Source organism: Symsagittifera roscoffensis, chromosome 8 (assembly GCF_963678635.1).
Source record: "Symsagittifera roscoffensis chromosome 8, txSymRosc1.1, whole genome shotgun sequence".
Classification (NCBI taxonomy): Eukaryota; Metazoa; Xenacoelomorpha; order Acoela; family Convolutidae; genus Symsagittifera; species Symsagittifera roscoffensis.
The window spans coordinates 49,485,426-49,557,514 of NC_087069.1; the positions used below are offsets into that span (position 1 = coordinate 49,485,426).

A 72,089-nucleotide genomic window follows, 5' to 3' on the forward strand; every position below is an offset into this window, starting at 1 on the left:
TGTAGCTGATGGTGTACAAAACACTATGTAGCTGATGGGGTACATAATACTATAAAACACTATGTAGCTGTTAGGGTAAAAACACTTTGTAGCTCAAACGGCAAGAAAAAACACATTGTAGCTGAGGGATGAAACAAAATCAAACTGGGGGAAAAACACGATAGAGCTGATGGGGCAAAAACACTAAAGAGCTAATGGGCTACAAAACATTATAGAGCTGATTAAGTAAAAACAACTTATAGCATAATGCTTACAAAACACTAATTAGCTGATGGGGTACAAAACACTGATGGGGCAAAAACTCCTTTGTTGCTGAATGGTGAAACAATATAGACCTGTGGGGGGGTTCACTATTGAGCTGATGCGGCAAAAAACACTATGTAGCTGATGGTGTACAAAACACTATGTAGCTGATGGGGTACAGAATACTATAAAGCTGATAGAGTACAAAACACTATGTAGCTGTTAGGGTAAAAACACTTTGTAGCTCAAACGGCAAGAAAAAACACATTGTAGCTGAGGGATGAAACAAAATCAAACTGGGGGAAAAACACGATAGAGCTGATGGGGCAAAAACACTAAAGAGCTAATGGGCTACAAAACATTATAGAGCTGATTAAGTAAAAACAACTTATAGCATAATGCTTACAAAACACTAATTAGCTGATGGGGTACAAAACACTCTGTAGTTGTTGTGTTACGAAGCATTATAGGACATATGAGGAGGAGACACTCTATAGCTGATGGGTTGAAAAACACTATATAACTGGTGTGGTAAAAATACTCTAGATCTGATGGGGTAAACACTATAAAGCTGACGAGGTACAAAACACTATGAAGATGATGAAGTAAGAAAAAACTATGTAGCTATTAGGGTAAAAACACTATGTAGCTGATAGGGTAAAAACACTATGCAGCTGATGGGAGAAACAAAATAGAACTGGGAGGAAAAACACTATGGAGCTGATGGAGTAAAAGTACTGTAGAACTGATGCGGTAGAAACACAAGAAAAAACACTATGTAGCTGATTCGGTAAAAACACCTTGTACCTGATAGGGCGGAAACATTTTGTAGTTGGGGGATGAAACAATATAGAACTGAGGGGAAAAACACAATCGAGCTATTGGGGTGAAAACACTATAGAGCTGATGCGGTAGAAACACTTTTTAGCTGATTAGTTTAAAAAAATTATTTAGCTGATTGGGGGTAAAAACACTATAGAATTGATGAGGTACAAAACACTATGAAGCTGATAGGGTAAAAAAAATTATGCAGCTGATTGGTGAAACAAGATAGAACTGGGAGGAAAAACACTATGGAGCTGATTGAGTAAAAACACTGTAGAACTGGTGCGGTTGAATTACAAGAAAAAACACTATGTAGCTGATTGGGTAAAAACACCTTGTACCTGATAGTGTGAAAACATTTTGTAGTTGAGGGATGAAACAATACAGAACGGAGGGGAAAACACACTGGAGCTATTGGGGTAAAAACACCATGCAGCTGATGGGTGAAACAAAATAGAACTGGGAGGAAAAACACTATGGAGCTGATGGAGTAAAAACACTGTAGAATTGATGCAGTAGAAACACAAGAAAAAACACCTTGTACCTGATAGGGCGAAAACATTTTGTGGTTGAGGGATGAAACAATATAGAAATGAGGGGAAAGACACAATGGAGCTATTGGGGTAAAAATACTGTAGAACTGATGCAGTAGAAACACCTGAAAAATACTATGTAGTTGCCTGGATAAAAACACCTTGTACCTGATAGGTCGAAAACATTTTGTAGTTGAGGGATGAAACAATACTGAATTGAGGGGAAAACACTGTAGAACTGGTGCGGTAGTAACACAAGAAAAAACACTATGTAGCTGATTGGGTAAAAACACCTTGTACCTGATAGTGTGAAAACATTTTGTAGTTGAAGGATGAAATAATATAGAACTGAGTGGGAAAACACAATAGAGCTGTTGGGGTAAAAACATTATAGAGCTGATGCGGTAGAAACACAATAAAGCTGATGGGGTACGAAACACTATGTAGCTGATTGGTTAAAAAAGATTATTTAGCTGATGGGCTACAAAACACTATAGAGCTGATTAAGTAAAAACATTTAATAGCTCACTAACAAAACATTATATAGCTGATGGGGTACAAAACACTATGTAGCTGATTGGGTACAAAACACTCTTTAGTTGTTGGGTCACGAAGCATTATAGGGCATATGGGGTAACGACACTTCACAGCTGATGGGTTAGAAAACACTATGTAACTGATGTGGTAAAAACAGTATAGAGCTGATGAGGTAAAAACAATATGAAGCTGATGAGCTAAGAAAAACACAATTTAGTTTATGGGGTAAAAAGGCTATGTAGCTGATAGCGTAAAAACACTATGTAGCGAAAACTTTTTGTAGATCTGAGGGTTCAAGAACAGTAAAAAGCTGATGGGGTAAAAACACTTTGGAGTTGTGGCGTAAAACACTAGTTAGGCGATGGGGAACAAAACACTATGTAGCTGATAAGGCGAAAACACTTTGTAGCTGAGGGGTGAAACAATATGGAACTGGGGAGAAAACAAGGGAGAAAACATGGGGTAAAAATACTATAGAGCTGATGGGGTAAAAATACTATCGCGCTGATGGGGTACAAAAAGCTATGAAGCTGATGGGGTAAAAAAAACATATGTAGCATATTGGGTAAAAAAACTATGTAGCTGGTAGGGTAAAAACAGTATGTACCTGAGGGGGAAATCATATAGAGCTGATAGGGAAAACAGTATAGAGCTGATGGGGTAAAAACACTATAAAGCGGTGGGGTAAAAATGATTAATTAGCTGATTGGGTACAAACAGTATGTAGCTGATGGTGTAGAAAATCCTATAAAGCTGATAGGGTACAAAACACTATGTAACCTAATAGCATAAAAAAAACAATGTAGCTGATAGGGTAAAAAAAAACCTTTTTAGCAGAGGAGGAAAATGATGAAGAGCTCAGGTGGAAAATATTATAGGTCTGCTGGGTTAAAACTTCTATAGAGTTGATGAGCTAAAAACACTATATACCTGATGGGGTACAAAACGCTATGTAATTGATGGGGTAAAAACACTATGTAGTTGACGGGGTACAAATTACTATAGAGCTGATAATTAAAAAAACTTTAGAGCTGAGTGGGAGCAAAACACGATATAGCTGATTGGGTGAAAACACTATGTAGTTGATGTGGTACAACACCCTAGGTTTTTGATGGGTTACAAAAAAGCATTATAGATCTTTTGGGGTAATTACACTATGTACCTGATGGGGTCGGAAACGCTATGTAGCTGATGGGGTAAAAATACTATAGAGCTGATGGGGTAAAAAACACTATAGAGCTGATGGGGTACAAAACACTATGAAGCTGATGGGGTAAAAAAACATATTGTAGCATCTTGGGTAAAAAAAATGATGTAGCTGATAGGGTAAAATCACTATGTAGCTGAGGGGTGAAATAATATAAAGCTGAGAGTGAAAAACAGTATAGAGCTGATGGGGCAAAAACACTATAGAGCGGAGGGGTAAAAATGACTAATTAGCTGATTGGGTACAAAACAGTATGTAGCTGATGGTGTAGAAAACACTATGTAGCTGCTGGGGCATAAAATACTATAAGGTTGATAGGGTACAAAAAGTACAAAATACTATGTTGCTAATGGATGGGTAAAAAACACATTGCAGCTGTTAGGGTAAAAAACACTATGTAGCTGAGGGGTGAAAGAAAAAAGAACTGTGGGGAAATACACTTTAAAGCAGCTAAAACACTATCGAGCTGATGCGGTAAAGACCCAATGTAGCTGATGGCGAACAAAACACTATGAAGCTGGTGAGGTACATAAAAATATGTAGCTGATGGCGTTAAATTACTATAGATCTGATGGGGTTATAGAATTATGTAGCTGATAGAGTAAAAAAACTATATAGTTGAGGTAGAAAACACTATAGAGCTGATACGGTAAAAACACAATAGAGCTGATGAGGTAAAACACTTTATAGCTGGATGGTTACAAAACACTATTTAGCTGATGGGGTAGAAATCACTATGTAGCTGATGGGGTACAAAACACTATGTAGTTGATGGGGTAAAATTACTATAGAGCTAATGGGGGTAAAAAGAGTATAGAGCTGATGTAGTTTAAAACACTATGTAGCTGATGCGGTAAACTGCAATATGTAGCTGATAGGGTAAAAAAACGATGTAGCTGAGGCGGAAAAAAACTATAGAGCTGATGGGGTAAAAATACTATGGAGCTGATGGGGTAAAAAACCCTATGTAGATGATAAGGTAAACAAAATTGTAGCTGATTGGGTAGAAAGACTATACAGCTGAGGCAGGAAACAATTTACAGCTGGGGGGATACTATAGAGCTTATTGGGGTAAAAACACTTTTTAGCTGATGGGGTAGGAAACACTATGTAGCTGATGGGGTAAAAAACACTATAGAGGTGCTGGGCTAAAAAACACACTGATGAAAGAGAAAATCAGAACGTAGAGTTTCTATTTAGGCAGAGACCGGGGATGGGAGGAATGGCTGCACTTCCCGCTTCAGTTTCACAAGTTCCTTGTAAATACCTGTGCTCTTTGGTGACGAGGGTCAATGAGAGGAACACGATAGACCCCGAGCATGTGATGCTGGCTCTAATGAGGTTGAGGGACTTCTTAGTCGGAAGAGAGATACGGGAGGTCTCAATGCCTGTCTGCGATCCAAACAGGGGCAAGCTGAACCCTAGGGAATTATTCGCTATCCTGCACGTGGTCTTTGCAGAAACGGAGATAATGGTGCACCTACACAAGAAGTACTACTTGAGTATCACCTGAGCTTTGAGTGGACATGGAAGTCTTGAGTTAGTAGGCACAGGGTTCTTGAGCTAAGTAAAATGGCGCATGAGTCAGGTAGATGGGCTTTAATGTAATTGGCATGACAATTAAATCCTAAAGAATTTTTGGTGCTAAAACATGAAATAAGTCTGCATGCTTTCAAATGTCTAATTGAATTATTTTATCGAGAAACTGTAAAGATAATGTTTTAGAGGTAGTAAGGGGGGACGTTTATGCTAGGCATGAGCGAGAAACATCCTGGTCTAAAAATGAATTCTATTTTCAGATTGATTTGCCAATTGATTTGACAATCAAGCTACACTTACTCGAACAGAACAGGAGACATCTTGAACGGTTTTTCACTAGCAGTGCTACAGGAAGATATTTCTTGAGCGGGACAAGGCCAACCTTGACAGGGATGGTGCGATCCTCGAGAGGGAACAAGCGAACCTGGAAAGAGACTAAGCGATTCTTGAGCGGGACCAAGCAAATCTTGATTTGAATCTGATAAAAGCGGAACGGGAGCAAGCTCAGAGGTTGCGCGAGAATACGGCGAATTGCGAGCAGATCAGATCAGAGATCGAGAAGATACAATGGATACAAGAAGAGTTTGCGAAAAAGAAAGAAATAAAGAAGACTACGGCTGAACCAGCTGTCGCAAGATCGAGAACAGAGTCGCGGATGGAGGTACACGAAGCTCCCCGGGCGAGCGGTCGCTTCAACTTGGACCGTGTGTCCCAAGAAAAATATGAAAGAGGGCCTGGAAGCATGGACAATTCAAGAGCCAGTTTCTTCCATGCACAATCTAGAGAAAAACCCAATTAGGCCTTTGATGAAAATCTCGCTGCCGGGATTGACGCCCAGCTCAACCAGTGATGGTCAAACTGGGACGGGCACGTCGCGCTTCAGGGAGTTGCAAGAGAGGTTGCAGTCAAAGGTTCGCGAGAACTCAGCACGAGAGGAGCGACCTCCCACCTGGAGAGATCATCCAGTGAGGAGTGTGATAATCGCAAGCCACAAAAAGAACACGGACGCTGCCTATTACAGACATAACCGGATGGATTGAACGGCGGCACAACGCGCAAGGAGGGATGCCTTCAACGACGCTTCTTGGGCTGAATGTTTCAAGCAGCCCAGGATACCTTAGGGTGCAGTCCACTTGATTATAGGACGCGAATCCAGGCGCATTGGTAAGTGGGAGTCTTGAGTTTTTCTGGTGCTACAACACCCCAGATGTTGGCGTCACTAGAGATGCTGGAGATGGCGAAAATGTATACAGTCACGCTGAGGATCGGAACCGAAGACGTGTCCAGAGGCGAGCCGAGGAAAGTAATGAGGCTGCAGGAGAAGATGAGTTGTATTCTTGAGGAATTGAGGATTTATCTAGATCCAGCGATACTCACTGTTTGAACCGTCCCGTACACCATGATGGCTGACCAGAATGCGAGGGAGATGAACGACAGGGTGCGTAACCTCAACGAAATCATCAGACAAATCCAGCAGAGGAGCGTACTCACCGTGAGACTGCTCGACGTGGCAAGCTTGATGGAGCATTCCCTTCCGGATGATGCGTCTTCGGATGGCATCCACTTCGACAAGCCCAGAGGCAAGGAGTGGCTAAACGGTATCTTGCAAAGGTACATAAACCTTCTGGAGTCAGACATGCTGGAGACGGGCCAGTTCACATTTGATCCACCCCCAATACCTCCCTTCTTCGCTGCTAGGCCCTTGTCCAATCGTTTGGGAGAAAGAACCGACTCGAGAGAGAGCTCAAGGAGCAGCAGGAGTAGACAACTAGGAGCCACACCGATGGAAGGAGACGAGGCGCAATCATCCACACCCCAGAGCTCGGTAGTGTCCTCGGTGGTGGTGGTGGTGGTGGTGGTGGTGGTGGTGGTGGTGTTGGTGGACAACAAGAAAACAGAGAGACCAGGAGAGGCGAGTAAAGCCCGATATCTAGAGAGAATAAAGAATCTAGACCTGGATGATCTGGCATGTAGACAAGAAATGGCGGATATTCTGGGGCTTAAGAAACTGTCGCACGAGGACTTGAGCAGGCATCACTGTGTGGACTGGCTAAGGGCCCACGAGGCGCATTTCTTGAGAGCCAAGACACTAGAGACCGAAGACTTAACGGGAACTCCGCAAAAATCGATAATGGGCCCAGTCAACTACAGGCCCCTCAAGCAGCTGACGAGTCCAGATCCAATCGTGGAACCTCCCAAGCATCGAACGAGCATAGCCAGGGTCAGTGTGGTGATTTTCGCACAGCTGAAAATAGTTGAAAAGCTTCTTGAACCAAAGAGCCTAGAGATTCCGGACACCGGGTTCATGGGTCCGAAACTCGCCGATGACCCAATTTAGGTATTTTCTGTGGGACTCCACAGCTAGCCAAAACCTTGGCCGTGTACAATCGATCAGACCCTGGAGCAGCGAGAGCAATCATCATGACAGGATCGGATTTCGAGGGGACGTCGCCGAAGTCATTTTGGCCGGAAGCCCCCAGTGTATCTGCTGACTGGAGCGGAATTGAACCAAATTTTGACACTGGTGGTGGCTACAAAACCGAAGACGCCGTGTGAGCCGGAGCTCTTCCCATTCGCGGGGATGAATGACCACCTGCATGCGGCAGGACTTCTAGAGCACTTGACAGGCGGGGAACCAACCCCCAAGAAAATCTGGGATGCAATCCACACGCTGTTTGCGATGCAATCTACAAGACGAGAGTGGTGTTTACGTCATCGCCAGGCTACGCGAGCATGCCACCAGCCTTACAATTCGTGCATGCAATTATGATCCTGATAGCAGAGGGCAATCTTAGCGTGGCGGATGCTTATGGCTGCTCCGAATCGCGAATTGGAGCCAGTAATTTTGAGACTTCTTAAGTCGGAAGTGGCAGCGTCATGGGCGGATGTATCTCAAGTCTGAGGGGATTTTATGAGTTGGCAGACATCTTGATTGTGCTGGATGAGGTTCTCTGCCTTGAGGTGTCGAATCGTGCCCGGCAGCTGAAGTTTAATCCGGAGATAGGGGACGATCACCCTGCGATAACCCATCTTACAGCAAGCCTGTGGTTCCGGAGTATGGATCTGACGATAACAAGCTCCACCAGAAGGGCGAGACCACCGAGTAACGAAAGACAGAACAAGGCTCCGGCCGAGAAACAAATAGAGTCGATAGGATATCGCTTGACACAAGGGAGAGCGAGATTGCCGTTTCGGACCCCGAAACTTGAGAATGCGACAAACAAGACGAGGGAGAGTGCTCCACCCCTCATCAAACAAATATCGAACTTTCTTGAGGAGCAGCTAGAAGTAGCAAAAAGTAGGGAGATGACGGTGGAAAGATTTGTCACCACATCGGAGGATTCTGGATGGAGCATGCGAAGGGCGAGCTGAAGACCAGGAAGAACCACAAGATCTTGAGATTCTTGAGCCCATGCTGGGAAAAGAAGTATGTGAACAAGGTGTTTTACGCGGGAGACACCATCTTTGAAGCGTTCGTACAGGAGCTCTCGATTATGCCCATCAACCTCCTGCTAGCCTTGTTTACAACACCTAATGGTAAGGAAAGCTCACCCGAGTGTGGAGACCTATTCGTACAATTGTGCTGCCGAACCAAAGACATTGCTTGTGGAGTATCTGCTGATGCAGAATCGATACTTGACAGGCGAAGAAAGAAACCCCACGACGAGCGAAGAAGTGAGAGAGGCGAATTGGGGCACTCCTGACCTGTGTTTTGCCATGAGATCTGACCCGGTGGAGATGATTAGAGGTTTGGGGGAAGTGGTGACCTGCGTCTATGGGCCAGCAGTGACGTATGCCTTCCCGGATCCACTCGTGGTGACGTATCGTTTCTCGGTGGTGCAAGTGAGCCTGATCAGCATTCTAGATGGGACGGCACTCAACTGGTGCAGACAAGAAGACTTGAGAGCGCGGATGAGTGAGACAGTGCTTTGTGGAAAAGTGAAGGATCCCGAGCTAGTGGTGTGGAACTTCAGGGGACAACTGCAGTGCAGAATGGGAGGAAAACGTGAAGAACTCATCGAGGCCTATCGCAAGTTCTGGCACTTGAATCCGGTGGCGAGGGACAAGAAGGAACTCTTGAGGATCCTGGCGTGGACGAGGAGTTTCGAATTCACGAAAAAGAAATTAGAAACGATACTAGAGCAGGATATCATACCCGCTGCCATCCCCGAGTTCCATACGGTGAGAAGAATGACCCTGGGGATGAGCAGCCCTATGGTAATCCCTTCCCTAAACGCGAGAGCTACGAAGGAGAGACAGCAAAGATAATTCACGGACGGCTGGGAAAACAGGTTCAGGGATGTGCTAGAAAGAGAGCAAACCGAATCAAGACAGATGGAAAGCATGGACGAAACCCTCAGTGAAACAGGAGAAGAGATGGAGGTGGGAAAAATACCTGATCAGGGCGCAGCGGAAAGGGTTTTTACCACGCAGGAGTTACTGCAAGACCTGAGTGGGGACGACTGGGCGAACACGACCACCCCACCCCTGCGATCTCCCCGCAAAAATCTGAAGCTGCCTTTGACGAGTGAAACCTCCAACATGGGAATGCTACTCTTGAGTGCGGAAGAAAGCAAGAAGAACACTTTTCTGGGCACGCTGCTTGAGAAGGACAAACCTGTCCTGATGGGCACTGGACTAGACGAGAAAATGAGAAGATGATTAGTCTGAGGGAACCAAAGCAGAAGACTGAGGCCAACCCATGTAAAGACAGCTCTACTCTGATGAAAAAAACCTGATGATAATGGAATTAAGATTGGAATTTATGATAAAAATAAGACTTGTAATATAGTTTTAAATATTAATGTCCTTAAGGCTCAAAAAGAGGGGCAAGAGTCGGAGAAACAAGATCTGGATTAAAAAGTTGAGTCGGTGATGATAGTGGCGACGCCCTCGAGTAAAGGAATAAGGTCTAGGAAAGGAAACGGGAGACAGAAGAGGCGAGTCCTTCGGCGGATTCAGTTTCAGAGAAGAATCTAAAAGAGACGGCTCCCATGATTCCAGCGCGATGGAAAACAGCGGCCTACAAGAGCAGCTCAGCATCCAGGAAGTTGACCGAGGTCCTCTGGGAAATGGAAGCCTCGACGACTCCAGGAACGGAGGATGACTTCAAACACCAAAAGGCAAACGCTAAAAGGTGTTCGACTAATGGACAAACGTTGGAAGTGGACATCGGCAAGGAATGGCTTTCGACTCAACACCAGGCCATTGGGAAGCAAGTGACGTGCGATCCTCTAGAAAGAAATGCGGCGCGAAACACCGCTCGACCTTGGTGGATAGCTCTGGAGACCACGAAAGAATTGGAGAGTTGCCTGAAGAGGCTTGATCGCGGGGTATCCCGCAAGCGGCGACAATGGGCTACCCAGCAGAAGGCCGAAATTAATAAGCTAGTGTTGGGAAACCAGCTGGGGCGGACTTGGAAGAACTTGCTGCTAGAGTACTTCGAAGATGCGATGAGAGCAACCTCGTCAGCATTGCCATTGATGGCGAATCCTTTTGTCAGAACGGCAGGGCAGTTGATGTTCACATGGAGTTTGCGGGAGTGGAGTTAGAGGCGTTGACCTCGCACGACAAACTTAAGCTGGGCGACAAAGGTCTGAGGTTGTACCAATTGCTGGTGCAGCATATTGCTCGAGACAATTCGTGATTGAACCTAACGAGGAGAAAAGATTTCACGTGTTTCTTGAGGTGGATCATGTCAGTGATAACCGCCACTACTGTTCAAGTATGCCATCAAAAAGCGATGGGAAGTAAAACTAAGGAAAGGAGAGTCTGCACTGTCATCCTGAACCTGTACCAGAGTACTGGAATCGGAAAAGAAGAGAGCTCAAGGCAGTATCTAGAGAATCATGGGAAGCTTGAAGAAACACGAAGGTTCTACAACAAGATATTCGAGGAGGGGCATGACGTGAATCGTAATTTAGCCCGAGCAGAAGACTATTTGAAGCCCACAAAACGGGGTGAGTATCAATAAATGTCTGGAGTGATGGCAATAGCTTATAACACTTTCTTGGATTCGGTGGCCGGAAACGCCTACCTGAACTTTGAGATGGCAGAATTATTAAAGTTCTGGACGGAGAATATCATTGAGATTGAACCAACGGTAAAGGAAAGGCCAAGCCTAGATCTGTTACTTGAGAAGATGCCAGAGGTGATCAGCGTGCCGTGCTCGAACAATAGGGTGGAACTTAAGATGGGAAATGGAAACGACATGTCGATTACGAATTTGGGGACATTACGTGCAGATAGTGGCCGAATGCTATGCGAGCACCACTGTGAACATAGCGACGGCATTGGTATTGTTCTGGAGGATGTTCAGCTTGCAAACAACGGATATGCTGGAGTCCGAGCACCATTTGGTGACGGCGTTGAGCGTGGAGTCATGGCCTGGAGTGTTACAAATGGTCCAGAAACACATCAGAGGATGGAAGATTGGTCTTGAGGCGGAGATGGGATTTCCCGGGAGTGAAGCCTACAGTTTGCCAATGAATGCGAAGTCTCTAGTGGGATTGGTGAGGGCCATTCTGTGTGAAAGCCACGACCCGTTACACATGGTGATGGTGGAGGCATCCAGACAGAGGGTATTAATTGACGGAGCCTTCTCGATACCCAAGTGAGTACGCCTGGCTCGAATGTCGCAGCACTCACATAGGCTGTTAAAGAAGATCCTGGGGATGTGCCGGGGGGCCAAGGAGAGAACTTGAGTGACATCTGGGGTAAGGAACTCTTGAGCATTCAAAGCGAAAACACGAGTGATTTCGAGAGACAGAACACGATCGGGAAAGCGATGAATAGAGCCCCAGCCATGGAAGAAAATGAGGTGACGCATGAGAAATGATGGAGATTGAACCTGTGTTGGAAATTTCGGGAGAACGCAGCCTCCTGAGTATCAACCTGACACATGGGGAATGCCCAGGCCACTGTCTGGCACAGAAAGTGTGGTATCCGGAGCGTTCGAACATCTGCTTGATATTGGACGTGGAAGAAATTCGGTCAATCGGGTTACCCGATCATCAGCAGAAGGTCACGCGTTTCGTGGTGAGCTCCATGCTGGCGTTGCGGTGGATCGAGGAAAACGTGACGAAAAATCGAGAGTCGACGGCACCAACAGCGGAATCAATACATGTCATTGATTACAGCTGGAGGCTTGAACTGTTTGAGACTGCATGCAGAGTGTTCTCTATACTAATGGAGGTGAGGCACGTGTGGAGTCGCATAAGATTCTTCCCATGGTTTCGAGCGACGTTGACGTCTTGGTTGTACACGGTGACGAAGGATCATATGAAGAAGCATCAGAAAGAGTACGACAGTTCCTGGCCGAGACAGCGGAAGCTTTCAAGAGACCCTTGCTAACCCATCGCAATGCAATAATCACGGGTTGGAAAAGAGTTCGCAGAGTGTCTCGAGATAACACCAAAGCGAGGGAATCGATATTGGAGGAGGACTTGGCGAAGAACGTGAGCCTGAGTTTGCACAATTCCTTTTACTTCCAAATGGAATCTAAAGTGAAGGGTCTGCCGCGTCAGGCGAAATGGCTACAAGAGCATTGGTAGTGGATGCGGGCTGACGAACAGCTGAAGGCGTGGGAAGAGGTCGTAATCAGTTCCGATGACGAAGAAGAACTGGGGATGTGCCGGGGGGCCAAGGAGAGAACTTGAGTGACATCTGGGGTAAGGAACTCTTGAGCATTCAAAGCGAAAACACGAGTGATTTCGAGAGACAGAACACGATCGGAAAAGCGATGAATAGAGCCCCAGCCATGGAAGAAAATGAGGTGACGCATGAGAAATGATGGAGATTGAACCTGTGTTGGAAATTTCGGGAGAACGCAGCCTCCTGAGTATCAACCTGACACATGGGGAATGCCCAGGCCACTGTCTGGCACAGACAGTGTGGTATCCGGAGCGTTCGAACATCTGCTTGATATTGGACGTGGAAGAAATTCGGTCAATCGGGTTACCCGATCATCAGCAGAAGGTCACGCGTTTCGTGGTGAGCTCCATGCTGGCGTTGCGGTGGATCGAGGAAAACGTGACGAAATATCAAGAGTCGACGGCACCAACAGCGGAATCAATACATGTCATTGATTACAGCTGGAGGCTTGAACTGTTTGAGACTGCATGCAGAGTGTTCTCTATACTAATGGAGGTGAGGCACGTGTGGAGTCGCATAAGATTCTTCCCATGGTTTCGAGCGACGTTGACGTCTTGGTTGTACACGGTGACGAAGGATCATATGAAGAAGCATCAGAAAGAGTACGACAGTTCCTGGCCGAGACAGCGGAAGCTTTCAAGAGACCCTTGCTAACCCATCGCAATGCAATAATCACGGGTTGGAAAAGAGTTGGCAGAGTGTCTCGAGATAACACCAAAGCGAGGGAATCGATATTGGAGGAGGACTTGGCGAAGAACGTGAGCCTGAGTTTGCACAATTCCTTTTGCTTCCAAATGGAATCTAAAGTGAAGGGTCTGCCGCGTCAGGCGAAATGGCTACAAGAGCATTGGTAGTGGATGCGGGCTGACGAACAGCTGAAGGCGTGGGAAGAGGTCGTAATCAGTTCCGATGACGAAGAAGAACTGGGGATGTGACGGGGGGCCAAGGAGAGAACTTGAGTGACATCTGGGGTAAGGAACTCTTGAGCATTCAAAGCGAAAACACGAGTGATTTCGAGAGACAGAACACGATCGGAAAAGCGATGAATAGAGCCCCAGCCATGGAAGAAAATGAGGTGACGCATGAGAAATGATGGAGATTGAACCTGTGTTGGAAATTTCGGGAGAACGCAGCCTCCTGAGTATCAACCTGACACATGGGGAATGCCCAGGCCACTGTCTGGCACAGACAGTGTGGTATCCGGAGCGTTCGAACATCTGCTTGATATTGGACGTGGAAGAAATTCGGTCAATCGGGTTACCCGATCATCAGCAGAAGGTCACGCGTTTCGTGGTGAGCTCCATGCTGGCGTTGCGGTGGATCGAGGAAAACGTGACGAAATATCGAGAGTCGACGGCACCAACAGCGGAATCAATACATGTCATTGATTACAGCTGGAGGCTTGAACTGTTTGAGACTGCATGCAGAGTGTTCTCTATACTAATGGAGGTGAGGCACGTGTGGAGTCGCATAAGATTCTTCCCATGGTTTCGAGCGACGTTGACGTCTTGGTTGTACACGGTGACGAAGGATCATATGAAGAAGCATCAGAAAGAGTACGACAGTTCCTGGCCGAGACAGCGGAAGCTTTCAAGAGACCCTTGCTAACCCATCGCAATGCAATAATCACGGGTTGGAAAAGAGTTGGCAGAGTGTCTCGAGATAACACCAAAGCGAGGGAATCGATATTGGAGGAGGACTTGGCGAAGAACGTGAGCCTGAGTTTGCACAATTCCTTTTGCTTCCAAATGGAATCTAAAGTGAAGGGTCTGCCGCGTCAGGCAAAATGGCTACAAGAGCATTGGTAGTGGATGCGGGCTGACGAACAGCTGAAGGCGTGGGAAGAGGTCGTAATCAGTTCCGATGACGAAGAAGAACTGGCAATGCAGATTACGATGTCGATTGTGTCAGGACCCAGTACCTCACGGACAATTTTCTGAATGAACAAAACAAAAGAAATTTTAATGATAGCTTACAAAGCGGAAATTCAGGGTGCAGGTGCAAGCAGATTTTGATTGCTGCTTAGCGATAACGCGACAGTTTTGCATGGCTGTGAATTTTGGGGCGTAGACAAAGTTATATCTGCTGCAAACGTCTGTAAATGACCACTGGCACTGCATCTTGAGACCCACTCAACTTTCTGGGGCCTCACTGACAGACGGCGACCCGCGATGAAGACATCGATCTTGAGTCCGGGGAGTATGTGCCAGTCGGTCTTATTTCGAAGCATAAGCCTTGAGAAAATGTTTAATCTTGATTTTGGAGTGAAATGATACTTTTCAAAAATTCGAGTTTCTTGCGACAACTGAAAATACAAGAAAAATAAGATGAGAAGATTCGAACTACAATCGAAGGAAAGTAGTCAAAAAAAGCAGCTGGAAATAGCTATTCGCATTTTCCAAGACATAATTCGAATAAAAGTAAAACTATATTTTTTCCTGGCAGAAGACGGAACGTGGTCGCGAGTGGAGAAGAAATAAATTAGAGTGGAACAAAGTGAACCTTCGATGGAAAGTTGAATATTATTCTGCTGCAAACTTCTGTAAATGACCACTGGCACTGCATCTTTAGACCCACTCAACTTTCTGGGGCCTCACTGACAGACGGCGACCCGCGATGAAGACTTCGATCTTGAGTCCGGGGAGTATGTGCCAGTCGGTCATATTTGGAAGCATAAGCCTTGAGAAAATGTTTAGTCTTGATTTTGGAGTGAAATGCTGCTTTTCAAAAATTCGAATTTCTTGCGACAACTGGAAATACAAGAAAAATAAGATGAGAAGATTCGAACTACAATCGCGGGAAAGTAGTCAAAAAAGCAGCTGGAAATAGCTATTCGCATTTTCCAATACATAATTCGATAAGAGTATAAAATACTTTTTCTGGCAGAAGACGTAACGTGGTCGCGAGTGGAGAAGAAATAAATTAGAGTGAAACTTCGGTGGAAAGGTGGACAACTGAAGCTGCCAAATTGTCCAAATCAAAACTTTCTTGAGTTAAATCTTGCTTATTTCAAATTTCTTGAGTTAAACTTAATTACTGGATTAATTCTAGAGTTGCTTATTAATTTAGTTACTCGATTTTAGAAGTCGTGTCGATATATAAGTACTCAATTAAAGTTTCTTGAATGTGTTATACATTGTTATGTTGAGCTAGGGAGAGTTTTTGAATGATCCATCTGAAACGGATCAAAGGTCCACTGTCTAATCAAACGTATCTATACATTAGGTTCCGACCCTGTTTCGAACGGCGTTCGCGTATTTTAGGTATTTCGAGACCTGAGTATGGGGGCGTTCTTATTTTCTAGAGTGGGAGTGATTTGTTAGTGACCTTTAAGCTGTAACGCGGGTTTTAGTCTCATGTCGCAAGTGAACCGAAATGGCTCCGACCACTTGAGGTAGAAAAACACAAGAGTTAGTGTCCCGGACTTTTGAGACAATGGTTATAGGACCTATTTATCTTTAACCTCATATGTGACTTAAGTAGGTGACTGTTACATTGATCTGGACCATTGAGCAGCTTCAGATGTCCACCTTTCCACCGAATATTCATTCTGGTCCACTCTAATTTCTTTCTTCTCCACTCGCGATCATTTTCCGTCTTCTGCCAAGAATAAGACAGCTCTACTCTCGTTCGAGATATATATTAGAGATTGCGAATAGCAATTTTTGCTGCTATTTTTTGACTACTTTCCCGCGATTGTGGTCGGCTTCTTCTGATCCTATTTTTTTGTCTTTCAGTTGTCGCGAGAATCTTGAGCATGTCATGCTAAGTTCGAATTTTTGAAAAATTGTATTTCACCCCAAAATCAAAACTAAATGTTTTCCCAAGGTCAAACATCCAAAAATGACGGACTGGCACATACTCCCCGTACTCAAGATTGATGTCCTCATGGCGTGTCGCCTTCTGTAAGTGAGCCCCCTCATGTTGAGTGCGTCTCAAGATACAGTGCCAGTGGTCATCTAGAGAAGTTGGCAGCAGATTTAACTTTATCTAAACCCCAAAATTCACAGCAGCCATGCAAAATTGTCACATTATCACTAAACAGCAATCAAAATCTGCATACACCTGCACCCTGAATTCCAGCTGTGTAAACTATCAGTAAAATTTTTTTTGTTTTGCCCATTCAGAAAATTGTCATGCAGCATTTTGATTTATATAGTAGATATAGTAAACTAGTAACAAAAAATTTTTTTTAAAATTTATTTTCCGTGCCCTCAAACTTCATCTGAGTTCACACTCAAGTCCCTTTTTCGTTCCCGCGCCCACGACTCAAGAACCAATCCCTGAACATGCTCTTCAGTTTGTGCCCCTTGTCCTGAACACACTCGACATCGTATTCTGCCTTGCCATTTCTTCTTCGTCATCGGAACAGATTACGATCTCTTCCCATGCATTCAGCTGTTCGTAGGCCCGCATCCATTTCTTTAGCTCTTGTGGCCTTTTCGCTTGATTCGACAGACCCTTCACTTTAGTTTCCCTATTCACCCAAAAGGAAATGAGCAAGCTTAGACTCACGTTCTTCGCCAATTCCTCCTCCAATATCGGTTCCCTCGCTTTGGTGTTATCTCGAGACACACTACTAACTCTTTTCCAACCCGTGGTTATTTCATTGCGATGGGTTAGCAAGGGTCTCTTGAAAGCTTGCGCGCTATCTCGGCCAGGAACTGTCGTTTTCTTTCTGATGCTTCTTCATGTGATCCTTCGTCACCGTGTACAACCAAGACGTCAACGTCGCTCGAAACCAAGGGAAGCTTCTTATGCGACTCCAACGTGCCTCACCTCCATGAGTATAGAGAACACTCTGCACGCAGTCTCCAGCTGTAATCAATCGCATGTATTGATTCCGCTGTTGGTGCCGTCGACTCTCGATATTTCGTCACGTTTTCCTCGATCCACCGTAACGCCAGCATGCCAGTTCGAAGAGGAGTGCCTTCACGTGGCAAACTGGATTTCATACGAAACCTCCTCTTTTCGTGGATGGAGCTTCACAGGCCCCCGGCGTGGAATGGACACCCACCAGTCGCGCGTCCGGGTTTTTGTCTAACAGGGGCGTGGTTCCAGCGCACGACCCCTGTGAGTTAATCAGAGCTGGAGACGTCGAGTCAAACCCTGTCCCAGTTGCTCGTCTTGCAATGTGACCCTCCGCAGTGGCGCTCCGTCCTTGGAGTGCAGCGAGACCGGGTGCACTGCTGTATGCCACAAGAAGAAAGAATGCAGCGGGATGAGCAGATATTGGATTCAACCAGAGTGGAGATGCAGGTCACACGGCGGGACCGCTGTAGAGCCTCCAACAGCGATCCCAGCACGGCCCAGCGGCATTTGTATCTCCTGCATGGGGATTGTCCGCCCTCACCAACCAGGGCTCACGTGCAGCGAGCCCGAGTGTCAGGTGACGTGCCACAAGAAATGCAGCAAGCGTAGCAGATACGCCACGGGAGACTGGAGCTGCCCAAAACACTACACCGCTCCGCTCCCGCCCTCTTTGACGATTGCCGGCAGGGAGGTGAGCAGCCTCTCTTCTTCCCAGCCGGATCCCGACTCGGGAGAGAAGCGCACCTGCCAAGGGTGCTAGAAGACTATTGCCCGCAACACGACGGGGATCGCTTGCGCAGACTGCAAAGGCCTGTTCCACAAGGTGTGTGTCGGCCGGCGCGGGTCTACGCGGGACGAGGTGGAGATGTACGCAGGCGGCCTGTCCTGGGCCTGCGGGTGTGTCCCCACTAACTCTCAGCCTGGCAACGAGCAAGACGCGGAAGAGCGTGGCAGCAGTGCTAAGTTCGTGCCGAAAGGGACACTTAGACTCTTTCAGTGGAATGCTGACGTCATTAAACTAAAGATCAACGAACTCGGAGAAAGGATGAAGAATCTGGGCGTGGATATCGCTCTGATCCAGGAGTCCAAGCTCCGCGTGAAAGACAAGACTCCAAGGATCGAGGGTTACAGCACGGTCAGGGCAGACCGTAGAGGACCTAAACCAGGCGGCGGCCTCATCAGCTTCGTGAAGGATGACATAGCTTTCGAGTCCCGCCCCTGTTGGAACCAGATGACGGGTAACGTGGAGTCGTCCCGCCTCAAAATTTGGCTGAGCAAGAAAAGCTGGATCACGCTCCACAATCTCTACATTCCGACCAACAGGGACACGAACACCGAGGAAGTGTTGGTTCTTGACAACCTTCAAGTCGGCAAAGACAGCTTCTTCGGGGGCGACCTCAATGGCCACTCCCAGCTGTGGGACCAGTCACAGCCTCAAGACAGCAGAGGAGATCGTTTAGAGGAGTGGATGGCCGACAACGACCTCGTGTGCGCCAACGATGGGTGGGCCACTCGCGTCAACCGGGGCACTGCAGGCCTGAGCTCGCCCGACGTCCTTTTCACTCCGTCGAGCTGGAGTAGCAAGACTGAGTGGACGGTCGGTGAGTGTTTGGGATCGGACCACCTCCCTGTGGTGATCACCATCAGATGCACCGTCGTCCAGTTTCCGCAGTTGGAGAAGAACGCCCGTTGGAAGAAGAAGGATGTCAACTGGGCCGCCTTCTCCTCTGCGGTGGAAGAGCCAGCCAGCAGCTGGAACCCACTGGACACAGTTCACAGAAGAGCCAAGAAGTTCACGGAAGACATCCTGAGTGCTGCCAAGGAGCACGTGGGGAAGACGAAGCCCGGCAAACATCGCAACGCGGGCATTTCTGCGACTGTCAGAGCCTTGGTCAAGAAAAGGAACTTTTCCCGCAGACGGATCAACACCCACCGCCAAGAATGGGTCACCGCCTGCGGAGAGGTTAACGAAGGTTAACGAAGACATGGGGCATCCTCGGCTCCATCAGCGGCCAGCCGGACTTGTGCTGCCCTAACGAGGCGATCCGCCACAACGGCAAGGTCCTTGTCTCTTACGAGAGCAAAGCCGATGCCTTCGCTGCCCATAATGCCAAGGTGAGCAAGCTGGAATTCTCTAGAGAGGAAAGGGAGAAAAACAGACTTGCCAAAATCAGAGGCAACGCTCCTAGCGTGGACGACAGCTCCACAGCAGAATTCAGCATTGAGGAGCTGAACAGAGCCATCAAGAAGATGAGGAAGAACGGAGCGGCTGGCCCCGACGACATCCCCCCCAGTTTCCTGAAAGCCTTGGGACCTCTAGCGAGGGGGGAGTTGCTGGGGAGCTTCAACCAGTCGCTCCACGAGTTGGAAGTGCCGCAGGCTTGGCGGAATGCGACCATCATTCCTTTGCTGAAGGCAGGGAAACCAGCGGGCTCGATCGAGTCGTACCGTCCCGTCAGCCTCACCTCCTGCATCATGAAGACCATGGAACGGATGGTTCACACTCGTCTGTACCATCTGGCGGAGGCCAGGGGCATCTTCAAACATTCGCAGGCCGGCTTCAGGAAAAACAGAAGTTGCGAAGACCAGCTCCTGCGGATGATCCAGGACGTCAGCGACGGCTTCCAAGAGAAGAAACCGAGACGGACCGTCATGGCTCTCCTGGACCTTTCCCGGGCCTACGATAGGGTGTGGAAGTTGGTGAGACGCCTTCCTTAGCAACAGGCAATTTCGAACGATGTTCAACGGCAGCCTTTGTCGCACAAGATGGCTGATCCACGGAGTTCCGCAGGGAGCTGTGACCTCCCCCTGCTGTTAATCTTTTACATCAACTCTTTGCCCGATGAGATCAAAAACCTTGTCAACGATAGTCTCTTCGCTGACGACCTCACCATCTGGTCCAGCCATTACAACAAAGAAGAAGCTAGCAGATACGTACAACTGGCTGTCCAGAAGATCGATGAATGGTGCAAGAAGAAGAAGAAGATGCTCCTCAGTGAGAAGAGCGTGGTCACCTTCTTCTCCTCTAGCTCCGGGGACGCCAGATGGAAGCCGGACATTACGTTGGGGGGTAACACCCTCAAGTTCGATCCCTGCCCCAAACTCCTGGGGCTGGTGATCAACAGGACCCTGTCCTTCCAGCAGCACGTCGACAAGGTGGTCGACAAGGTTCGCAAACGTTGCAACCTCCTGGCCTGCTTGAGGACTTCAAACTGGGGCTGGAAGAAGAAACCCTTGGGGAGAGTGTTTCTTGCCACCAGCGGAGCATCATGGACTTTGCCGCCCCTGCCTCGCAACCATGACTCTCCAAAACCCAGATGGACAGACTCGACCGCGCCCAGAACCAGGCCCTCCGTCGGGTTACTGGGCAAGCCGCCTCCACTCCAGTTGAGGCCCTGCGTCTGGAGAGCCGCATGCAGAGCTACCGGACCAACTCTCAGAGACTCACAGCCATCTACCGGGAGAGAGCCTACAGGTGCCCCGAGGGCCACCCCGCTCGTATCGCCCTGGAGAAGGACCAACCTCACCGGCTCTGCAGAGACAGCTGGAGAGAACTCAGCAACAGGATCAGTTCCACCCTCCCCAACGAGCTCGCCGACAGGGAGCCCCTTCCCACCATTGAGGAAGAGGTTTGGACCCCACAGAGACGTTGGCGGATCAACAACACCGTCGTAGGCTTGAGATGCTCCGAAGAGACGAAACAGAAGGCGACCGAGACGATTCGGAACATCGACGCCACATGACCATCTACACAGACGGTTCCGCCAAAGATGGGACTAGGGACGGAGGGTCAGCAATGGTTGTTACGACAGGTGATCCCCTCGACCCTCAAACCAACTTCTTCGAGACGATTCGCGGCAGGATGCTCACCTCCTCGTTTGACGAAGAGAATGAGACACTGGGAGCTGCAGTTAGGTGGTTGGAGGATAACACCCCTAACAATAGTGACAAGGGCCTTATTTGCACTGATAGCCAAGCCCTGACATCGGCTCTGGCAAACGACAGCAGAGAAGTGAGCAACATCACTAGAAAACTTGACACACTCAACCGCGAGATCATCATTCAGTGGATCCCTAGCCACGTGGGCATTGTAGGGAACGAGAGGGCCGACGCTCTGGCCAATGAAGCCTCTGGGTTGAAGGAGAGAGCAAAACCAACCACCTACAAGAGCTCCGTAGCCACCATCAAACGTACGATTAAAAATCCAAGCCCCTCTCACGCCAGAACAGCTCAGGTCTACCAAAAGCTGTCAAGAAAACGTGACGAAAAGACCCTTCTGTCGATAAGAGGCGCAGTCATGCTAGCCAGGCTCCGCTCTGGATACAGCATGCTCTTGGCCGGGTATAGGACTCTGATGAACCCCGCCGAGAGCCCCTCCTGTCCCAGATGCGAGGAGGCCAACGAAACAGTGGAATACTGGCTCCTCGATTGCCCTGAGACGATAGCGGCCAGACAAGAAATTTTTGGACGCACGACGGTGGAATTGTCAATTCTCGCCAAAGACCCAGAAGGTGCGGTCGCGCTGGCGAAGCGGACCCTTCGGAAAACTTCGGCGCACCCACAATGAAAGAAAGAAGAAAGAAAGACGCCAGCATGGAGCTCACCACGAAACGGGTGACCTTCTGCTGATGATCGGGTAACCCAATTGACCGAATTTCTTCCACGTCCAATATCAGGCAATGTTCGAACGCTCCGGATACCACACTGTTTGTGCCAGACAGTGGCCTGGGCATTCACCATGTGTCAGGCTGATACTCAGGAGGTTGCGTTCTCCGAAAGTTTCCAACACAGGTTCAATCTCCATCATTTTCTCATGCGTCACCTCATTTTCGCCCCTTGCTGGGACTCTATTCATCACTTTCCCGATCGTGTTCTGTCTCTCGAAATCACTCGTGTTTTCTCTTTGTATGCTCAAGAGTTCTTTACCCGAGATCTCACTCAAGTTCTCTCCTTGGTCCCCCGGCACAGCCCCAGGATCTTCTTTAACAGTTTATGTGAGTGATGCGACATTCGAGCCAGGCGTACACACTTGGGTATCGAGAAGGCTCCGTCAATTAATATCCTCTGACATGGGTCATAAACTATTCCCATTACTCCAGACACCTATTGATACTCTCGTGGTTTTGTGGGCTTCGAATAGTCATCTGCTTGGGCTAAATTACGATGCTCGTCATGCCCCTCCTCGAATTTCTTGTTGTAGAACCTTCGTATTTCATCAAGCTTCCATGGCTCTCTAGAGACTGCCTTGAGCCATCCCCTTTTTCGATTCCAATACTCTGGTACACGTTCAGGATGACAGTGGAGACTCTCCTTTCCATAGGTTTACTTCCCATCGCTTTTCGATGGCACACTTGAACAGTAGTGGCGGTTATCACTGACATGATCCACCTCAAGAAACACGTGAAATCTTTTCTCCTCGCTAGGCTCAATCCCGAATTGTATCGGGCAATAAGCTGCACCAGCATTTAATATACCCGCAGACCCCTGTCGCCCAGCTTAAGTTTATCGTGCGAGGTCAACTCCTCTAACGCCACTCCCGCCAAACTCTGTGTGAACATCAACTGTCCTGCCGTTCTGACAAAAGGCTTCACCATCAATGGCAATGCCGACGAGGGTGCTCTCATCGCATCTTCAAAGTACTCTAGCCGCAGGTTCTCCCAAGCTCGCCCCAGATGGTTTCCCAACTCTAGCTAATTAACTTCAGCCTTCTGCTGGGTAGCCCAATGCCGCCGCTTGCGGGACACCCCGAGATCAATTTTCTCCAGGCAACTCTCCATTTCTTTCGTGGTCTCCGGAGCTATCCACCAAGGTTGAGCGGTGTTTTTCGTCACATTTCTCTCAAGAGGATTGCACGTCACTTGCTTCTTAATTGTCTGGTGTTGAGTCGAAAGCCATTTCTTGCCGATGTCGACTTCGCACGTTTGTCCACTACTCGAACCCCCTTTTGAGTTTGCCGTTTGGAGTTTGAAGTCATCCTCCGTTCCCGGGGGATACAGCTCCGCTCCGCTCTGGATACAGCATGCTCTTGGCCGGGTATAGGACTCTGATGAACCCCGCCGAGAGCCCCTCCTGTCCCAGATGCGAGGAGGCCAACGAAACAGTGGAACACTGGCTCCTCGATTGCCCTGAGACGATAGCGGCCAGACAAGAAATTTTTGGACGCACGACGGTGGAATTGTCAATTTCGCCAAAGACCCAGAAAGTGCGGTCGCGCTGGCGAAGCGGACCCTTCGGAAAACTTCGGCGCACCCACAATGAAAGAAAGAAGAAAGAAAGACGCCAGCATGGAGCTCACCACGAAACGGGTGACCTTCTGCTGATGATCGGGTAACCCAATTGACCGAATTTCTTCCACGTCCAATATCAAGCAATGTTCGAACGCTCCGGATACCACACTGTTTGTGCCAGACAGTGGCCTGGGCATTCACCATGTGTCAGGCTGATACTCAGGAGGTTGCGTTCTCCGAAAGTTTCCAACACAGGTTCAATCTCCATCATTTTCTCATGCGTCACCTCATTTTCGCCCCTTGCTGGGACTCTATTCATCACTTTCCCGATCGTGTTCTGTCTCTCGAAATCACTCGTGTTTTCTCTTTGTATGCTCAAGAGTTCTTTACCCCAGATCTCACTCAAGTTCTCTCCTTGGTCCCCCGGCACAGCCCCAGGATCTTCTTTAACAGTTTATGTGAGTGATGCGACATTCGAGCCAGGCGTACACACTTGGGTATCGAGAAGGCTCCGTCAATTAATACCCTCTGACATGGGTCATAAACTATTCCCATTACTCCAGACACCTATTGATACTCTCGTGGTTTTGTGGGCTTCGAATAGTCATCTGCTTGGGCTAAATTACGATGCTCGTCATGCCCCTCCTCGAATTTCTTGTTGTAGAACCTTCGTATTTCATCAAGCTTCCATGGCTCTCTAGAGACTGCCTTGAGCCATCCCCTTTTTCGGTTCCAATACTCTGGTACACGTTCAGGATGACAGTGGAGACTCTCCTTTCCATAGGTTTACTTCCCATCGCTTTTCGATGGCACACTTGAACAGTAGTGGCGGTTATCACTGACATGATCCACCTCAAGAAACACGTGAAATCTTTTCTCCTCGCTAGGCTCAATCCCGAATTGTATCGGGCAATAAGCTGCACCAGCATTTAATATACCCGCAGACCCCTGTCGCCCAGCTTAAGTTTATCGTGCGAGGTCAACTCCTCTAACGCCACTCCCGCCAAACTCTGTGTGAACATCAACTGTCCTGCCGTTCTGACAAAAGGCTTCACCATCAATGGCAATGCCGACGAGGGTGCTCTCATCGCATCTTCAAAGTACTCTAGCCGCAGGTTCTCCCAAGCTCGCCCCAGATGGTTTCCCAACTCTAGCTAATTAACTTCAGCCTTCTGCTGGGTAGCCCAATGCCGCCGCTTGCGGGACACCCCGAGATCAATTTTCTCCAGGCAACTCTCCATTTCTTTCGTGGTCTCCGGAGCTATCCACCAAGGTTGAGCGGTGTTTTTCGTCACATTTCTCTCAAGAGGATTGCACGTCACTTGCTTCTTAATTGTCTGGTGTTGAGTCGAAAGCCATTTCTTGCCGATGTCGACTTCGCACGTTTGTCCACTACTCGAACCCCCTTTTGAGTTTGCCGTTTGGAGTTTGAAGTCATCCTCCGTTCCCGGGGGATACAGCTCCGCTCCGCTCTGGATACAGCATGCTCTTGGCCGGGTATAGGACTCTGATGAACCCCGCCGAGAGCCCCTCCTGTCCCAGATGCGAGGAGGCCAACGAAACAGTGGAACACTGGCTCCTCGATTGCCCTGAGACGATAGCGGCCAGACAAGAAATTTTTGGACGCACGACGGTGGAATTGTCAATTCTCGCCAAAGACCCAGAAAGTGCGGTCGCGCTGGCGAAGCGGACCCTTCGGAAAACTTCGGCGCACCCACAATGAAAGAAAGAAGAAAGAAAGACGCCAGCATGGAGCTCACCACGAAACGGGTGACCTTCTGCTGATGATCGGGTAACCCAATTGACCGAATTTCTTCCACGTCCAATATCAAGCAATGTTCGAACGCTCCGGATACCACACTGTTTGTGCCAGACAGTGGCCTGGGCATTCACCATGTGTCAGGCTGATACTCAGGAGGTTGCGTTCTCCGAAAGTTTCCAACACAGGTTCAATCTCCATCATTTTCTCATGCGTCACCTCATTTTCGCCCCTTGCTGGGACTCTATTCATCACTTTCCCGATCGTGTTCTGTCTCTCGAAATCACTTGTGTTTTCTCTTTGTATGCTCAAGAGTTCTTTACCCCAGATCTCACTCAAGTTCTCTCCTTGGTCCACCGGCACAGCCCCAGGATCTTCTTTAACAGTTTATGTGAGTGATGCGACATTCGAGCCAGGCGTACACACTTGGGTATCGAGAAGGCTCCGTCAATTAATACCCTCTGACATGGGTCATAAACTATTCCGATTACTCCAGACACCTATTGATACTCTCGTGGTTTTGTGGGCTTCGAATAGTCATCTGCTTGGGCTAAATTACGATGCTCGTCATGCCCCTCCTCGAATTTCTTGTTGTAGAACCTTCGTATTTCATCAAGCTTCCATGGCTCTCTAGAGACTGCCTTGAGCCATCCCCTTTTTCGATTCCAATACTCTGGTACACGTTCAGGATGACAGTGGAGACTCTCCTTTCCATAGGTTTACTTCCCATCGCTTTTCGATGGCACACTTGAATAGTAGTGGCGGTTATCACTGACATGATCCACCTCAAGAAACACGTGAAATCTTTTCTCCTCGCTAGGCTCAATCCCGAGTTGTATCGGGCAATAAGCTGCACCAGCATTTAATATACCCGCAGACCCCTGTCGCCCAGCTTAAGTTTATCGTGCGAGGTCAACTCCTCTAACGCCACTCCCGCCAAACTCTGTGTGAACATCAACTGTCCTGCCGTTCTGACAAAAGGCTTCACCATCAATGGCAATGCCGACGAGGGTGCTCTCATCGCATCTTCAAAGTACTCTAGCCGCAGGTTCTCCCAAGCTCGCCCCAGATGGTTTCCCAACTCTAGCTAATTAACTTCAGCCTTCTGCTGGGTAGCCCAATGCCGCCGCTTGCGGGACACCCCGAGATCAATTTTCTCCAGGCAACTCTCCATTTCTTTCGTGGTCTCCGGAGCTATCCACCAAGGTTGAGCGGTGTTTTTCGTCACATTTCTCTCAAGAGGATTGCACGTCACTTGCTTCTTAATTGTCTGGTGTTGAGTCGAAAGCCATTTCTTGCCGATGTCGACTTCGCACGTTTGTCCACTACTCGAACCCCCTTTTGCGTTTGCCATTTGGAGTTTGAAGTCATCCTCCGTTCCCGGAGTCGTCAAGGCTTCCATTTCCCGCAGCACCTTGGCCAACGTCCTGGATGCTGAGCTGCTCTTATAGGCCGCTGTTTTCCATCGCGCTAGAATCATGGGAGCCGTCTCTTATAGATTCTTCTCGGAAACTGCATCCGCCGAAAGACTTGTCTCTTCTATCTCCCGTTTCCTTTTCCTAGACCTCATTCTTTTACTCGGGGGTGTCGCCACTATCATCACTGTCTCAACTTCTTTATCCAGATCTTGTTTCTCCGACTCTTGCCCCCCTCCCCCTTCTCGAGCCTTAAGGATACTAATATTTTTAATTGTATTACTAGTCTTATTTTTATCATCAATTCCAATCCTAATTTCATTATCATCAGTTTTTTATTCACAGTAGAACTGTCTTTACATGGGTTGGCCTCAGTTTTCTGCTTCGGTTCCCTCAGACTAATCATCTTCTCACGTAGCTCCTTTTTCGCTTTCTCGTCTAGTCTGGTGCCCATCAGGACAGGTTCCCCGAACTTCATCACTGTACTCCACAGTTCTTCCTTGAAGTCTTCCAGCTTAGCCTCGCGCCATTTTTTTGGTTAAATTCACTCAAGAAATCTTGCCACAAGTTCTCATCTAGCGTGTCCAAGAACATCCATTTATTGCCCTCAAAACTGTTCTTCTTGCTTTCTTCCGCACTCAAGAGTAGCATTGCCATGTTGCAGGTTTCACTCGTCAAAGGCAGCTCCAGATTTTTGCGGGGATATTCCAGGGGTGGGATGGACGTGTTCGCCCAGTCCTCCCCACTCAAGTCTTGCAGTAACCCCTGCTTGGTAAAATCCCTTTCCGCTGCGCCCTGATCAGGTGTGTTTCCCACCTCCATATCTTCTCCTGCTTCACTGAGGGTTTCGTCCATGCTTTCCTCCTCTCCTGATTCGGCTTGCTCTCTTTCTAGCACATCCCTGAACCTGTTTTCTACAGGGAGGCTTCTCTTGTCTCCAGGGATGCCCACTGACAAGGGTGAGCGTGTTGTCGGATCCACCTTCTTATACTCGGTGAGCGATACATACAGGGGTCCTTCCGCATCGAGTCTTTTCCCCTCTTGCCTAAACTCCTACTCCTCCAGCCCATAAGGCGCTCCGTACTGTACTTTATTGTGGCAAACTTCACATTGTCCTTCAGTGCCATGAGACCCTCGTCCAGGATCATCCTTCCATCGTCATATTTAGGCTACTTGTTCTCATATCCAGCCTACTCAAGTGTTCTCAAGACATCTCGGACCTCAAACCTAGGGGGCATCGAGCCTTGCATCTTATTTGCCTGTGTACTCCACGAATTTATCTTGATTTCACACGTGTGGAAACACACAGCTGCCGAGTATCCAATGATCAAAGGATCCCAGCCGTCCGTGAATTATCTTTGCTGTCTCTCCTTCGTGGCTCTCGCGTTTAGGGAAGGGACTACCATAAGGCTGCTCATCCCCAGGGTCATTCTTCTCACCGTATGGAACTCGGGGATGGCAGCGGGTATGACATCCTGCTCTAGTATCGTTTCTAATTTCTTTTTCGTGAATTCGAAACTCCTCGTCCACGCCAGGATCCTCAAGAGTTCCCTCTTGTCCCTCGCCACCGGATTCAAGTGCCAGAACTTGCGATAGGCCTCGATGAGTTCTTCACGTTTTCCTCCCATTCTGCATTGCACTTGTCCCCTGAAGTTCCACACCACAAGCTCGGGATCATTCACTTTTCCAAAAAGCACTGTCTCACTCATCCGCGCTCTTGTCTGCACCAGTTGAGTGCCGTCCCATCTAGAATGCTGATCAGGCTCACGTGCACCACCGAGAGTCGATACGTCACCACGAGTGGATCCAGTAAGGCATACGGTACTGCTGGCCCATAGACGCAGGTCACCACTTCCCCCAAGCCTCTAATCATCCCCATCGGGTCAAATCTCATGGAAAAACACAGGTCAGGTATGCCCCCATTCGCCTCTCTCACTTCTGCGCTCGTCTTGGGGTTTCTTTCTTCGCCTGTCACGTATCGATTCTGCATCAGCAGATACTCCACGAGCAATGTTTTTGGTTCGGCAGCACAATTGTACGAATAGGTCTCCACACTTGGGTGAGCTTTCCTTACCGTTAGGGGTTGTAAACAAGGCTAGCAGGAGGTTTATGGGCATAATCGAGAGCTCCTGTACGAACGCTTCAAAGATGGTGTCTCCCGCGTAAAACACCCTGCTCAGATACTGCTTTTCCCAGCACGGGCTCAAGAATCTCAAGATCTTGTGGTTCTTCTTGGTCTTCAGCTCGCCCCTCGCATGCTCTATCCAGAACCCTCCGATGGTGACCTCAGAAGCTGCTGTGAAAAAATTTCCCACTGTCTTTTCCCTACTTTCTGCCACCTCTAGGTGCTCCTATGCGAACCCCATATTTTTTTGATGAGGGGTGGAGCACTTTCCCGCGTCTTGTTTGTCGCATTCTCAAGTTTCGGGGTCCGAAACGGCAATCTCTCTTGTGTCAAGCGATATCCTATCGACTCTATTTGTTTCTCGGCCGCGGTCTTGTTCTTTCTTTCATTACTCGGTGGTCTCGCCCTTCTGGTGGAGCTTATTATCGTCAGATCCATACTCCGGAACCACAGGCTGGCTGTTGGATGGGTTATCGCAGGGTGATCGTCCCCTATCTCCGGGTTAAACTTCAGCCGCCGGGCAAGATTCGAGATCTCAAGGCGGAGAACCTCAACCAGCACAATCAGGACGCCTGCCAACTCGTAAAATCCCCTCAGATTACGAAATACATCCGCCCATACCGCTGCCACTTCCGACTTAAGAAGTCTCAAAGTTACTGGCTCCAACTCTCGATCTCAGCAACAGGATCAGTTCCACCCTCCCCAACGAGCTCGCCGACAGGGAGCCCCTTCCCACCATTGAGGAAGAGGTTTGGACCCCACAGAGACGTTGGCGGATCAACAACACCGTCGGAGGCTTGGGACGCTCCGAAGAGACGAAACAGAAGGCGACCGAGACGATTCGGAACATCGACGCCACATGGACCATCTACACAGACGGTTCCGCCAAAGATGGGACTAGGGACGGAGGGTCAGCAATGGTTGTTACGACAGGTGATCCCCTCGACCCTCAAACCAACTTCTTCGAGACGATTCGCGGCAGGATGCTCACGTCCTCGTTTGACGAAGAGAATGAGACACTGGGAGCTGCAGTTAGGTGGTTGGAGGATAACACCCCTAACAACAGTGACAAGGGCCCTATTTGCACTGATAGCCAATCCCTGACATCGGCTCTGGCAAAAGACAGCAGAGAAGTGAGCAACATCACTAGAAAACTTGACACACTCAACCGCGAGATCATCATTCAGTGGATCCCTAGCCACGTGGGCATTGTAGGGAACGAGAGGGCCGACGCTCTGGCCAATGAAGCCTCTGGGTTGAAGGAGAGAGCAAAACCAACCACCTACAAGAGCGCCGTAGCCACCATCAAACGTACTATTAAAAATCCAAGCCCCTCTCACGCCAGAACAGCTCAAGTCTACCAAAAGCTGTCAAGAAAACGTGACGAAAAGACCCTTCTGTCAAGAAGAGGCGCAGTCATGCTAGCCAGGCTCCGCTCTGGATACAGCATGCTCTTGGCCGGGTATAGGACCCTGATGAACCCCGCCGAGAGCCCCTCCTGTTCCAGATGCGAGGAGGCCAACGAAACAGTGGAACACTGGCTCCTCGATTGCCCTGAGACGCTAGCGGCCAGACAAGAAATTTTTGGACGCACGACGGTGGAATTGTCAATTCTCACCAAAGACCCAGAAGGTGCGGTTGCGCTGGCGAAGCGGATCCTTCGGAAAACTATGGCGCACCCACAAAGAAAGAAAGAAGAAAGGAAGACGCCAGCATGGAGCTCACCACGAAAAGGGTGACCTTCTGCTGATGATCGGGTAACCCAATTGACCGAATTTCTTCCACGTCCAATATCAAGCAGATGTTCGAACGCTCCGGATACCACACTGTCTGTGCCAGACAGTGACCTGGGCATTCTTCATGTGTCAGGCTGATACTCAGGAGGTTGCGTTCTCCGAAAGTTTCCAACACAGGTTCAATCTCCATCATTTTCTCATGCGTCACCTCATTTTCTTCCCTTGCTGGGACTCTATTCATCACTTTCCCGATCGTGTTCTGTCTCTCGAAATCACTCGTGTTTTCGCTTTGTATGCTCAAGAGTTCTTTACCCCAGATCTCACTCAAGTTCTCTCCTTGGTCCCCCGGCACAGCCCCAGGATCTTCTTTAACAGTCTATGTGAGTAATGCGACATTCGAGCCAGGCGTACACACTTGGGTATCGAGAAGGCTCCGTCAATTAATACCCTCTGAAATGGGTCATAAACTACTCCCATTATTCCAGACACCTATTGATACTCTCGGGGTTTTGTGGGCTTCGAATAGTCATCTGCTTGGGCTAAATTACGATGCTCGTCATGCCCCTCCTCGAATTTCTTGTTGTAGAACCTTCGTATTTCATCAAGCTTCCATGGCTCTCTAGAGACTGCCTTGAGCCATCCCCTTTTTCAATTCCAATACTCTGGTACACGTTCAGGATGACAGTGGAGACTCTCCTTTCCATAGGTTTACTTCCCATCGCTTTTCGATGGCACATTTGAACAGTTGTGGCGGTTATCACTGACATGATCCACCTCAAGAAACACGTGAAATCTTTTCTCCTCGCTAGGCTCAATCCCGAGTTGTATCGGGCAATAAGCTGCACCAGCATTTAATATACCCGCAGACCCCTGTCGCCCAGCGGCCAGACAAGTTTATCGTGCGAGGTCAACTCCTCTAACGCCACTCCCGACAAACTCTGTGTGAACATCAACTGTCCTGCCGTTCTGACAAAAGGTTTCACCATCAATGGCAATGCCGACGATGGTGCTCTTATCGCATCTTCAAAGTACTCTAGCAGCAGGCTCTCCCAAGCCCGCCCCAGATGGTTTCCCAACTCTAGCTAATTAACTTCAGCCTTCTGCTGGGTAGCCCAATGCCGCCGCTTGCGGGACACCCCGAGATCAAACTTCTCCAGGCAACTCTCCATTTCTTTCGTGGTCTCCGGAGCTATCCACCAAGGTTGAGCGGTGTTTTTCGTCACATTTCTCTCAAGAGGATTGCACGTCACTTGCTTCTTAATTGTCTGGTGTTGAGTCGAAAGCCATTTCTTGCCGATGTCCACTTCGCAAGTGTTTGTCCACTACTCGAACCCCCTTTCGCGTTTGCCGTTTGGAGTTTGATGTCATCCTCCGTTCCCGGAGTCGTCAAGGCTTCCATTTCCCGCAGCACCTTGGCCAACGTCCTGGATGCTGAGCTCCCCATGTAGGCCGCTGTTTCCATCGCGCTAGAATCATGGGAGCCGTCTCTTATAGATTCTTCTCGGAAACTGCATCTGCCGAAAGACTTATCTCTTCTATCTCCCGTTTCCTTTTCCTAGACCTCATTCTTTTACTCGGGGGTGTCGCCGATATCATCACTGTCTCAACTTCTTTATCCAGATCTTGTTTCTCCGACTCTTGCCCCCCTCCCCCTTCTCGAGCCTTAAGGATACTAATATTTTTAATTGTATTACTAGTCTTATTTTTATCATCAATTCCAATCCTAATTTCATTATCATCAGTTTTTTATTCACAGTAGAACTGTCTTTACATGGGTTGGCCTCAGTTTTCTGCTTCGGTTCCCTCAGACTAATCATCTTCTCACGTAGCTCCTTTTTCGCTTTCTCGTCTAGTCTGGTGCCCATCAGGACAGGTTCCCCGAACTTCATCACTGTACTCCACAGTTCTTCCTTGAAGTCTTCCAGCTTAGCCTCGCGCCGTTTTTTTGGTTAAATTCACTCAAGAAATCTTGCCACAAGTTCTCATCTAGCGTGTCCAAGAACATCCATTTATTGCCCTCAAAACTGTTCTTCTTGCTTTCTTCCGCACTCAAGAGTAGCATTGCCATGTTGCAGGTTTCACTCGTCAAAGGCAGCTCCAGATTTTTGCGGGGATATTCCAGGGGTGGGATGGACGTGTTCGCCCAGTCCTCCCCACTCAAGTCTTGCAGTAACCCCTGCTTGGTAAAATCCCTTTCCGCTGCGCCCTGATCAGGTGTGTTTCCCACCTCCATATCTTCTCCTGCTTCACTGAGGGTTTCGTCCATGCTTTCCTCCTCTCCTGATTCGGCTTGCTCTCTTTCTAGCACATCCCTGAACCTGTTTTCTACAGGGAGGCTTCTCTTGTCTCCAGGGATGCCCACTGACAAGGGTGAGCGTGTTTTCGGATCCACCTTCTTATACTCGGTGAGCGATACATACAGGGGTCCTTCCGCATCGAGTCTTTCTCCCCTCTTGTCTAAACTCCTACTCCTCCAGCCCATAAGGCGCTCCGTACTTTATTGTGGCAAACTTCACATTGTCCTTCAGTGCCATGAGACCCTCGTCCAGGATCATCCTTCCATCGTCATATTTAGGCTACTTGTTCTCATATCCAGCCTACTCAAGTGTTCTCAAGACATCTCGGACCTCAAACCTAGGGGGCATCGAGCCTCGCATCTTATTTGCCTGTGTACTCCACGAATTTATCTTGATTTCACACGTGTGGAAATACACAGCTGCCGAGTATCCAATGATCAAAGGATCCCAGCCGTCCGTGAATTATCTTTGCTGTCTCTCCTTCGTGGCTCTCGCGTTTAGGGAAGGGACTACCATAGGGCTGCTCATCCCCAGGGTCATTCTTCTCACCGTATGGAACTCGGGGATGGCAGCGGGTATGACATCCTGCTCTAGTATCGTTTCTAATTTCTTTTTCGTGAATTCGAAACTCCTCGTCCACGCCAGGATCCTCAAGAGTTCCCTCTTGTCCCTCGCCACCGGATTCAAGTGCCAGAACTTGCGATAGGCCTCGATGAGTTCTTCACGTTTTCCTCCCACTCTGCATTGCACTTGTCCCCTGAAGTTCCACACCACAAGCTCGGGATCATTCACTTTTCCAAAAAGCACTGTCTCACTCATCCGCGCTCTTGTCTGCACCACTTGAGTGCCGTCCCATCTAGAATGCTGATCAGGCTCACGTGCACCACCGAGAGTCGATACGTCACCACGAGTGGATCCAGTAAGGCATACGTTACTGCTGGCCCATAGACGCAGTTCACCACTTCCCCCAAGCCTCTAATCATCCCCATCGGGTCAAATCTCATGGAAAAACACAGGTCAGGTATGCCCCCATTCGCCTCTCTCACTTTTGCGCTCGTCTTGGGGTTTCTTTCTTCGCCTGTCACGTATCGATTCTGCATCAGCAGATACTCCACGAGCAATGTTTTTGGTTCGGCAGCACAATTGTACGAATAGGTCTCCACACTTGGGTGAGCTTTCCTTACCGTTAGGGGTTGTAAACAAGGCTAGCAGGAGGTTTATGGGCATAATCGAGAGCTCCTGTACGAACGCTTCAAAGATGGTGTCCCCGCGTAAAACACCCTGCTCAGATACTGCTTTTCCCAGCACGGGCTCAAGAATCTCAAGATCTTGTGGTTCTTCTTGGTCTTCAGCTCGCCCCTCGCATGCTCTATCCAGAACCCTCCGATGGTGACCTCATTAGCTGCTGTGAAAAATCTTCCCACTGTCTTTTCACTACTTTCTGCCACCTCTAGGTGCTCCTCAGCGAACCCCATATTTTTTTGATGAGGGGTGGAGCACTTTCCCTCGTCTTGTTTGTCGCATTCTCAAGTTTCGGGGTCCGAAACGGCAATCTCCCTCTCTCTTGTGTCAAGCGATATCCTATCGACTCTATTTGTTTCTCGGCCGCGGTCTTGTTCTTTCTTTCATTACTCGGTGGTCTCGCCCTTCTGGTGGAGCCAGATCCATATCGTCAGATCCATACTATCGTCAGATCCATACTCCGGAACCACAGGCTGGCTGTTGGATGGGTTATCGCAGGGTGATCGTCCCCTATCTCCGGGTTAAACTTCAGCCGCCGGGCAAGATTCGACATCTCAAGGCGGAGAACCTCAACCAGCACAATCAGGACGCCTGCTAACTCGTAAAATCCCCTCAGATTACGAGATGCATCCGCCCATGCCGCTGCCACTTCCGACTTAAGAAGTCTCAAAGTTACTGGCTCCAATTCTCGATTCGGAGCAGCCATAAGCATCCGCCACGCGTTGCCATCCGCTATCAGAATCAACATTGCATACACGAGCTGTAAGGCTGGTTGCATGCTCGCGTAGCTGGGCGATGTTGTGAAAACCACTCTTGTCTTTGGCCAGAATCGAGAAGCTACCAACTCCTGCACCTCGTTCTTTGCTGCAAACATCGTCTGGAATAACTCCCAGATTTTCTTGGGGATTGGTTTCCCGCCTGTCAAGTGCTCTAGAAGTCCTTCAGGCGGTCATTCATCCCCGCGAATAGCAACAGCTCTGGCTCACACGGCGTCTCCGATTTTGTAGCCACCACCAGTGTCAACATTTGGTTCAATTCCGCTACAGGCAGCAGAAACACTGGGGGCTTCCGGCCAAAATAACTTCGGCGACGTTCCCTCGAAGTCCGATCCTGCCATGATGATTGCTCTCGCCGCTCCAGGGTCTGATCGATCGTACACGGCCAATGTTTTGGCTAGCTGTGAAGTCCCACAGAATCTACCATACCTTGGGTCATCGGCGAGCTTCGGACCCATGTATCCGCTGTCCGGAATCCCCATTCTCTTTGGCTCAAGAAGCTTTTTGACTATTCTCAGCTGTGCAAGAATCGCCATACTGATCCTGGCTATGCTCGTTCGATGCTTGTGAGGTTCCACGATTAGACCTGGACTCCTCAGCTGCTTGAGGGGCCTGTAGTTGACTGGGCCCAATATCAATTTTTGCGGAGTTCCCGTTAAGTCTGCGGTCTCTAGCATCTTGGCTCTCAAGAAATGCGCCTCGTGGGTCTTTAGCCAGTCCACACAGTGATGCCTGCTCAAGTCCTCGTGCGACAAATTCTTAAGCCCCAGAATCTCCACCAACTCTTGTCTACATGCCAGATCCTCCAGGTCTAGATCCTTCACCCTCTCTAGATATTCGGCTCTGCGCGCCTCTCCGGTCTCTCTGTCTTCTTGTTGTCCACCACCACCACCGAGGACACTACCGAGCTCTGGGAATCGGACAATTCCGCCTCGTTTCCTTCCATCGGTGGGGCTCCTAGTTGTCTACTCATGCTGCCCCTTGAGCTTTCTCTCGAGTCCGTTCTTCCTCCCAAACGATCGGAAAAGGGTTTAGCAGCAAAGAAGGGAGGTATAGGGGGTGGACCACTGGTTGAACTGGGCGTGAATCCCGGCTGCGAGATTTTCATCAAAGGCCCAATTGAGTTTGTCTCTAGATTGCGCAGGGAACGAACTGGCTCGGGAGGTTTCCATGCTTCCAGGCCCTCATTCTTGTCCAATTTAAAGCAACCTCTCGCCAGAGGAGCTTCGTCTATCTCCATCCGCGACACTGGTCTCGATCTCGCGAAAACCGGTTCAGTCGTAGTCCTCTTTTTCTCCTTACCACTCGCGACCGCTTGCTGCATCCTTTGTAGCTGTTCTATTTCTGTCTTTTTTCGATGACAATTTGCTACACTTTCTGGTAGTCTCTGTTCTTGCTCCCGTTCTGACATCAGCAGATCTCGGTCAAGAATCGCCTTGTCTCGTTCAACTATTGCCTGGTCACGATCAATTTGGCTTGATCCCTAACAAGAACCGCTTGGTCCCTTTCCAGCTTGGCCTTGTCCCGTTCCCTTTGGGCCCTTTCCAACTCTCTCTTCATGCTGCTTAGATCCGGACATGACTCTTTTGTTTGTTGCGACCGGAACATCGATGTGGTTTGCTTGTGGATTGAGTCCCTGATCCTGCTAGTGGTCTGGTCGGAAGTGGAAACTCTTCCGCGCCATACTCCGTGTTGTTGCTCAAGCCAGGATTTCTCGCAAGGTCATGTCCTCTTAGGCCTCTATCCACATTCCAGGATAGCCATCTGGTCTGCTCTTGATTTGATATTTCATCAAAAGTGTAGCCCACCACAACACGGCTTCAGTTGCTGACTCCCTGCGTTCGCCTTGCGCTTACAGTTGCAGGATGGCATTCACTATTACCGCCAGCCTTTCGTCCACTTATGTGTAATCGAGGTCCCTCAAGCGCTTGTATAGCTCATCGAGGGTAGGTCTTTTGAGCGCTGCTGACATCGACTTCCAGAAATGATCCGCCATCGTTGCTTCTTCTCAAGCGATCTCACGTATCAACAAACCCACGCAATACCTTTCTCAAACCAACTGAAGAAATAACTTTCCCAAACCAACTCAAGGAGTACCTTCCTAGTTAAACTCAAAAAATATCTTCCTCTAGTACTGCTAGTGAAGAACCGTTCGAGATCTCTCCTGTTTTCTTCGAGTAAGTGAAAATAGAATTCATTTTTAAACCAAGAAGTGTCTCGGTCATGCCTAGCTTATACATTTTCTCGATAAAATAATTCAATTAGATATTTAAAAGCATGAAGACTTATTGATTTTTTAGCACCATTATTTCTTTAGAATTTAATTGTCATGCCAATTACATTAAAATCCTTCTACCTAATTCGTGCCTCCTTTTACCTAGCTCAGGAACCCTGTGCCTTCTAACTCAAGACTTCCATGTCCACTCAAAGCTCAGGCGATACTCAAGTAGTAATTTTTGTGTAGGTGCACCAGTATCTCCGTTTCTGCAGAGGCCACATGCAGGATGGCGTATAATTCCCTAGGGTTCAACTTGCCCCTGTTTGGATCGTAGACCGTCATTGAGACCTCCCGTATCCCTCTTTCGACCAAGAAGTCCCTCAACCTCGTTAGTGCCAACATTACATGCTCGGGGTCTATCGTGTTCCTCTCATTGACCCTCGTTACCTCGTCGCAGAAAACTTTGTCATGAAATTTTTTCATATGGAAGGTTCAGCTTCCTCCTGATCCAGTTCCAACCCGTTAATCTCCCTCACTTTCCTGAGCTTCTTTATCATCAAATTTTCGGTGTGGGTAAGTCCTACCCCCACTTCCCGGACGAAATTATTTATCGACGTCCCCGTCGATGGTGCCTGGCTCAAGTTTTCCGGTGGTATATCCAGTGGCCGGTCAGTGGCTGTCCAACCGAAACACGGGTGCTCTGTTTTTACATGATTCGTTGCAGATACGTCGACTTGCTGGTTGCTTTGCTCCAATTTCTCGTCAGCCTCAAAGTTATGCATCCATTCCAGTATCCTCAGCTTTGTATATCTCTTCTTTCTATCTTGCTCTGTTCTAGGTTCAATTTGTCTTTCTGGTATGGTGTAATCTTCTTGCAGAGAGTGTTCAGTGTCGGCTATGATCTGCCACTCCTCATCGGCTACCAGCTCGCCCACGTTCACCAACTCCTCGCCTATCTCCTCGGGTTGTATCTCGTCAATCAAGAAAGCGTCACCATACCTATTGTACCTCATGCCTGTCCGTTTGCGATCGCCTTTTCCTGTCCCTGTGGTCAATTGCAAGTCTGGTTTTGTCACTTTGGTACCTCTTCTTGCTCCGGGTCATTCCAATCTTCCTCTTTGAAAGATCCTTTGTCCGAATCCACCTCTATTTTCTCGTTATCATCCTTGCTCACGTCCTCGCTGCCGTTATTCTTTTCTCTGGTGTCGTTCTCGTTCACCTCACGTGCTGGCTCTACCAGTAGATACTCGTATCATTCCATGTTCTGTGGTGTACACCAGTCTTCGGGAGATTGCGTGTGAGGTTTCAGATTTTCGTAGTGCGTGGCACGTCCTGTACTCAAGCGATAGAACCGGCCCTGCTGGTGTACCTCCGTTATCATAAATCGCCCTATCCTAGTCCCTATTTAGTCCCTTTTGAAGATACGATAATCTGGAACACGCAGACGTATTTTCCCAAAGCATATGGTTTTCCCTGATGTTTTTTTTTCATCGTGATTCTTCCGCTGTCTCATTTGTGCCCGCGCCGTGTTCTTTCTACAGAGCTCGCTCAATTCCTGTTGTCTCTTGACCGCTTCCTCCACATATGCCTGAGGCGACGTCTTTTTCCCCACGTATTCTGGATAGAAGAATGTCAGGGGCATCGCTCTCTCCCTGGCAGTCAATATCATGAAAGGACTGATCCCTGTTTTTGAGTGCTGTTATACGCCCCTACCACTTGCGGCAGATAATTATCCCAATATGACATGTATCTCAAGCAATATACCCTGACCATGTTCACCAGTGTTCTGTTCTGCCTCTCCACTAGTCCGTTCGTTTGAGGATGGTAGGTTGTTGAATGCGCTTGAGCAATGTGGGATCTCCTCATCAAATCTTTTGTGAGGTCCCCCACGAAGGCTTTCCTATTGTCAGATTGGAATGTCATCGGACAACCATATCGTGATATCCAGTGCATTATCAAATGATCACAAGTCTCTTCCGCTGAGGCTGTCTGATATGGTACCGCTTCTGCCGGTTTCGTAAAGTGGTCTATAATTACCAGTATCTGTATATATTCCGAGTCGGTCATGCAGATCTTCTGATGGTCAATCTGCATGACCTCGTTAAATTCCGAGTTTTCCACGGAATTAAATGGGAGTTTCGTTTTATTAGGGTCTTTCACTTGCAAACACGACAAACATGCGTTCACCCACCTTTCGCAAGCCTTTCTCAACCCTGGCCGATCAAATCTGTACAGTATTCTTTGCTGTACCTTGCTATCCCCTGATGTCCCATCTGGTCGTGCCATCTGAACAACACTTCCGTCTGGTATAGCTGTGGTAATATGATGAGATTATACCTGTGTAATATTTTCTCCTCTTCTTTCCTCCTGCACGCTACCACTCCATCAGCTGTGTGATAGAGTAATTCCCTTCTCTCTTTGTAGAACTGGCTCAAGATCTTGTAACTATCCTCCTGCACGTCCCTTTTCTCCTTGACTGCCGTCATGATCCATTTAGAGAGGTTGCTCGTCATCTTGTCATTCTTCTGGGCCCGTATCGGTCCGACAGTCTGTATCTCGCTTTGACGTGTTTCTTCAACGCCATTATTTGACCATTCAATTCTCCGGGACTGTGGATGTCGTCTTTTAGCTTAACACAAACTATCTTTCTCAAGAACTCCCTGTCATCATCCGGTTCCAGGTTCGTCCTGACATTTGAATTGCACGATAGCTCCCTGAATGGTTTTCTTGACACAACTTTTTTCTCAAGCTCTTCTCCTCGGTTGCTCTAGGTTGTACGTCCCTGAGGAAGAGTCAGTTTGTAGTTCTCTGCCGTCCGTGGTGCCTCATTTTCTCTTCTGCTAATATCATGCAAAGACTGTATTGGTCATCACCACTCTTCTCTGAGTCATCCTCGCATTCTTCCGACTCCCCGGAAAAATCTCCTCACTATCTCATACTGTTTTCGGCCATTCCCCGGACTCTTGATCTAGTCCGAGGTGTTCGGCTTCCTCCTTGAATGACACTTTCTTCTTCCGAAACGTATTCCGTCTTAATATGTCCTCCGGAATTTTCTCGACCAGTGTTCGCTCAATTTCTTTGTAGTCAGGTTGCTTGCCTATCATTGAGTCTTTGCCATGAGCTGCTTCCCCTCTTTTCAATATGGTGACTTCCGGTATGTCTTTGTCATTGTTCCAGATTACAGATTTATCGTCAGCTAGTTTATCGTATCCTGAGTGGAAGACTGTCATACGTATTTTTGTCCAAGAATGAAAAAACATCTACTGTCTTTCGTAGAATTCCGTCTTCTTGCTCAAGCTGTCGGCATTTTGATGTGTGTCACTTGTTCTGTGATCAATAATCATGTTATAAGCATCCAAGCGCACTATCCACCTCCAAATGTAGCTCTGGTCTATTGAGTACGTTTTCAACCTGCTGAGTGCTCTGTTGTCGACCCGTAACTTGATTGGCTCGCTACCCAGGTATGCCGTGTAGTTTTCTACAAAGGTGACTACCGCAAACCTTTTCGATTTGGGTGCCCCGTATTTCATTTCTGTATCACTCAAGACTTTGCTCCCGTAAGCTATCGGTCTAAAGACTGCCTTTCCGTTCCACTCCTGTTCTTGGTGGAGTATTCCAGAGATCGCTACCACCGATGCATCCGTATCCAGCACATACATGGCCTTTTCCGCGGGCGTCCCTAGCACAGGTGCTCCGCAGAGCTCTCTCTTTATTCTCTTAAATGACTCCTCTGCCGCGTTATTCCACGTGAATTTCTTGCCCTTGTGCCTCATGAGTTATTGCATTGGATATACTTTGTCCGCATAGCCTCTGATGAACTACGTGCAATATTTCGCCAAACCCAAGAAGCTCATTAGATGATGCTCCGTTTTTGGAGGTTTCCAAGTCGGCACCGTCTCTACTGCGTCTGGGTCTGGTCTGATGACATGTTTGTCCACGATCCTCCCCAGGTTTTTAATCGAATCCCTGAGAATCTCACACTTCGATGGCTTGCATTTTAGTCCTGCTCTTTTCATGCAAGCGAACACCTCGTGTAGTCGTTCGACATGATCCTCTAGAGTAGGTGTCGCTATCATCACGTCATCCACGTAACACATTACCAAATTGCCATATTTCTTCGTTACACTTGTCAGTTCATGTGTCATCCATCGTTGGAACGTGGCTGTAGCATTGCAAAGGCCAAAGGGCATCCTCTCCCATTGAAACAGTCCCAGCTCGCAAGCAAATACTGTCTTGTCCCTGTCCTGTTTCCTCAGTGGTACCTGCCAAAAAGCCGACCCTTAATCAAGAGTTGTAAAAAATTGCATCTCCTAAATTCGACAGGCTCTCATCAATCCAAGGTATGGGATAGGCATCCTTCACCATGACGGAGTTCAGATACCGAAAGTCACAGCAAAACCTTAGTTGGTCTACTTTCTTCTTAGCCATCACTACTCCACACGCCCACGGTGATTTGGATGGTTCTATCATATCATACTCTTGTAAGGTCTCTATCTCTTTTCTGCATGCATCCGATTTGTTAGGGGTCATACGCATCGCCCCCTCCCTGTGTGGTACCGCCGACTCCTCAAACTCTATTTCATGTTCAACAAAATTACAGCATCCAATGTCTGCTTTATGTTTCGAAAAAACGTCCTGATTCCGATCTGGCACATCCTTAATGGCTCATCCGTCGATGGTGCCTGGCTCAATTTTTCCGGTGGTATATCCAGTGGCCGGTCAGTGGCTGTCCAACCGAAACAGGTTGCTCTGTTTTTAAATGATTCGTTGCAGATACGTCGACTTGCTGGATGCTTTGCTCCTACTTCTCGTCAGCCTCAAGGTTATGCAGCCATTCCAGTATCCTCAGCTTTGTTTTTCTCTTCTTTCTATCTCGCTCTGTTCTAGGTTCAATTTGTCTTTCTGGCAGGGTGTGATCTTCTTGTAAAGAGTGTTCAGTGACGGTTATGATCTGCCACTCCTCATTGGCTACCAGCTCATCCACGTTCACCAACTTCTCGCCTATCTCCTCGGGTTGTATCTCGTCAATCAAGAAGTCGTCACCATACCTGTTGTACCTCATGCCTGTCCATTTGCGATCGCCTTTTCCTGTCCCTGTGGTCATAGGCAAGTCTGGTTTTGTCCACTTTGGTACCTCGTTCTGTTCCGGGTCATTCCAATCTTCCTCTGCGAAAGATCCTTTGTCTGAATCTACCTCTATATTTTCGTTATCATCCATGCTCACGTCCTCGTTGCCGTCATTCCTCTCACTGGTGCCCTTCTCGTTCATCTCACATACTGGCTCTACCAGTAGATACTCGATTCCTTCCATGTTCTGTGGTGTACACCAGTCTTCGGGAGATGGGAGGTGAGGTTTCAGATTTTCGTAGTGCGCCGCACGCCATGTACTCAAGCGTTAGAACTGGCACTGCTGGTGTACCTCCGTTATCATAAACATTCCACTCTTTTTCTTCAGTAACTTTTTGGTCACCTTTGGAGATATGATATTCTGGATCACCCGGGCGTATTTTCCCACCGCATATGGTTTTCCCTGAAGTTTTTTTTTCATCGGACAACCATATCGTGATATCCAGTGCGTTATCAAATGATCACAAGTCTCTTTCGCTGAGGCCGTCTGACATGGTACCTCTTCTGCCGGTTTTGTAAAGTGGTCTATAATTACCAGTATCTGATTGTATCCCGAGTCGGCCATGCAGATCTTCTGATGGTCAATCTGCACGACGTTGTTAAATTCCGAGCTTTCCACGGACTTAAGTGTGAGTTTCATTTTTCTAGTGTCTTTCACTTGCAAACACGACAAACATGCGTTCATCCACCTAAAACTAGCCTTTCTCACACCTGGCCGATCAAATCTGTGTAGTGTTTTTTGCTGTACCTTGTCTATCCCTTGATGTCCCATCTGGTCGTGCCATCTGAACAACACTTCCGACTGGTATAGCTGTGGTAATATGATGAGATTATGCCTGTGTAATATCTTCTATGTACTTTCCTCCTGCAGGCTACCACTCCATCAGCTGTGTGATAGAGTAGGTCCCTTCTATCTTTAGAGAACTGGCTCAAGATCTTGTAACTATCCTCCTCCAGGTCTCCTTTCTACTTGACTCCCGTCTGGATCCATTTGGAGAGGTTGCTCGTCATCTTGTCATTCTTCATAGCTCGTATCGGTCCGACAGTCTGTATCTCGCTTTGACGTGTTTCTTCAACGCCATCAATTGACCATTCAGTTCTCCGGGACTGTGGATGTCGAGTTTTAGCTTAACACAAACTATTCTTCTCAAGACCTCCCTGTCATCATCCGGTTCCAAGTTCGTCCTGACATTTGAATTGCACGATAGCTCCCTGAATGGTTTCCTTGACACAACTAATTTCTCAAGCTCTTTTCCTCGGTTGCTCTATGTTGTACGTCCCTGAGGAAGGGTCAGTTTGTAGTTCTCTGTCCAGGTGCCTCATTTTCTCTTCTGCTAATATCATGCAAAGACTGTATTGGTCATCACCACTCTTCTCTGAGTCATCCTCGCATTCTTCCTACTCCCCGGAAAAACTCTCTCCTCACTGTCTCATTCTGTTTTCGGCCACTCCTCGGACTCTCGATTTAGTCCGAGGTGTTCGGCTTCCTCCTTGAATGACACTTTCTTCTTCCGAAACGTAGTCCGTCTTAATAAGTCCTCCGGAATTTTCTCGACCAGTGTTCGCACAACTTCTTTGTAGTCAGGTTGCTTGCCTATCCTTGAGTCTTCGCCAGGAGCTGCTTCCCCTCTTTTCCATATGGTGGCTTCCAGTTTATCTTTGTTATTGTTCCGGATTACAGGTTTATCGTCTGCTAGTTTCTCGAGTAGTCTCATCAAATCCTCTCCTATCGTCACCCTTCTTGTATCCACTTCATTGAGGTCGTAGCCCTTTGCTTTTAGTGTTTACCTCAATATCTTCGATTTGAGCATCATTTCCATTGGCATCCGTGAATTTCTCTTGAGAATTTCTTTCGCCTCATATTCAACTGGTTGCTCGGAATGGTCCTCTGTCGGTTTCCCTGATTTGTCAAGCCACCTACTGAGTGGAAGACTGTCATACGTATCTTTGTCCAAGAACGAAAAAACATCTCCTGTCTCTCGTAGAATTCCGTCTTCTTGCTCAAGCTGTCGGCATGTTAGCTTGTTCAATAGTTCTGTGTTCAATAATCATGTTATAACCATCCAAGCTTACTATCCACCTCCCGTTGTAGCTCTGGTCTATTGAGGACGTTTTCAACCTACTGAGTGCTCTGTTGTCGACCCCTAACTTGAATGGCTCGCTACCCAGAAATGCCCTGTATTTTTCTACAAAGGTGACTACCGTAAACCTTTCCGCTTTGGGTGCCCCGTATTTCATTTCTGTATCACTCAATACTTTGCTCCCGTAAGCTATCGGTCTCAAGACTGCCTTTCCGTTCCACTCCTGTTCTTGATGGAGTATTCCAGAGATCGCTACCATCGCTGCATCCGTATCCAGCACATACATTGCCTTTTCTGAGGGCGTCCCTAGCACAGTTGCTTCGCATAGCTCTCGCTTTATTCTCTTAAATGACTCCTCTGCCGCGTTATTCCACGTGAATTGCTTGCCCTTGTGCCTCATGAGTTGTTTCATTGGATATACTTTGTCCGCATAGCACTTGATGAACTACCTGCAATATTTCTCCAAACCCAGGAAGCTCATTAGCTGATGCTCCGTTTTTGGTGGTTTCCAAGTCGGCACCGCCTCTACTGCATCTGGGTCCGGTCTGATGACATGTTTGTCCACCACCCTCCCCAGGTTTTTAATCGGATCCTTGAGAATCTCACACTTCGATGGCTTGGATTTTAGTCCTGCTCTTTTCATGCAAGCGAACACCTCGTCTAGTCGTTCGACGTGATCCTCTAGAGTAGGTGTCGCTATCACCACGTCATCCACGTAACACATTACCAAATTGCCATATTTCTTCGTTACACTTGTCATTGCATGTGCCATCAATCGTTGGAATGTGACTGTAGCATTGCAAAGGCCAAGGGGCATCCTCTCCCATTGCAACAGTCCCAGCTCGCAAGCAAATACTGTCTTGTCCCTTTCTCCTTGACTCCCGTCTGGATCCATTTGGAGAGGTTGCTCGTCATCTTGTCATTCTTCATAGCTCGTATCGGTCCGACAGTCTGTATCTCGCTTTGACGTGTTTCTTCAACGCCATCAATTGACCATTCAGTTCTCCGGGACTGTGGATGTCGAGTTTTAGCTTAACACAAACTATTCTTCTCAAGACCTCCTTGTCATCATCCGGTTCCAAGTTCGTCCTGAAATTTGAATTGCACGATAGCTCCCTGAATGGTTTCCTTGACACAACTAATTTCTCAAGCTCCCGTAAGCTATCGGTCTCAAGACTGCCTTTCCATTCCACTCCTGTTCTTGATGGAGTATTCCAGAGATCGCTACCACCGATGCATCCGTATCCAGCACATACATGGCCTTTTCCGCGGGCGTCCCTAGCACAGGTGCTCCGCAGAGCTCTCTCTTTATTCTTTTAAATGACTCCTCTGCCGCGTTATTCCACGTGAATTTCTTGCCATTGTGCCTCATGAGTTGTTGCATTGCATATACTTTGTCCGCATAGCCCTTGATGAACTACCTGCAATATTTCGTCAAACTCAGGAAGCTCATTAGCTGATGCTCCGTTTTTGGTGGTTTCCAAGTCGGCACCGCCTCTACTGCGTCTGGGTCTGGTCTGATGACATGTTTGTCCACCACCCTCCCCAGGTTTTTAACCGGATCCTTGAGAATCTCACACTTCGATGGCTTGGATTTTAGTCCTGCTCTTTTCATGCAAGCGAACACCTCGTCTAGTCGTTGGACGTGATCCTCTAGAGTAGGTGTCGCTATCACCACGTCATCCACGTAACACATTACCAAATTGCCATATTTCTTCGTTACACTTGTCATTGCATGTGCCATCAATCGTTGGAACGTGACTGTAGCATTGCAAAGGCCAAGGGGCATCCTCTCCCATTGCAACAGTCCCAGCTCACAAGCAAATACTGTCTTGTCCCTGTCCTGTTTCCTCAGTGGTACCTGCCAAAAAGCCGACCCTTAATCAAGAGTTGTAAAAAAAGGGCATCTCCTAGTTTCGAGAGGCTCTCATCAATCCTAGGTATGGCATAGGCATCCTTCACCAAGACGGATTTCAGATACCGAAAGTCACAACAAAACCTTAGTTGGTCTCCTTTCTTCTTAACCATCAATACTCCACACGCCCACGGTGATTTGGATGGTTCTATCATATCATACTCTTGTAGGGTCTCTATCTCTTTTCTGCATACATCCGATTTGTTAGGGGTCATACGCATCGCTCCTCCCTATGTGGTACCGCCGAGTCCTCAAACTCTATTTCATGTTCAACAAAATTACAGCATCCAATGTCTGCTTTATGTTTCGAAAAAACGTCCTGATTCCGATATGGCATATCATTGATGGCTTGGAGCTGTTCGTCCGTTACCTAGCACCTCAAGTGTTCTATTGCTGGTAATACTAGTTTAAACATCTCTAATTCCTCTATTGTGGGTCTTTCCGGAAAATTCAAACAACTCGAAAGTCCATTATTTCAAATCTAGTTTTCAAAGGTAGTGCGTATCCCAGCTTCCTTCCCCTCTGGATTGTGATTGGTATATCAAGAGTATTCAACAAGACGCTGACGCAGAGGCCACTCTTGGTTATCGAGAAGGATCTTCCCAAAATAGCAATACTTTGACTATTCGGATTCAACATTATGCACACTTGTTTATTGTCACTTAGTTCATTGAAGTTTTTTATCCGCAGACTTACTATCGCCGCCTCATTTGCCTTCAACCCTACTCACCTATACAAGAAAACTGGAGATTTATTTTCATTCACCTTTATCAAATTTACCGGTTTAAATACGTACTTCCTTTCCGGGTTCCGAATCCTGAACATCGCATTGTTAAGATCAATTGTTACATCGCAATTCTTGATGAAATCTCTGCCTAAAATGAATCGGTCAGACTCGTCTAGATTCTCCAATACCAGAAAACTCATGCGAAATTTGCTTATTCCAGATTTTGGGCTATTATTGGTGTCCTACCTAGAACCCGCACCGCCCTTTTGTTTGCCGCTGATAGCCGTATTCTCGAGTCTATCAAGTCAGCTTTGTCGAACCCCAAATTTTCCATGTTTCAATTGGTATATTACTCAGGACTGCTCCTGTGTCCAATAACCAACGCAGTTGAGTCTTGTTCCCGCTTGTGCCAGTACGTGTGCAGATACGTCTGCCTCCGTTCCCAGATGCATTGCATCTTCTTCTAACATAGCGCTGTGTCCAATCGACCTCACTTTTAGTTCCTCTCTACCAACGTAGTTATGCCCGGCTAGATCTTCATCACACGTTATCATCGTTTTTGTGTAGATGTTTATTCCATCTCTATTCAAAAAGACCCCAAGTGGACCATGGGCTTCCGTGGATCTGTTGTCTATACGAACTGATTTACTACCACCTCTCGTGAGTAATGCCCTTAAACCTCTAGAAGGGGTTTGCGGGCTTACTGCGCTCAAGTAATCCGCGTACACATCTATGTGCATTACTGTCTGATCACTCGATTCACTCAAGTTTCTTGTTACTTCGTGGCCGCCCACTGTGTTTTTTGACATGATTCTTGCCCCAATTTTCGTGACGCCAAATGGTTTCCCAGTCACCATTTTCAAGGTGTTGCAATTACTCCTCCTCATTAGGTTCTCTCCGCTTCTGTTTCTAGTCTTGTCATACAGAGTGTTTTAATCAATCTCTGTTTTTCTAATTCCTGTTTTAGCCGTTGCTCGATTTCTTTGGTCGCCAAGTCTTGCTTCACTTTGTTGATGGCAGCTGCTTGTTCGTAGTTTATCTCTAGTGAATTCCTCGTCTCAGCCCCAGTGGCATCTTTGACTTGTGTCATGGCCTTCACTGTCTTTTTTGATAATTCACTACTCGCTACTTCTTTATTCTGCAGGTTTTTTTCAGCTTGTCTGTTCCTGTTTTACGAGATTGAGTACTTCTTTGGTTTCATTAACATGTACTCTCTTGAATTTTGTCTCGTCTCCTCTGGGATTGGTGCATTAATTTTTGATAGTGTTTAGTATGTTGCCAACCGCGTTCTCAAGTCGTAACTTCTCATCCCATCGATAAACTTTGAAGCGATGATGAAGCTTCTTCTGCTCGTCGATTCTTCCGGGTCGCTTCTTCTCCTCAAGCTCTCAAGATCATCCAGAAATCGATCGATTGACTCGTCTTCTCTTTGTCTTCTTTTTTCAAATCTCATCATAGCTTGATGACCCTTCATCCTGATCCGAATCGATTCAACAGTATCTCGAAGATTTTGTCCGCTGTATCATGCTCCTCCTCGTTCTTTGCTACTACGCACTTTGGTGCTGTGCCTTCTAGATTGCTTAGTATTGCTGTGCAGGCCTGCATTTTGTCATTCAGTTTGTCTTGTTCTAGATTTAGTCTCATGACTTCTACCCAGGTGCCAATGCAGCCATCCGAGTCGTCTTTAAATTATTTTGGTTTCTTGAAGGTCTTTCTGGATTTACCACTTCCACTGTCACTCGAATCTGTATTCCTTGTTGCAAATGCTTTAAGTGTCCTGTTCATCATTTCCCATACTCGAGTCCCCCGGTGCATTCGTCGAGTTTGAGGTTCCACTCTTCATAGTAGTCTTGGACCCTACTACCCCTATGCTCGTTGAAATCCGGGGTAACGGTGTCGACTCCCTTTTCTTCCGTTGCAGTTCTACAAAGTCAACTCTAGTTCCCTGTGGTTTGTCTGCCTTGTGCTTTATCTTGTGCTTTAGAGTTTCTCTTGAGTGCATCCAGTTTGTACTGTATGGCACAACAACTTTCAGCGTGATCCTTGCGCATCGTATCCATTCTGGTCTCTAGATTCAATAACTTCTCATTCACGGTGTCATACCGTTTCTTCAGTTCTTCCATATTCTTCTTGATATGTTTCTCTCGCTCTTTGTCTGTAGTCTCTACCTCGTCCGACATCTGCTGTAGCTTTTCTTCCGAGGCCTTTGCTAAGACATAGTAGTTATCCAGGTTCTCGTTTTTGTTGTTCCTTTTTCAGCTCTTGGTGGTCCTCCTCACTGCATTTTAACTTTTTGTGTATTTCATTTATTTTTGTCTTTAAGTCTCCCAGCTCTACTGAAGTTGTTTTCGATCCATCAGCTCGTTTATCTTGGCTAGATGTCACTTCTTGCGTGGCTTCTTCTTTATCCTTCCTAGTTTCCAACGTTATCGTGAAAATTTTCCCAAAGATTTTGCTTTTCTCGGTCAATGCAAATCTCCTCCTTCGCTCGTGGCTTCATTCCAACCATCGCATCAATCCGCTCGTTGAATGATGTGATGTTCTCTTACTTTTTGAGTCGTCTTTTATCGTCTCCGGTGTGTTGGTCGCCTCGTCTCCATTGCCTATTGGTGAGAAGTCTATGGTGTTCTTTTCCTGTTCTTCTGTATTTGGCATCGGTGTGGACTCCGTTGTCCTCCCTTCCATTCCATCTATTCTTTGATCTGGTGTCTCTAGTTCGCCATCTGTTCCTTGTTGCTTGTTATGCTAACCTTCTTCACTGAAATAATCTTCGTCCTTTCTCTCGGATTTATTGGTGTTGGTTTCTTCTGCGTTGAGGTCTGGTTTTGCTTAAGTCCTTTTCCTTTTCTTTCAGTTATCGACACCCTATTTCTTTTTATGATTTTTGTATTTACAATTTTCTTTATCTACAATTTTAATATTTATAAGTCCCCACTGTAAAATCTGATTGAAATTATAAGCAAATTCCCTAATGTATTAAAAATTGAATCCAGTCGAATTAGTCTAATTCAGTTTTGAGTCCCGTTGTTCAAGCCTTAGGATCCTTCGTTCTAGTTTTGGGATGCTTTATTACTGTCCCTGGATTTCTTGGTACTCTCCTAGGGCCCTTGGCTCAAGTGTTGGGATACTTCGATGGAGTCTTTGTACACTTTGGTACTGTCCTAGTACTTTTATGTACCCTCCTAGGACCCTTCGCTCAAGTGTTAGGAATCTTCGTTACTGTCCCAGGACTTTTCTAAACTCTTCTAGGACCCTTCGCTCAGGTGTTGATACACTTCATTGCTCTCCCAGGACTTTTCTGAACTCTTCTAGGACCCTTCGCTCAGGTGTTGGTACACTTCGATGCTGTCCCAGGACTTTTATGAACTCTCCTAGGACACTTCGTTGCAGTGTTGGGACAATTAGATCACTATCCCAAGACTGAGTGTTGGGACACTTAGATCACTATCCCAAGACTGCCGGCGAGACTCTTGTACTTCTTCCCACTTTTTAGCTCAACTGTTTCTTCGCCTGATTGAAGAAATTCCCCGTTACCTTATGTCGAGTATTGGGATACCTGATCCACTACCCCAGTGCCACATCCGGAGCTCTAGTATAAGAAATAAACCCCAAAATCCAATTCTGTTCACCAAAATTTGCTTTACTAAGTCCCCTAAAATTGCCTTCCCTGTTTCAATCCGATGCAAGTCAAAACACGACTTGTTTGTTAGTCTACAACTTTAGCCGATTCGTTAAAATTCTCTGAAATCTGGCCAAAAAATGTAAAAATTTTGCGAATTACAAAAACCAGAAAGATAAGTATACCTACAACTCATAGGCGACCTATGCTGTTTTTCGTTCCCCCTACCCGATCCGACCAGGTTACCTACCTTATTTCGATCTTAAACATGGATCTCCTCGCGTTGCAACTCACGTTCTGAATCTATTGATGGATCGTTCCAGACTCTGGGTCTACTAATGTAACTAAAATTAACGATATCGATTGTATAGTTACAATAATGTGTACCCCTTTTTTACAATTTTGAACCGCCAACCTCCATCTAACCAGCCCCCTTCTAACCTCCCCCCTATCTATCCCCCACTTAAGTCGAAAATTACCCTTAAGCGTAATGGGTGCTAAACCTCTCGAGTGAAAGTCTGTAGAACCTGTTTCCAAGCTCTGCTCAAGTTAAAACGTTTCCTCAAAACAGTGGGTGTCCGCTTATCCAATTTTACACTTATTTCCTATAACGCAAAGTGGATTTTAACGATACCCGGTTGACCAAACAGAACATCCCTGTGTACCTTCCTCCGTTTGCTCTGTTCTTCGTTCCTTCGTTCCTTCGATCCTTCGTTCTAGTTTTGGGATGCTTTATTACTGTCCCTGGATTTCTTGGTACTCTCCTAGGGCCCTTGGCTCAAGTGTTGGGATACTTCGATGGAGTCTTTGTACACTTTGGTACTGTCCTAGTACTTTTATGTACCCTCCTAGGACCCTTCGCTCAAGTGTTAGGAATCTTCGTTACTGTCCCAGGACTTTTCTAAACTCTTCTAGGACCCTTCGCTCAGGTGTTGATACACTTCATTGCTCTCCCAGGACTTTTCTGAACTCTTCTAGGACCCTTCGCTCAGGTGTTGGTACACTTCGATGCTGTCCCAGGACTTTTATGAACTCTCCTAGGACACTTCGTTGCAGTGTTGGGACAATTAGATCACTATCCCAAGACTGAGTGTTGGGACACTTAGATCACTATCCCAAGACTGCCGGCGAGACTCTTGTACTTCTTCCCACTTTTTAGCTCAACTGTTTCTTCGCCTGATTGAAGAAATTCCCCGTTACCTTATGTCGAGTATTGGGATACCTGATCCACTACCCCAGTGCCACATCCGGAGCTCTAGTATAAGAAATAAACCCCAAAATCCAATTCTGTTCACCAAAATTTGCTTTACTAAGTCCCCTAAAATTGCCTTCCCTGTTTCAATCCGATGCAAGTCAAAACACGACTTGTTTGTTAGTCTACAACTTTAGCCGATTCGTTAAAATTCTCTGAAATCTGGCCAAAAAATGTAAAAATTTTGCGAATTACAAAAACCAGAAAGATAAGTATACCTACAACTCATAGGCGACCTATGCTGTTTTTCGTTCCCCCTACCCGATCCGACCAGGTTACCTACCTTATTTCGATCTTAAACATGGATCTCCTCGCGTTGCAACTCACGTTCTGAATCTATTGATGGATCGTTCCAGACTCTGGGTCTACTAATGTAACTAAAATTAACGATATCGATTGTATAGTTACAATAATGTGTACCCCTTTTTTACAATTTTGAACCGCCAACCTCCATCTAACCAGCCCCCTTCTAACCTCCCCCCTATCTATCCCCCACTTAAGTCGAAAATTACCCTTAAGCGTAATGGGTGCTAAACCTCTCGAGTGAAAGTCTGTAGAACCTGTTTCCAAGCTCTGCTCAAGTTAAAACGTTTCCTCAAAACAGTGGGTGTCCGCTTATCCAATTTTACACTTATTTCCTATAACGCAAAGTGGATTTTAACGATACCCGGTTGACCAAACAGAACATCCCTGTGTACCTTCCTCCGTTTGCTCTGTTCTTCTTTGATCACACTGCTGGCTCGTCACCTGCTGATTGGTCACACTTTCCCGCTGGGCTAGTCACCAGTTCCAGTCAAGTCTCCCAGTGGTCAAGTTTCTCAGTTGTCCACTTTCCCACTTCGCTGGTCACCTGATCCAGTCAAGTCTCCCAGTGGTCCGCTGATGTCACAAGCTCTCTGAAAACCCTTTCAACGCCCCTAGCTCGGTCACCTGTTCAATGTTGCTGGTTTGGTCGAGACGATCGGTCTTGTTGAAAACAGTATGCGTATACTATTTTAATTAAAATTAAGGTTTGACCCTAATCTGAAAGTCAAAGCCACTGTCTTTTTTGTATTTTTTTTTCGTTTTTTTTCCTATTTCTAATCTTTTTTGTCCAGCCCCCTTCTAACCTCCCCTCTATCCATCCCCCCCACTTAAGTCGAAAATTAACCTTAAGCGCAAATGGTGTTAAACCTCTCGAGTGAAAGTTTGTAGAATCTGTTTCCAAGCTCTGCTCAAGTTAAAACGTTTCCTCAAAACAGTCTGGTGTACCTCCACTGCTGGTGTACCTCCGTTATCATAAACGGCCCTCTCCTGTTTCTTCAGTAAAATTTTAGTCCCTTTTGAAGATACGATAATCTGAAACACGCAGACGTATTTTCCCAAAGCATATGGTTTTCCCTGATGTTTTTTTTTCATCGTGATTCTTCCGCTGTCTCATTTGTGCCCGCGCCGTGTTCTTTCTACAGAGCTCGCTCAATTCCTGTTGTCTCTTGACCGCTTCCTCCACATATGCCTGAGGCGACGTCTTTTTCCCCACGTATTCTGGATAGAAGAATGTCAGGGGCATCGCTCTCTCCCTGGCAGTCAATATCATGAAAGGACTGATCCCTGTTTTTGAGTGCTGTTATACGCCCCTACCACTTGCGGCAGATAATTATCCCAATATGACATGTATCTCAAGCAATATACCCTGACCATGTTCACCAGTGTTCTGTTCTGCCTCTCCACTAGTCCGTTCGTTTGAGGATGGTAGGTTGTTGAATGCGCTTGAGCAATGTGGGATCTCCTCATCAAATCTTTTGTGAGGTCCCCCACGAAGGCTTTCCTATTGTCAGATTGGAATGTCATCGGACAACCATATCGTGATATCCAGTGCATTATCAAATGATCACAAGTCTCTTCCACTGAGGCTGTCTGATATGGTACCGCTTCTGCCTGTTTCGTAAAGTGGTCTATAATTACCAGTATCTGATTGTATCCCGAGTCGGTCATGCAGATCTTCTGATGGTCAATCTGCACGACGTCGTTAAATTCCGAGCTTTCCACGGACTCAAGCAGATAATTATGGTTGGCAGTAGGTTGCTCGTCATTTTGTCATTCTTCTGGGCTCATATCGGTCCGACAGTCTGTATCTCGCTTTGACGTGTTTTTTCAACGCCATCATTTGACCATTCAGTTCTCCGGGACTGTGGATATCGTCTTTTTAGCTTAACACAAACTATACTTCTCAAGACCTCCCTATCATCATCCGGTTCCAGGTTCGTCCTGACAATTGAATTGCACGATAGCTCCCTGAATTGTTTCCTTGACACACCTGTTTTCTCAAGCTTTTCTCCTCGGTTGCTCTAGGTTGTACGTCCCTGAGAAAGCGTCAGTTTGTAGTTCTCTGTCGTGGTACCTCATTTTCTCTTCTGCTAATATCATGCAAAGACTGTATTGGTCATCATCACTCTTATCTGAGTCATCCTCGCAACTCCCCGGAAAAATTCTCTCCTCACTGTCTCATTCTGTTTTCGCCCACTCCCCGGACTCTTGATCTAGTCCGAGGTGCTCGGCTTCCTCCTTGAATGACACTTTCTTCTTCCGAAACGTAGTCCGTCTTAATAGGTCCTCCGGATTTTTCTCGACCAGTATTCGCTCAACTTCTTTGTAGTCAGGTTGCTTGCCTATCATTGAGTCTTTGCCATGAGTTGCTTCCACGCTTTTCAATATGGTGACTTCCGGTATGTCTTTGCCATTGTTCCGGATTACAGGTTTATCGTCTGCTAGTTTCTCGAGTAGTCTCATCAAAACCCCTCCTATCGTTACCCTTCTTGTCTCCACTTCATCGAGGTCGTAGCCTTTGATTTTAATGTTTCCCTCACTATCTTCGACTTGAGCATCATATCCATTGGCATCCCTGGGATTCTCTTGAGAATTTCTAGCGCTTCATGTTCAACTGGTAGCTCGGAATGGTCCTCTATTGGTTTCCCTGACTTGTCAAGCCACCTCCTGAGTGGAAGACTGTCATACGTATCTTTGTCTATGAATGAGAAAACATCTCCTGTCTCTCGTAGATTTCCGTCTTCTTGCTCAAGCTGTTGGCATTTTGACGTTTGTCACTTGTTCTGTGTTCAATAATCATGTTATAACCATCCAAGCGCACTATCCACCTCCCAATGTAGCTCTGGTCCATTGAGTACGTTTTCAACATACGTTTTCTGTTGTCGACCCGTAACTTGAATGGCTCGCTACCCAGGTATGCCGTGTATTTTTCTACAAAGGTGACTACCGCAAACATTTTCGATTTGGGTGCCCCGTATTTCTTTTCTGTATCACTCGAGACTTTGCTCCCATGAGCTATCGGTCTCAAGACTGCCTTACCGTTTCACTCCTGTTCTTGGTGGAGTATTCCAGAGATCGCTACCACCGATGCATCCGTATCCAGAACATACATTGCCTTTTCCGCGGGCGTCTCTAGCACAGGTGCTACGCAGAGCTCTCTCTTTATTCTTTTAAATGACTCCTCTGCCGCGTTATTCCACGTGAATTTCTTGCCATTGTGCCTCATGAGTTGTTGCATTGGATATACTTTGTCCGCATAGCCCTTGATGAACTACCTGCAATATTTCGTCAAACCCAGGAAGCTCATTAGCTGATGCTCCGTTTTTGGTGGTTTCCAAGTCGGCACCGCCTCTACTGCGTCTGGGTCTGGTGTGACGACATGTTTGTCCACCATCCTCCCCAGGATTTGAATCGAATCCTTGAGAATCTCACACTTCGATGGCTTGCATTTTAGTCCTGCTCTTTTCATGCAAGCGAACACTTCGTCTAGTCGTTCGACGTGATCCTCTAGAGTAGGTATCGCAATCACCACGTCATCCACGTAACACATTACCAAATTGCCACATTTCTTCGTTACACTTGTGCCATCAATCGTTGGAACATGGCTGTAGCATTGCAAAGGCCAAAGGGCATCCTCTCCTATTGAAACAGTCCCAGCTCGCAAGCAATTAATGTCTGGTCCCTGTCCTGTTTCCTCAGTGGTACCTGCCAAAAAGCCGACCCGTAATCAAGAGTTGTGAAAAAAATTGCATCTCCTAGTTTCGAGAGGCTCTCATCAATCCTAGGTATGGGATAGGCATCCTTCACCATGACGGAGTTCAGATACCAAAAGTCACAACAAAACCATAGTTGGTCTCCTTCCTTCTTAGTCATCACTACTCCACACGCCCACGGTGATTTGGATGATTCTATCATATCATATTCTTGTAGGGTCTCTATCTCTTTTCTGCATGCATCCGATTTGTTAGGGGTCATACACATCGCCCCCTCCCTATGTGGTACCGCCGACTCCTCAAACTCTAACAACACCATCTGAACAACACTTCCGTCTGGTATAGCTGTGGTAATATGGTGAGATTATGCCTGTGTTTTACCTTCTCCTCTTCTTTCCCCCTGCACGCTATCACTCCATCAGCTGTGTGATAGAGTAAGTCCCTTCTCTCTTTGTAGAACTGGCTCAAGATCTTGTAACTATCCTCCTCCCCGTCTCCTTTCTCCTTGACTGCCGTCATGATCAATTTAGAGAGGTTGCTGGTCATTTTGTCATTCTTCTGGGCTCATATCGGTCCGACAGTCTGTTTCTCGCTTTGACGTGTTTCTTCAACATCATCATTTGACCATTCAGTTCTCCGGGACTGTGGATGTCGTCTTTTAGCTTAACACAAACTATCCTTCTCAAGACCTCCCTGTCATCATCCGGTTCCAAATTCGTCCTGACATTTTAATTGCACGATAGCTCCCTGAATGGTTTCCTTGACACAACTATTTTCTCAAGCTCTTCTCCTCGGTTGCTCTATGTTGTACGTCCCTGAGGAAGGTTCAGTTTGTAGTTTTCTGACCAGGTGCCTCATTTTCTCTTCTGCTAATATCATGCAAAGACTGTATTGGTCATCACCACTCTTCTCTGAGTCACCCTCGCATTCTTCCTACTCCCCGAAAAAATTCTCTCCTCACTGTCTCATTCTGTTTTCGGCCACTCCTCGGACTCTTGATTTAGTCCGAAGTGTTCGGCTTCCTCCTTGAATGACATTTTCTTCTTCCGAAACGTAGTCCGTCTTAATAAGTCCTCCGGAATTTTCTCGACCAGTGTTCGCACAACTTCTTTGTAGTCAGGTTGCTTGCCTATCCTTGAGTCTTCGCCATGAGCTGCTTGCCCTCTTTTCCATATGGTGGCTTCCAGTTTATCTTTGTTATTGTTCTGGATTACAGGTTTATCGTCTGCTTGTTTCTCGAGTAGTCTCATCAAATCCTCTCCAATCGTTACCCTTCTTGTCACCACTTCATCGAGGTCGTAGCCTTTGCTTTTAGTGTTTCCCTCACTATCTTCGACTTGAGCATCATTTCCATTGGCATCCGTGAATTTCTCTTGAGAATTTCTTTCGCCTCATGTTCAACTGGTAGCTCGGAATGGTCATCTATTGGTTTCCCTGACTTGTCAAGCCACCTACTGAGTAGATGACTGTCATACGTATCTTTGTCCATGAATGAAAAAACATCTCCTGTCTCTCGTAGAATTCCGTCTTCTTGCTCAAGCTGTCGGCATTTTGACTCTACTCACTTGTTCTGTGTTCAATAATCATGTTATAACCATCCAAGCGCACTATCCACCTCCCAATGTAGCTCTGGTCCATTGAGTACGTTTTCAACCTACTGAGTGCTCTGTTGTCGACCCGTAACTTGAAAGGCTCGCTAACCAGAAATGCCCTGTATTTTTCTACAAAGGTAACTACCGTAAACCTTTCCGCTTTGGGTGCCCCGTATTTCATTTCTGTATCATTCAAGACTTTGCTCACGTAAGCTATAGGTCTCAAGACTGCCTTTCCGTTCAACTCCTGTTCTTGATGGAGTATTCCAGAGATCGTACCACCAATGCATCCGTATCCAGCACATACATTGCCTTTTCTGCGGGCGTCCCTAGCACAGTTGCTTCACACAGCTCTCTCTTTATTCTCTTAAATGACTCCTCTGCCGCGTTATTCCACGTGAATTTCTTGCCCTTGTGCCTCATGAGTTGTTGCATTGGATATACTTTGTCCGCATAGCCCTTGATGAACTACCTGCAATATTTTGCAAAACCCAGGAAGCTCATTAGCTGATGCTCCGTTTTCGGTGGTTTCCAAGTCGGCACCGCCTCTACTGCGTCTGGGTCTGGTCTGATGACATGTTTGTCCACCATCCTCCCCAGGTTTTTAATCGCATCCTTGAGAATCTCACACTTCGATGGCTTGCATTTTAGTCCTGCTCTTTTCATGCAAGCGAACACCTCGTCTAGTCGTTCGACGTGATCCTCTAGAGTAGATGTTGCTATCACCGAGTCATCCACGTAACACATTACCAAATTGCCATATTTCTTCGTTAAACTTGTCAGTGCATGTGCATTCAATCGTTGGAACGTGGCTGTAGTACTGTCTTGTCCCTGTCCTGTTTACCTGTGGTACCTGCCAAAAAGCCGACCCTTAATCAAGAGTTGTAAAAAATATTGCATCTCCTAGTTTCGAGAGGCTGTCATCAATCCTAGGTATGGGATAGGCATCCTTTAACATGACGGAGTTCAGATACCGAAAGTCACAACAAAACCTTGGTTGGTCTCCTTTCGCCTTAGCCATCAATACTCCACACGCCCACGGTGATTTGGATGGTTCTATCATATCATACTCTTGTAGGGTCTCTATCTCTTTTCTGCATGCATCCGATTTGTTAGGGGTCATACGCATCGCCCCCTCCCTATGTGGTACCGTCGAAAAAACGTCCTGATTCCGATCTGGCATATCCTTGATGGCTTGGAGCTGTTCGTCCGTTACCTAGCACCTCATGTGTTCTATTGCTGGTAATACCGGTTTAAACATCTCCAATTCCTCTATTGTGGGTCTTTCCGAAAAATTCGAACACCTCGAAAGTCCATTATTTCAAATCTAGTTTTCACAGGTAGTGCGTATCCCAGCTTCCTTCCCCTCTGGATTGTGATTGGTATATCAAGAGTATTCAACAAGACTCTGACGCAGAGGCCACTCTTGGTTATCGAGAAGGATCTTCCCAAAATAGCAACACTTTGACTATTCGGATTCGGCATTATGCATACTTGTTTATTGTCACTTAGTTCAATTAAGTTTTTCATCCGCAGACTTACTATCGCCGCCTCATTTGCCTTCAGCCCTACTCTCCTATACAAGAAAACTGGAGATTTATTTTCATTCACCTTTATCACATTTACCGGTTTAAATACGTACTTCCTTTCCGGGTTCCGAATCCTGAAGATCAATTGTTACATCGAAATTCCTGATGAAATCTCTGCCTAAAATGAATTGGTCAGACTCATCTAGATTCTCCACTACCAGAAAACTCATGCAAAAATTGCTTATTCCAGATTTTGGGCTATTATTCGTGTCCTACCTAGAACCCGCACCGCCCTTTTGTTTGCCGCTGATAGCCGTATTCTTGAGTCTATCAAGTCATCTTTGTCGAACCCCAAATTTTCCATGTTTCAATTGGTATATTACTCAAGACGGCTCCTGTGTCCAATAACCAACGCAGTTGAGTCTTGTTCCCGCTTGTGTCCAGTACGTGTGCAGATACGTCTGCCTCTGTTCCCAGATGCATTGCATCTTCTTCTAACATAGCGTTGTGTCCAATCGACCTCACTTTTAGTTCCTCTCTACCAACTTAGATGTGCCCGGCTAGAACTTCATCACACGTTATCATCGTTTTTGTGTAGATGTTTATTCCATCTATATTCAAAAAGACCTCAAGTGGACCATAGGTTTCTGTGGATCTGTTGTCTATACGAACTGATTTACTACCACCTCTCGTCAGTAATGCCCTTAAATTCTAGAAGGGATTTGCGGGCTTATTGCGCTCAAGTAATCCGCGTACACATCTATGTACATTACTGTCTGATCACTCGATTCACTCAAGTTTCTTGTTACTTCGTGGCCGCCCACTGTAATTTTTGACATGATTCTTGCCCCAATTTTCGTGATGCCAAATGGTTTCCCAGTCACCATTTTCAAGGTGTTGCAAATACTCTTCTCATTTTGTTCTCTCCGCTTCTGTTTCTGGTCTTGTCATACAGAGTGTTTCAATCAATCTCTGTTTTTCTAATTCCTGTTTCAGCCGTTGCTCGATTTCTTTGGTGCCAAGTCTTGCTTGATTTTGTTGATGGCAGCTGCTTTTTCGTAGTTTATCTCTAGTGAATTCTTCGTCTCAGCCCCAGTGGCATCTTTGACTTGTGTCACGGCCTTCACTGTCTTTTTTGATAATTCACAACTCGCTACTTCTTTATTATGCAGATTTTTTTCAGCTTGTCTGTTCCTGTTTTTCGGGAATGAGCACTTCTTTGGTTTCATTAAAATGTACTCTCTTGAATTTTGTCTCGTCAACTCTGGGATTGGTGCATTACCTTTTGATAGTGTATAATATGTTGCCAACCGCTTTCTCAAGTCGTCACTTCTCATCCCAACAATAAACTTTGAAGCGATGCTGAAGCTTCTTCTGTTTGTCGATTCTTCCGGGTCGCTTCTTCTCCTCAAGCTCTCAAGATCATCCAGAAATTGATCGATTGACTCGTCTTGTCTTTGTCTTCTTTTTTCAAATCTCATCATAGCTTGATGACCCTTCATTCCTGATCCGATTCGATTCAACAGTATCTAGAAGATTTTGTCCGCTGTACCATGCTCCTCCTCGTTCTTTGCTACTACGCACTTTGTGCCTTCTAGATTGCTTAGTATTGCTGTGCAGGCCTGCATTTCGTCCTTCAGTTTGTCCTGTTCTAGATCTAGTCTCATGACTTCTACCCAGGTGTCAATGCAGCCATCCGAGTCGTCTTTAAATTCTTTTGATTTCTTGAAGGTCTTTCTGGATTTACCACATCCTCTGTCACTCGAATCTGTATTCCTTGTTGCAAATGCTTTAAGTGTCCTGTTCATCATTTCCCAGGTACTCGCCTTGGTCATGGCGTCAGGTGTTACACCTGTGTGAGTACTCGAGTCCACCGGTGCATTCGTCGAGCTTGAGGTTCCACTAATCATAGTAGTCTTGGACCCTACTGCCCCTATGCTCGTTGAAATCCGGGGTAACGGTGTCGACTCCCTTTTCTTCCGTTGCGGTTCTACAAAGTCAACTCTAGGTCCCTGTGGTTTGTCTGCCACTAAATTATCTTGTGCTATAGAGTTTCTCTTGAGTGCATCCAGTTTATACTGTATGGCACAAGAACTTTCAGCGTGATCCTTGCGCATAGTATCCACTCTGGTCTCTAGGTTCAACAACTTCTCATTCACGGTGTCATACCGTTTCTTCATTTCATCCATATCCTTCTTGATATATTTTCCTCGCTCTTTGTCGGTAGTCTCTACCTCGTCCGACATCTGTTGTAGCTTTTCTTCCGTGGCCTTTGCTAAGACATAGTAACTCTCCAGGTTCTCGTTTTTGTTGTGTCTTATTTCCTTTTTCAGCTCTTGGCGGTCCTCTTCACTGCACTTTAACTTTTTGTCTTTTTTATTTAATTTTGTCTTTAAGTCTCCCAGCTCTACTGAAGTTGTTTTCGATCCATCAGCTCGTTTATCTTGGCTAGATGTCGCTTCTTGCGTGGCTTCTTCTTTATCATTCCTGGTTTCCAACGTTATCGTGGAAATTTTCCCAAAGGTTTTGCTTTTCTCGGTCAATGCAGTTATCTCCTCCTTGGCTCGTGGCTTCATTCCGACCATCGCAGCAATCCGCTCTTTGAATGATGTTCTCTTCGTTTGTGAGTCATCTTTTAACGTCTCTGGTGTATTTGTCGCCTCTTCTCCATTTCCTTTTGGTGAGAATTCTATGGTTTTCTTTTCCTGTTCTTCTGTATTTGGCATCGGTGTGGACTCCGTTGTCCTCCCTTCCATTCCATCTATACTTTGATCTGGTGTCTCTAGTTCAGTCTCTTTTGCTTGTATGCTTTGTTCTTCCATTGTTTTTTCTTACGCCATCTGTTCCTTGTTGCTTGTTATGCTAACCTTATTCACTGAAATATTCTTCGTCCTTTCTCACGGATTTATTGGTGTTATTTTCTTCTGCGTTGAGGTCTGGTTTTGCTTAAGTCCTTTTCCCTTTCTTTCAGTTATCGACACCCTATTTCTTTTTATGATTTTTGTATTTACTATTTTCTTTATCTACAATTTTAATATTTATAAGTCCCCACTGTAAAATATGATTGAAATTATAAGAAAATTCCCTAATGTATTAAAAATTAAACCCAGTAAAATTAGTCTAAATTAGTTTTGAGTCCCGTTGTTCAAGCCTTAGGATCCTTCCTTCTAGTGTACTGTCCCTGGATTTCTTGGTACTCTCCTAGTACCCTTCGCTCAAGTGTTGGGATACTTCGATGAAGTCTTGTACACTTTGGTACTGTCCTAGTACTTTTATGTACCCTCCTAGGACCCTTCGCTCAAGTGTTAGGAATCTTCGTTACTGTCTCAGGACTTTTCTGAACTCTTCTAGGACCCTTCGCTCAGGTGTTGAAACACTTCGTTGCTCTCCCAGGACTTTTCTGAACTCTCCTAGGACCCTTCGCTCAGGTGTTGGTACACTTCGATGCTGTCCCAGGACTTTTCTGAACTCTCCTAGGACCCTTCACGCAAGGGTTGGTACACTTCGTTGCTATCCCAGGACTTTTCTGAACTCTCCTAGGACCCTTCGTTGCAGTGCTGGGACAATTAGATCACTATCCCAAGACTGAGTGTTGGGACACTTAGATCACTATCGCAAGACTGCCGGCGAAACTCTTGTACTTCTTCCCACCTTTTAGCTCAAATGTTTCTTCGCCTGATTGAAGAAATTCCCCGTACTTTATGTCGAGTATTGGGATACCTGATCCACTATCCCAGTACCACATCTGGAGCTCTTGTATAAAAAATAAACCCCAAAATCCAATTCTGTTCACCAAAAATTGCTTTACTAAGTCCCCTATAATTGCCTTCCCTGTTTCAATCCGATGCAAGTCAAAACACGACTTGTTTGTTATTCTATAACTTTAGCCGATTCGTTAAAATTCTCTGAAATCTGGCCAAAAAATGTAAAAACTTTGCGAACTACAAAAACCAGAAAGTTAAGTATAACTAAAACTCATAGGCGACATATGCTGTTTTTCGTTAAAAAATGTCTGGTACCTGACTGTCAGGCGTTTTTCCTCCCCCCTACTAGCAATCTTATGGGGTATTCTCCTTTTTTGGGTTCCAAAAACAGTCTATTTCCGATCCCCCCACCCGATCCGACCAGGTTACCTACCTTATTTCGATCTTAAATTTGGATCTCCTCGCGTTGCAACTCATGTTCTGAGTCTATTGATTGATCGTTCCAGACTCTGGGTCTACTAATGTAACTAAAATTGACAATATCGATTGTATAGTTACTATAATGTGTAACCCCTCTTTTACAATTTTGAACCGCCAACCTCTATCTAACCAGCCCCCTTCTAACCTCCCCCCTATCTATCCTCGCACTTAAGTCGAAAACTACCCTTCAGCGCAATGAGTGCTAAACCTCTCGAGTGAAAGTCCGTAGAATCTGTTTCCAAGCTCTGCTCAAGTTAAAACGTTTCCTCATACATATCCTCATACGTTTCCTCATACGTATCTTTGTCCATGAATGAAAAAACATCTCCTGTCTCTCGTAGAATTCCATCTTCTTGCTCAAGCTGTCGGCTTTTTGATGTTTGTCACTTGTTCTGTGTTCAATTATCATGTTATAACCATCCAAGCGCACTATCCACCTCCCAATGTAGCTCTGGTCCATTGAGTACGTTTTCAACCTACTGAGTGCTCTGTTGTCGACCCGTAACTTGAATGGTTCGCTACCCAGAAATGCCCTGTATTTTTCTACAAAGATGACTACTGTAAACCTTTCCGCTTTGGGTGCCCCGTATTTCATTTCTGTATCACTCAAAACTTTGCTCCCGTAAGCTATCGGTCTCAAGACTGCCTTTCCGTTCCACTCCTGTTCTTGGTGGAGTATTCCAGAGATCGCTACCACCGATGCATCCGTATCCAGCACGTACATTGCCTTTTCTGCGGGCGTCCCTAGCACAGTTACTTCGCACAGCTTCTCTTTATTCTCTTAAATGCCTCCTCTGCCGCGTTATTCCACGTGATTTTCTTGCCCTTGTGTCTCATGAGTTGTTGCATTGGATATATTTTGTCCGCATAGCCCTTGATGAACTACCTGCAATATTTCGCCAAACCCAGGAAGCTCATTAGCTGATGCTCCATTTTCGGTGGTTTCCATCTCGGCACCGCCTTTACTGCGTCTGGGTCTGGTCTGATGACATGTTTGTCCACCATCCTCCCCAGAATTTTAATCGAATCCTTGAGAATCTCACACTTCGATGGCTTGCATTTTAGTCCTGCTCTTTTCATGCAAGCGAACACATTGTCTAGTCGTTCGACGTGATCCTCTAGAGTAGGTGTCGCTATCACCACGTCATCCACGTAACACATTACCAAATTGCCAAATTTCTTCGTTACACTTGTCAGTGCATGTGCCATCAATCGTTGGAACGTGGCTGTAGCATTGCAAAGGCCAAAGGGCATCCTCTCCCATTGAAACAGTCCCAGCTCGCAAGCAAATACTGGCTTGTCCCTGTCCTGTTTCCTCAGTGGTACCTGCCAAAAAGCCGAGCCCTAATCAAGAGTTAAAAGAAAATTTGCATCTGCTAGTTTCGAGAGGCTCTCATCAATCCTAGGTATGGGATAGGCATCCTTCACCTGACGGAGTTCAGATATCGAAAGTCACAACAAAACCTTAGTCGGTCTCCTTTCTTCTTAGCCATCACTACTCCACACGCCTACGGTGATTTGGATGGTTCTATCATATCATACTCTTGTAGGGTCTCTATCTCATTTCTGCATGCATCCGATTTGTTAGGGGTCATACGCATCGCCTCCTCCCTATGTGGTACCGCCGACTCCTCAAACTCTATTTCATGTTCAACAAAATTACAGCATCCAATGTCTGCTTTATGTTTCGAAAAAACGTCCTGATTCCGATCTGGCACATCCTTAATGGCTCATCCGTCGATGGTGCCTGGCTCAATTTTTCCGGTGGTATATCCAGTGGCCGGTCAGTGGCTGTCCAACCGAAACAGGTTGCTCTGTTTTTAAATGATTCGTTGCAGATACGTCGACTTGCTGGATGCTTTGCTCCTACTTCTCGTCAGCCTCAAGGTTATGCAGCCATTCCAGTATCCTCAGCTTTGTTTTTCTCTTCTTTCTATCTCTCTCTGTTCTAGGTTCAATTTGTCTTTCTGGCATGGTGTGATCTTCTTGTAAAGAGTGTTCAGTGACGGTTATGATCTGCTACTCCTCATTGGCTACCAGCTCTTCCACGTTCACCAACTCCTCGCCTATCTCCTCGGGTTGTATCTCGTCAACCAAGAAGTCGTCACCATACCTGTTGTACCTCATGCCTGTCCATTTGCGATCGCCTTTTCCTGTCCCTGTGGACATAGGCAAGTCTGGTTTTGTCCACTTTGGTACCTCGTTCTGTTCCGGGTCATTCCGATCTTCCTCTGCGAAAGATCCTTCGTCCGAATCTACCTCTATATTTTCGTAATCATGCATGCTCACGTCCTCTTTGCCGTCATTCCTCTCTCTGGTGCCCTTCTCGTTCACCTCACATGCTGGGTCTACCAGTAGATACTCGAGTCGTTCCATATTCTGTGGTGTACACCAGTCTTCGGGAGATGGGACGTGAGGTTTCAGATTTTCGTATTGCGCCGCACGCCTTGTACTCAAGCGATAGAACTGGCCCTGCTGGTGTACCTCCGTTATCAGAAACGGTCCTCTCTTTTTCTTCAGTAACTTTTTAGTCACTTTTGAAGATATGATATTCTGGAACACCCAGACGTATTTTCCCACCGCATATGATTTTCCCTGAAGTTTTTTCACATCGTACTTCTTCCGCCGTCGCATATGTGCCTGCGCCGTGTTCTTTCTACAGAGCTCGCTCAATTTCTGTTGTCTCTTGACCGCTTCCCCCACATATGCCTGAGGCGACGTCTTTTTCCCTTCGTATTCTGGATAGAAGAATGTCAGGGACATCGCTCTCTCCCTGGCAGTCAACATCATGAAAGGACTGATCCCGGTTTTTGAGTGCTGCGTGCTGTTATACGCCCCTACCACTTGCGGTAGATAATTATCCCAATCTGTCATGTATCTCGAGCAATATACCCTGAGCATGTTCACCAGTGTTCTGTTCTGCCTCCCCACTAGTTTGTTCGTTTGAGGATGGTAGGTTGTTGAATGCGCTTGAGCAATGTGGGATCTCCTCATCAAATCTTTTGTTAGGTCCCCCATGAAGGCTTTCCTATTGTCCGATTGGGACAACCATATCGTGATATCCAGTGCATTATCAAATGATCACAAGTCTCTTCCTCTGAGGCCGTCTGACATGGTACCTCTTCTGCCGGTTTTGTAAAGTGGTCTATAATTACCAGTATCTGATTGTATCCCGAGTCGGTCATGCAGATCTTCTGATGGTCCATCTGCACGACGTCGTTAAGTTCCGAGCTTTCCACGGACTTACGTGTGAGTTTCATTTTTCTAGGGTCTTTCACTTGCAAACACGACAAACATGCGTTCACCCACCTTTCGCAAGCCTTTCTCAGCCCTGGCCGATCAATTCTGTGCAGTATTCTTTGCTGTATCTTGCTATCCCCTGATGTCCCATCTGGTCGTGCCATCTGAACAACACTTCCGTCTGGTATAGCTGTGGTAATATGATGAGATTATGCCTGTGTTTTATCTTCTCCTCTTCTTTCCCAGTGCACGCTACCACTCCATCAGCTATGTGATAGAGTAAGTCCCTTCTCTCTTTGTAGAACTGTCTCAAGATCTTGTAACTATCCTCCTCCCCGTCTCCTTTCTCCTTGACTGCCGTCATGATCAATTTAGAGAGGTTGCTCGTCATTTTGTCATTCTTCTGGGCTCGTATCAGTCTGACAGTCTGTGTCTCGCTTTGACGTGTTTCTTCAACGCCATCATTTGACCATTCAGTTCTCCGGGACTGTGGGTGTCGTCTTTTAGCTTAACACAAACTATCCTTCTCAAGACCTCCCTGTCATCATCCGGTTCCAAGTTCGTCCTGACATTTGAATTGCACGATAGCTCCCTGAATGGTTTCCTTGACACAGCTACTTTCTCAAGCTCTTCTCCTCGGTTGCTCTATGTTGTACGTCCCTGAGGAAGGGTCAGTTTGTAGTTCTCTGTCCAGGTGCCTCATTTTCTCTTCTGCTAATATCATGCAAAGACTGTATTGGTCATCACCACTCTTCTCTGAGTCATCCTCGCATTCTTCCGACTCCCCGGAAAAATTCTCTCCTCACTGTCCCATTCTGTTTTCGGCCACTCCTCGGACTCTTGATCTAGTCTGAGGTGTTCGGCTTCCTCCTTGAATGAAACTTTCTTCTTCCGAAACGTAGTCCGTCTTAATATGTCCTCCGGAATTTTCTCGACCAGTGTTCGCTCATTTTCTTTGTAGTCAGGTTGCTTGCCTATCATTGAGTCTTTGCCATGAGCTGCTTACCCTCTTTTCAATATGGTGACTTCCGGTATGTCTTTGCCATTTTTCCGGATTACAGGTTTATCGTCTGCTAGTTTCTCGAGTAGTCTCATCAAATCCTCTCCTATCGTTACCCTTCTTGTCTCCACTTCATCGAGGTCGTAGCCTTTGCTTTTAGTGTTTCCCTCACTATCTTCGACTTGAGCATCAATTCCATTGGCATCCCTGGGATTCTCTTGAGAATTTCTATCGCCTCATGTTCAACTGGTAGCTCGGAATGGTCCTCTATTGGTTTCCCTGACTTGTCAAGCCACCTCCTGAGTGGAAGACTGTCATACGTATCTTTGTCCATGAATGAAAAAACATCTCCTGTCTCTCGTAGAATTCCGTCTTCTTGCTCAAGCTGTCGGCTTTTTGATGTTTGTCACTTGTTCTGTGTTCATTTATCATGTTATAACCATCCAAGCGCACTATCCACCTCCCAATGTAGCTCTGGTCCATTGAGTACGTTTTCAACCTACTGAGTGCTCTGTTGTCGACCCGTAACTTGAATGGCTCGCTACTCAGAAATGCCCTGTATTTTTCTACAAAAATGACTACTGTAAACCTTTCCGCGTTGGGTGCCCCGTATTTCATTTCTGTATCACTCAAGACTTTGCTCCCGTAAGCTATCGGTCTCAAGAATGCCTTTCCGTTCCACTCCTATTCTTGGTGGAGTATTCCAGAGATCGCTACCACCGATGCATCCGTATCCAACACATACATTGCATTTTCCGCGGGCGTCCCTAGCACAGTTGCTTCGCACAGCTCTCTCTCTTTATTCTCTTAAATGACTCCTCTGCCGCGTTATTCCACGTGAATTTCTTGTCCTGGTGCCTCATGAGTTGTTGCATTGGATATACTTTGTCCGCATAGCCCTTGATGAACTACCTGCAATATTTCGCCAAACCCAGGAAGCTCATTAGCTGATGCTCCGTTTTCGGTGGTTTCCAAGTCGGCACCGCCTCTACTGCGTCTGGGTCTGGTCTGATGTCATGTTTGTCCACCATCCTCCCCAGGATTTTAATCGAATCCTTGAGAATCTCACACTTCGATGGCTTGCATTTTAGTCCTGCTCTTTTCATGCAAGCGAACACGTTGTCTAGTCGTTCGACGTGATCCTCTAGAGTAGGTGTCGCTATCACCACGTCATCTACGTAACACATTACCAAATTGCCCTATTTCCTCCTTACACTTTTCAGTACATGTGCCATCAATCGTTGGAACGTGGCTGTAGCATTGCAAAGGCCAAGGGGCATCCTCTCCCATTGAAACAGTCCCAGCTCGCAAGCAAAGACTGTCTTGTCCCTGTCCTGATTCCTCAGTGTTACCTGCCAAAAAGCCGACCCTTAATCAAGAGTTGTAAAAAAAATACATCTCCTAGTTTTGAGAGGCTCTCATCAATCCTAGGTATATGATAGGCATCCTTCACCATGACGGAGTTCAGATACCGAAAGTCACAACAAAACCTTAGTTGGTCTCCTTTCTTCTTAGCCATCAATACTCCACACGCCCACGGTGATTTGGACGGTTCTATCATATCATTCTCTTGTAGGGTCTCTATTTCTTTTCTGCATGCATCCAATTTGCCGATTTTTTAGGGGTCATACGCATCGCTACCTCCCTATGTGGTACCGCCGACTCCTCAAACTCTATTTCATATTCAACAAAATTACAGCATCCAATCTCTGCTTTATGTTTCGAAAAAAAAATCCTGGTTCCGATCTTGCATATCCTTGATGGCTTCGAGCTGTTCGTCCCGTACCTTGCATCCCAAGTGTTCTAGTGCTGGTAATACCGGTTTAAACATCTCTAATTCCTCTATTGTGGGTCTTTCCGGAAAGTTCGAACAGCTCGAAAGTCCATCATTTCAAATCTAGTTTTCACAGGTAGTGCGTATCCCAGCTTCCTTCCCCTCTGGATTGTGATTGGTATATCAAGAGTATTCAACAAGACGCTGACGCAGAGGCCACTCTTGGTTATCGAGAAGGATCTTCCCAAAATAGCAACACTTTGACTATTCGGATTCGGCATTATGCATACTTGTTTATTGTCACTTAGTTCATTGAAGTTTTTCATCCGCAGACTTACTATCGCCGCCTCATTTGCCTTCAGCCCTACCCTCCTATACAAGAAAACTGGAGATTTATTTTCATTCACCTTTTGTAACATTCGCCCGGAAGATACATATCGACGGAAAACAAAACTAAGTCTTAAGACGACTGGCTAACGTCTAAACAGAGCTTTGCATGCTTTTCACCGTCTCTACCAAGCCAGTACTTTCGGTGGTCTTTCTAACATCGGGTCGACAAAAAAGTTACTGTTCTCCGACTTCGACCAAAACGCTCAAATTAACTCAATTACATGCAAATAGTGAGCTCATGGCTGGGTCTCAGTATCCCCAGACCACGAGGTCACTCCTAAAAACAGGGCTATTACTATTTATTATATTACTATCGTTTTTGTTCAGTAGATAGAAATCATCATCTCCAACGAAGATGGATCAACCCTTTCCCCCCAACTCTTAGCTCCTCATCCTTATCAAAACTAATCCGAATATCAATTAAATACAAGTCAGGACATGACAGGATGCTGAAAGTTTACGTAACAGGATAAAAAGTCTCAGTTCCTTTACCCTTCCGGATTGACGAATCCGCTGAATCAAGCTCGTTAATCTTGATTTCCTCTTAATCCGGAAGGCTGTCTCTTAGCCTTCACCGTTGTTCGCAACGGCCTTGCAACTATTGTAGCGGCACAATAGTTGCAACTAGGCGTGTTTTCTGTTACTCTGTAACTCGTTGTCGTTTTTAATCTCGATTTTCGTCCTGTTCGCTATCGCAGATAAAGTTGTTCTGTCCTTCTTTCTCGTTTTAGCCAAAATGGCCGTTTCTGACGTTTCTCAGAAATATGACGTAATTATTCGAATTTTTGAAATTTTAAAATACCAGAATAGTCTAGCCCTCACCGTTTGGCCAATCGTTCCAATAACGTTCTTAATTCTTAATAATCACCAATCCGGAGGGCTTGCTGCTAAAAATTCGAATTCTGCAGAGATTGCATTTTGGCCATTCTGGTCGAATGTCACATACTCCCCGGACAGTCCGGTCAATGTCCTGATTGAATCTCGCATTGTTCGTATAATCGGCACAGTGTCATCGAACAGAATTTACAAAATGCACGAAATCACTTTTATCCACGTCACATCGACTCACTGCCGAATACAAATGGCATCATACTACATCACTATAGCCTTCAAATTCTTTCATTAATCTGCACACTGAGGATTTGACCTAAGATAAAAACGTCTTTTCTGACTTCCAATGTCAATGTCCTGATTAAAAAATTTTTCTCTCAAATTTAAAAAATGCTGGTTTGCAGGACAGTCCTGCCAACCAACAATCTAAAATTACCCTACTATGCTCCTTCCCTTCGGAAATCTTGCTTGTTTATTGTCCTGAATATTAAAACTAAGAAACTATGTGGTTAGATAGAAGAGTGTAACAATCTCCCTCTTCAAGAGATTACTCAAGTCTTTCATGTCACCACAAAGTGATCAGTCTTCCTAAGTGATTAAAAACAATCATGCAGGCTGGAATATTTAAATATACTTTCCTCTTAAGCCTTTCTAAATAAATAACAAGTGTCTCTAAAGCCACTTTGCTAAAAATCAAACTGCAAATTTATAAATGCAACAAATTCTCCAATGTTCAAAACTCAACTAAATGTTTCAGTTTTCAATTACAACTTGGTTGCTTGGTTTCTCACTTGAGTTTTTCACACACATAAAACAATTCTGAGTTTTAATTTCTTCTTCCCATCACTTTTTTGTTTTCTTCTTTTTCATCGTTTAGAAGTTCTAAAACTTCTAAATTCTTCTAATTTTCTTTCTTGTTGCCTCTTGTCTTCTCGACCATTCGCCAATGTTCCATTTCTTCCTCCTGTGATACTGACTCCGCACTTTCGGTTTCTGTGTCTTGTAACACATCGTTAGCTATCCTGACGCTGTTGGAAGCAGTCCTCCAACACTTCTGCTCTTCTACCCTTTGTTTGCAACAAGGTAGGGGATCCTCTGTTCGTTAGATTCTCTGTTCTTGCAGAAGCTGTTGTGGAGACACAACGTCACATTTCTCTCCAAATCTTCCTTCAGCATCTCCGCCTTCTCCTTTCCACTACGTTCACTAGTCCTGGAAATCCTTTTCACTGCGGTGGTCACTGCAATCCGATGAGTCACGAAAGCTCGCTTGAAGGCTCCCGCTCCAATGTCCAGCTGATATCCACTATACACTCTGCCGTGCCTCGACATATGCTTCTTAGCATACTCGTACAGCCATGCAGTCAAGTCAGCTCTGAACCATGGCATCAATCGTTTTCTTGCCCATATCCTCTTCACTTCCATCGGAATGTTCAGAATTTTGCACATTGTTTTAAAAAGATCTAAATCTTTTAGACAATCCAACTTCTGCAACTGTTCTCTCGTTGGCGCTTCCTGTCTATTGTTTTCTCTCACATGAGCCTCCAGCCATCGTATCGCCATCATAACTCCCACTATCACCATTGTTATGGGCTGTGATGAGTCTGGTAAACCCATGGAGAGCAGCTCTCCAGAGTCCCAGATCAACATCAGATTACTACGCTTAGG

The 72,089-nt window shown here is 46.5% G+C and overlaps 2 protein-coding genes across 2 annotated transcripts; one reads left to right on the forward strand and one right to left on the reverse strand.

Annotated features, from left to right (window-relative positions):
• The first annotated feature begins 21,031 nt into the window (after positions 1 to 21,031).
• LOC134853670 (uncharacterized) lies at positions 21,032 to 21,916 on the forward strand. The gene has a single exon (XM_063869680.1). The coding sequence runs from the start codon at positions 21,032 to 21,034 to the stop codon at positions 21,914 to 21,916; it is 885 nt and encodes a 294-aa protein (XP_063725750.1).
• A 38,618-nt stretch (positions 21,917 to 60,534) lies between these two features.
• On the reverse strand, positions 60,535 to 61,827 carry LOC134853671 (uncharacterized). The gene has a single exon (XM_063869681.1). It carries the CDS (start codon positions 61,825 to 61,827, stop codon positions 60,535 to 60,537), a length of 1,293 nt encoding a protein of 430 aa, XP_063725751.1.
• Between the last annotated feature and the right edge of the window lie 10,262 nt (positions 61,828 to 72,089).

Coding starts and splice junctions, on each gene's coding strand:
- LOC134853670 (XM_063869680.1), top strand. CDS start 21,032: ATGCTCCGAAGAGACGAAACAGAAGGCGACCGAGACGATTCGGAACAT.
- LOC134853671 (XM_063869681.1), bottom strand. CDS start 61,827: ATGGAAGAACAAAGCATACAAGCAAAAGAGACTGAACTAGAGACACCA.